This window comes from Anabrus simplex, chromosome 6 (assembly GCF_040414725.1).
Source record: "Anabrus simplex isolate iqAnaSimp1 chromosome 6, ASM4041472v1, whole genome shotgun sequence".
In the NCBI taxonomy this organism is placed as follows: Eukaryota; Metazoa; Arthropoda; class Insecta; order Orthoptera; family Tettigoniidae; genus Anabrus; species Anabrus simplex.
The window spans coordinates 67,868,784-67,940,119 of NC_090270.1; the positions used below are offsets into that span (position 1 = coordinate 67,868,784).

General features: G+C 39.5%; 1 protein-coding gene across 1 annotated transcript; it reads right to left on the bottom strand.

The window, feature by feature from the left end:
• Positions 1-439: 439 nt before the first annotated feature.
• Positions 440-58,067, bottom strand: LOC136876105 (putative serine protease F56F10.1). Its single transcript, XM_067149772.2, has 9 exons — positions 57,939-58,067; positions 52,652-52,817; positions 39,854-40,029; positions 27,408-27,631; positions 20,431-20,566; positions 10,744-11,021; positions 9,498-9,618; positions 7,427-7,596; positions 440-626 (listed from the first exon to the last, which is right to left on the bottom strand). Exons 2-9 carry the CDS (start codon positions 52,805-52,807, stop codon positions 508-510), a joined length of 1,380 nt encoding a protein of 459 aa, XP_067005873.2. The 5' UTR covers positions 52,808-52,817; positions 57,939-58,067; the 3' UTR covers positions 440-507.
• Positions 58,068-71,336: the final 13,269 nt, after the last annotated feature.

Below are 71,336 nucleotides of genomic sequence, written 5' to 3' on the forward strand. Positions count from 1 at the left end.
GCCATAAGACTTATCTGTAACGGTGCCATGTAAAGAAATGGTTAATTTCGATAGCTCGGGGGCGGGGTGTGTGTGCCTTAGAATTCATCACAGGTAGGGCCTCATCCTCATAGACGCGCAGGTCACCTATACGGCGTCAACATAAAGACCTTCAATAGGTCTCTTCGGATGCCACACGCCATTATTATTACCTATTTCTGGGTACGGATTGTGCTCAGAGAAGTTTCTGACTTGCTGTGTGGCCAGCAGATTCGTTTAGGCATTTAAAGAAGTTGCTTATTTTAAAAATATTAAGAATTTCACATTTAAATGATTGTAAAAATGCATCTATGTTATAGGAAAAATATGAATGCCATTGAATTTATTTCTACTAAGGTAGTAAGAGGTAGTGAGGTAGTGAGGCCACTCGAAACAATTAGGGAATTAAAAAGAAGTACTGTTAAAATTTTATCAAATTAATAACTTTATTTTTTGTGATACATTATTAGAAATGTACCATAGCCTGCGTTAAAACCAGGTACGAATTATAGACTCAATTTCATCAAACATTTGCATCCATTTTGGTTTTCTGTCATCTTCTCTTGCAAAGTATTCCCTCTTGCTTTCAAATTCACAGTGGGACAGTCCTGTAACGAATAAGAACGTACTTAGAAGTATTATGAACATAAGAATGAACTAAATTGTGATATAAACAGTCCTTGTCCTGCCAAGAAGACTGCTGCCCATCCTGTAGGACATTCAAGTTTCCAGTGTCCACAGTAGTAAATGAAACGAATTTTGTAAAGAGGCGTGTGTCATATTGACTAAACCTTTGAGGAAACGCAACAAATATGCGAAGCCTAAACTAAGTACAATGTATGCATCTTCGTGTTCTTACGTGATTGGTAGATTATAAGTTATATCAAATATATTTTCACCTTCAAGTAAACGACTGTTTTAAAAATTTAAAATCATAAATACTGATTTACGGCCTTAGGAAAAGTACAAAATCTAACTTGAGAAATAGAGCTGGAATAACTGGAACAAATTAATTTTATTATTTTACTAAGGACTTGTGCTGCTCCGAAATATTGGTTATAAATACAGTAGGTCAGATAACTCGTTTTGATATGTCTTTTGTACTCATATATTTTTGTCTGCTATTTTCAGTACATTTTGAACATTTAATAAGGAGCTCTTTATGGTATTGCGCAGTTCGTATTCACAATTCATCAATTCTGACGTCATAATGCCGTCTATTTGGTAAAACTCTATCCATATATATACTTTTTAAAATCCTGCAGTTCTGATGTAAAGCTTTGTATTGTGTCGTAGAAGGCAATGGTATTTTTAATCGCAGTTCTACATAGAACGGCTGTCTTGTGAGCTCATAGGTTATTCTCGAAGGAACGTTTTTTGCCAGATAGAGAACTTTTTTAGATACAGGGTCTTTACTATTTCTAGCGTAGCTAGGTCATACTTCGGTAGGTGTTTCCAGATAATGTCTAAGGCGTATGTCATGATTGGGTCTGTTTGTACGTAGACTTTTCTCTCTCAGCAGCACGTAAGTTATTAGGAACACTCTACCATCTGTTGAATATGTGTGGAAGCTGGGAAGGGTTAGAATATTAAAGAGTATTCTTCCATGATCAGGGGAAGTGCATACCCTCTGGCTTGACAGGTAGAAATCAAATATGGCTGCATGCAATGACATTACTAAAGATGACAATGTTTCTGCTGTGCGTACTGTATCTGGCAGATCCCAGGGCAACAGCCTCTGTCGGCGTTGCCACAGAGAGTTCGAGACTCTTTCACATGTCCTGGGAGCCTGTCTACATGGTGAATTACTACACACCTCACACCATAATGTAGCCCGATCATGAGAGGACAAGGTTATAATGTCTATGAAGAAGTACTTGGTCTCTCCAACAGAGGAAGCAACCGACGCAATGACATTATTGATTTTAAGCCATCCTGTTCTGAAGGTTTCATCATTGATTCAACAACTAGATTTGAGACTAACGAAAACCAGCCGGAAGAGGTCGATGCAGAAAAAAGAAGAATTTATGAAGAAAAGGAGGACTTCTATAAGCGAAAGTATAAGCTCTCATCCATCTCTGTAATGGGCTTGATGTTAGGTGCTCGAGGATCCATACCTACATTTTTTGTCAACTTCTGCAATACCTTTGGGCTGAATAAAGATTTCATCTATAACATCGCGATTACCACACACAAGAAGTCCATCATGATCTTCAAGAACCATGCTTGCGGACCTCAATTAAATGTTTGACATGTCTCACTCGATTGCGTACACTTGACATCATACATTCACATTATCTACTTAATCCATATCCATTATTTTTGTTAAGGTACTTTGTCTTTGGGCAACCTACAGCTGTTGCAGGAAGATTGCATAATAAAAATAATAACATAATATTAATGAAAGTGTTAGTCGCTTAGCAACCTGCTAAGTACATAATGTATTACGGGTTAGGGAAAGCCTTCTGTTGCAACTATTGGAGGGATTATTTAACGATCTGATTTTTTGGTTACTCAAAGTTGGCTGAACTTAGAGACCTGTCATTGTCTTATAATTCACTGGCAGGTAATTTCGGAGAGAATAAAACAAAAATGAAGCAGATCAGTCCAGTAGAGAGGACGGACGGATTTTTCAAAGCCGTTTTAATAAACTCTTTTAATATATAAATGGGATTCCATATGATCATTTTTCTAAGTAATTTGTAACTTATTATTCAGCCTCACGTTTCAGTCACAATCTTTTTGAGAAGACGTAGGAGTAAAATTTAAGTTCAGCATTGTTGTTTCTTACTATAAATAATAAATCAGACAAGCAAAATAATATCATTAACAATATTTTCACCCAGACAGCTCTTTTCTCATTGTTCTTATTCTGAGTCATTTTAATGTTAAGTCGGCCACGAAAACGTTTCTGTGTGCTCAAAAGGGATGTAGGTCTGTATTTTCATCAGGTTTTGTTTCTTTGCGTTTTTAATAGGACCTTTTCCAGTTGATCATCATGATCATCAATTCTCTTTTGTTTATGTTTTTTGTTTTCAGAACGGAAGTCAACGACATACGCTCTTTTAAAACAAACTGCCATTTTTTGACCCTCAGTCGTCTCGCAACCTGAGGCAGGAAAACCTCCCGTTTAAAATTAATCGGTAGGCCTACGTTTAAAGTTTTCGAAGGACGCACAAACCGCCCGTTTAAAAACAATCGATTCAGCTGACACGAATAATTCCTGTTGTATGAAGCGATTAGAATGTACCCTAGCGAAATGTGGCAGTGCTTCTACTAGTACATGCATGCAAAGAAATGGTGTCCTGATGTAAACAAAGCATGGCGTCCCCACACCTCCTCGCTTAACACACTTCTGCAGGTAGACAGCCCACTAAAAGACTGATGTATAACAATACACACACTTTGCCTTATGCACTACCGGGTCACTCCCTTCCCCTCGTTTTCGGTACTGGAGTGGGGTAGTGTTGTCGGTACACTATTTCTATATGCCTGTAGTTGCCTAATTCCCCTCACTTTCAAACTATTTTATGCGACCTCCCATAGTCAGTACCAACGGTATTAGGATTCCGAGGCCAACGGTGTCTTTTACTTTCACACTATTTGTGCCCTCCCCACTTTTCTTGCCAATATCCTCATTCTTCGAGAGATTAAACGTCTGTTCTTTATTTTTCAGGTAACTTAAAAAAGAAATGGGTGCCCTCCCAATTTTTTTCCAATATCCTCATTCTTCGAGAGATTAAACTTCTGTTCTTTATTTTTCAGGTCATTAATAAAAATAAATGTGAGGTTCTTTATTCTGCCGAAACTAATTGAGTGTATCATAAATCACACCCCAGAACGTCCTTAATTAAATACAGAATGACACGTTTCGTTCCTGAAAGAACATGAACGTTACCAGTGGTTTAAATCCACTAGTGAGCGCTTGTGACTAGTTCATTTTTGAATGCTCCCTTTTGTTCCCAGTACCTCTTGAGCCCTGCTGTTAATTTTTCCTTTCCTTCCTGTGAGGGAGGTTTGTAAGATTTAACACCTTTCATATAAGAGACCACGAATTTGTCAATTTAGAATATTTAGTGCGGTCTGTGGCATCAGTATCAGAAATCCCAGTAAAAGCTAAGTGCAGGGTGTGGCGCAATTCTCTGTCATTGGCGTGAGGCCAGCTGGCTAGTTTGTTCGTAACTTTCTATTACGTTATATTCCGGTGACGTCAACGGCCTACGTGGGTCTGAACCTGTGGATTATTATTATTATTATTATTATTATTATTATTATTATTACTATTATTATTATTATTTCTTTTAGTTTGGGCCTACTTAGGACCACACGCTCGATTTATTTGACACTTTGGATGGTTTTTCTTTTTCTTCCTGGCCCAGAAATCTTTCATTTACTTGCCATGTGCCAGCTTTCTCTCCTCTGTCCACTTCAGGCTGGTTGTCCCTGTGTTCTTCTAGTTGGTGAGGGACACTGGGAAGACACTCTGCATAGTGATCCGTTTCAACTGGGGTTGGTTCTGTATGGTGTTTGGTGGAATTCTAAGTGGTTCTAGGTTCGATTTCACTGCGGTAATCCGGTTGTTTTTGTTGGGGAGCCTGAAGGGGTCCATGCGGGACAAGTGTGATTATGTCTTCCTGATGATCATGGAGGCCATTGTTGTACCTGATCCTGTAGGTGACATCCTCTTCTATAATGGGTCCTAATATCCTCCTTTTCCATTCATTGCGTATTCTAACTTTCCTTCAACGGACCGCTTCAGATGGTTTTATCTTTGAGATTCTAATGCCCGGTTGTAGGAAGGTTCATCAAATCAACCCTTGATGGCGGATCAGTTGATTGACCTTCAACTTTGATTTCCGGATGGGTTCCAGGTAACATAACTCCCGGTCAACTTGCTCCAGTTTATTGATTGATGATCTGAAAAGGAAATTAGTCTGGCAACTGCCCAAATCGTGACCACATTCATGTCGATTCGTTATTGATGTTGTCATGGAGAGGTATGTAAGTGGCAGTGAATCGGGAACCGATTGATCGTGTTCTGTGATAGCTGAATAATGGCAGGTTAGAGGCTTTGTTTTGATCTGGTTTGTGACAAAATGAGTGACATGTCCATTAGTTAAGTGAGAGGGCCGAATTTTTTCATAGAGCGAGCCCTGTTACTTAATATAGCAGAGGGATATATTCATATTATTGAAAATAAAAGAACGGATCCTGTGTGGGCAAGACAGAACGAGGCAACATGGAAGGAAATTGCTTTCGACTTCAACGAAGGCAGATGTGAAAAATTGACGAAAAAAATACACGAGTCCTTACTTAATAATTTTTTTTGAGAAACTCAGTTTCATTGGACGGAAACAGCAGTTCGTGTCTACCATGAAACATTTTCCTTCTTAATAATTTCTTCTTATTGGTAGATGATTGCTTCGTCAGAAGAATCCATGTTAAGAAATTACTAGATATAACTGTAATTATCAAACAGACTGACGAACAGGTCACGGCATACTGCATACAATGATCGGGGTAAGATACGACGATTACAAAGAGCAAGCAAACACGTTGCAGGCAGGTTCAAGTTTGTCATCTTGGCTTACATTTTTTTCTAATGTTTGTTTTTACATGAATGTTGATATGCCCGAGATTCGTATTTATTTAAAGCTTTGGAATAATTAAGTTGATAGAAATTAACTTGTTTTTTTGTTCAAAAGCGATATAAGCTTGAGGTTATATGTGAGTATCAAAAACAAAATACTACGTTATTCAAATAACAACCTCTGCTTGAACTTCAATTTTTTATCACTCAGAAGTTTAATCAGATGTATTTAATGAAAGAAAGTTTAAAAACCGCACGCACTGCTTGTAGAATTAGTGCTTGATCAGCATGAACTTCTTGGTCAAATCTGATGGAAAACTGATCGTCGATCAAACACTGATTGCAGTCTTTGCAACTCATATAGAATGATTAGTATTAGTATAATTTACTTGCCGCAATTCTGTTCAGAAATATGAAAGTTCTAGAGAAAAGAGGTGGGCCCCGTGTGTATATAAATGTTCCCTAGACCTGTCATCAGACAAAATATTATTTACAATATTTACGTAGTTTATAAGATACTTAAAATGTACTCTGCAAGGTATATATATACTTAAATTTTTACTGCTCGTTCATTCTGTCTGTCAATAGTTGGCTAATCATTCGATCATTCCTGTACTCGCATACTTCCTTTCATTCTGCCAGTCTGACGTTTGCTCATTCCTTTCACTCTACAAACCATTCCCTCAATTCACCCATACACTCACAGACACACGAAGCAGCTCCATTAAATTACATTTTTCTTTATATATATTTGAAATTTTGGAAAAGGTAATTCCTTGACATCCTCTGACAGCGAGTTCCATAGCTTTGCAGAACGCCAGTAGAAATCCTTCTGAAAGCCACAGGTGCGGGCGAAAACCGGAGAAAGAATAACTTCTTCGCCTCTCTGAGCTGAGCGATAAACCAGCGACAGACGTTGGATTAAAACGATAGATATTTAGAGTCAATCAAATTCACACTGATGGCCAATCAAAATCCTGTAAAATTGTGATTGGCTTTTCCTCAAAAGGGCATAACACTTGAAGTGAATCACACACAAAAAAATAAAACTCGCATGTTGTAAATGAAGAAGACACAAACACGATATGTATATTAATACTCAGGCACTTCAACACCTCACTGAAATGTGAATTTGTACGTAGTGCAGTGATAACACTTCCCACTCTGATTGCAAGCCCAGTCTCATATCACTTCAGGCATGTGGATTTCCAAAGAGTACGGATAAGTGTTGTAGAATACTTGTTTTCGCAGTTTTTGAACTGAGTATTGAACATTGAATGTTTGAGTCTTCTGGCTAATTGAAAGCTCGGATGATTATTCACATATGTTGGTTACCCAATACAAATTCGTAAAAATGACTAATAATTGAGAACAAAGGAAAATGACACAAAGTACTAAGAATTGCTTAAAAAATAATTACACAAAATAGAAACAGCCGTAAAAAAAGCAAAGAATGAATAAGTATGCATTTCTATAATCAGGCCAACGGCCGTAGCCATGTTGACACACCGGATTCCGTGAGATCTCCGTAGTTAAGTAACATTGGGCGTGGTCAAGAAGTGGATGGGTTGCCACGCGCTGTTGGTGGGGATAACGGAATGGAGGAGCCGAAATGAACTGGCCACCCTACCGTACGTAAACTCCGGCTCAGGCACACCTCTGTGGAGGTTCGGACCTGCCTTCGGACAGAATACACCCTTACCTCTATAATCAGAGGGCTAAGATCAGGATTTATGTATAAGTTAGCAATTGAAAGATGACTTGTAATAAAAATTCTGGCCCGCAGATAACAACATTCATTCTATCCTTACCACTTACCTTCAAAGACGAATGCCCTTGCTGACTCGGAGAGGTCACTGAGTACACCTAACTTGCTCCAAGGGTCATTGGAGCCGTGCATGAACACCACGTTTGTCACGTTCGGAGTTTTCCCACCATATAGCAGATTAGTTTTACGTACGTTCTCTTCAACCATTTCCAAAGTAATACTGTAACATTAAAGCAAGGTCTTTAACTGGAATCCCAGAGAGACAAGCGCATTAGAAAAAAAAAAGCATATTCATGAAAATACGAACAAAATTTGAAAAGGGAAGAAAATATTGGATCTCTCCTTATACCAAGTGGTTCACCAGCGCCGTACGTTCTACTGATAAGTGTCCCACATGCAATAATGATGAATGGGATGCCTGGTAACTGATTTTCACAGGGGTATTACTGCCTACAGGAAGGTTACGACAGAATACCAACAGATAACAGCCGGACGGCCGCTCGTTGCATGTTTCTCAGCGCTACCCGTCTAATGCGCCCCCTTGCGTTAGTAAGCTTCGTTATCGAACGCGTAGTAGTAGGCTGGTATTTGGTACAGTACCACTACAGTTGTTGACAATGGCTGATGTGTTCAGCAACGACGAATACAGAGGTATAGGTTGTAACGTATGGTGAACCTGATGGGAATGAAGCCGAAGCTCGCAGACGATATGCGCGGGCAGGAGTTTTCAAATAGCCGCCTGCCTTCTGTACACGTATTTCGACAAACATAGTTGCAATTAATAGCTAGTTAATCGTTCAAGACATATACCGCATCCAAGCATCTTTGAATGGAGTGTCTGCACGTGTATAACTTAATGAGTTATTGAACCTTATTTTCTGGTTCTCCTGCGTATATACAAACGCACCCTGTTAGATAGCGGTGCGTTGGATAGTTACCACGCACGGGGCGACGGGACTCCAGTAGTGAGTGCAGTAGTGCTCCAGGGAGAATGGATGTGATGGGGCAAGAACAGCGTGCGAACGTCAAAAAAAGGCGATTCGCCGTAGTCGCAATGATGAAGAACTTTATGGAGAACTTGTGACCCCAACTTGGCATGTTAGTTCCTGACTCAGTCCGGTGGTGTTTGAAGGTGCTCAAATACGTCAACCTCTTGCCGGCACGTTAAATAGCTCCTGATGGACATCATTTCCGCACCTCGGCTGTAAAAGTAGTTAGTGGGACGTAAAAAAACCAATAACATTGTTCATCTTCTTCACGTCCCTCGCGGCATGACCTGTCTTTTATCGATACCCTATTCCTTACAGGGGTCAGAATTCATATTTTGTGATTCTGATCAGTCTCGTCAGGCTGTGATTGACCAGTTGTACTTCCCATTTAAAACGATCCACCGAGTCAGTACCAGCAATTAGACGTATATATTCAAAACAATAAATAAAAGGCAGCGTCATAGATGCAGTGGGAAAGTCGGCTTTAAAATAAAGGCCGTGGACTTTGGACCAGATCAGATTTAAAACTGTCGGCATTTGGACTCGGCTGTCCTCGCCATAAAAAAAATGATCTGGCAAGCGAAACTACTAAACCGAAAGAAAGATTGTAAACTATAAATGTTATGAACAAAATGAAATGGCAACTCATGAACAGAAAAATAAACCTGCATTATACGAATCAAATATATCATAGTCACAGACCCTCGGCTATGTAGATTGAATGGTGATCATTCAAAGTAAAATCAATCATCATTACATAACGCCCACATACGACTCCCCGTATGTATTATAGATTCCTGCAATCTTTTAATTATCAAACAGTTCACTTACTGAGCCAGCTATAATACACATTGGCTCGCATTAAAAGAATCAACCTTTACCACCACCAACACAATTCACTCTGTCACGTTCTTCCTTCCAATCTTCTGATATAATTGCACGCACTTTCATTGCATCAAATACGTTCTTCATACGACAACAGTACTGTACTTCACCAATGAAATTTGAGTACGGTAATTATATTTGGATCTGTCCTTACCTCAACTTGTAAGGGAAAATTACCAATGCATGTTTATGAATAACCACAAAGGTTAGAAATAAAGTGCTGTTTATGTTCTCAAATTCAACTTACTTCCATTCTTGGCATATTTCAGGCCACCAAGCCATGCTATGGCTTACTCCAAATGGCTGTCTGTTCGACGATAATAACTGGAAATAGCCGAACTCGTTGCAAAATTGGTATTTCCACATATCTGAAACATAATTTTAAAAATCAATCAATCAATCAATCAATCAATCAATCAATCAATCAATCAATCAATCAATCAATCAATCAATCAATCAATCAATCAATCAATCAATCAATCAATCAATCAATCAATCAATCAATCAATCAATCAATCAATCAATCAATCAATCAATCAATCAATCAATCAATCAATCAATCAATCAATCAATCAATCAATCAATCAATCAATCAATCAATCAATCAATCAATCAATCAATCAATCAATCAATCAATCAATCAATCAATCAATCAATCAATCAATCAATCAATCAATCAATCAATCAATCAATCAATCAATCAATCAATCAATCAATCAATCAATCAATCAATCAATCAATCAATCAATCAATCAATCAATCAATCAATCAATCAATCAATCAATCAATCAATCAATCAATCAATCAATCAATCAATCAATCAATCAATCAATCAATCAATCAATCAATCAATCAATCAATCAATCAATCAATCAATCAATCAATCAATCAATCAATCAATCAATCAATCAATCAATCAATCAATGAAGTATGTGCATAAGTTGGGAGCACTGAATTAGCGATGCTCTCTTATTTAAAGATGGCAGCTGTCAGCCGTCAAAAGTGCATGTGGCTTTGTTACAATCAACGGCACGTGGTTTTGTTTACAAACAAGAGCACGTGGTCACCCGGGGTCAATGACCTCAGGTACTGACGCAGCAGAAAAGTGCTGACTCATTTCCGGGAGTGGGAACCCTATTGCTGTATTACTGATGTGCTTAGGTCTTTTGATAGGTCTTTTATATGCAATTTACAACTCTTCAACTTCCGAGCCCTAGTTGTAACTTAATTATTTATTTGAAGGGATGAACTAATTTCCAGACAAAATCGCCTGTCACTTAAAACTTAAAATTAAACACCTAACTATAAATCTACAAATTAATTCTTAAAACATCAATCAATTTCATAACATAGAAATCTACAAATATTAATTTCAAACCGATTCTCCTAATACAAATCATACAACTAAACAATTAGTAAAGTATCCGAGCAGAATTGCGTGCGACAGCTAGTAATGTTAATAATTACACTCAGCCGAGTAATAAGATACTTACAGAGGTCCAGTCCTGATAGTTGTCGGAAGCCAATAGTGATATAATCTCTCGTAATTAACTCCAGACTGCGGGATGCTTCATCGTGCACCAACATATTTATGAGGATTTCCAAGATTGACTTTCCGTGAGTGTTTCCTGTTATCGAAGTGCACACCACAGAAGTGTATGATTGATAGTAGGGTAGAGATTGAATAATGTTATAGTCACTTAATATTGCCACATTTTGGGCTAATGCATACTGGAATTCATCTACGAGCCATGAATAATACTCTTCAGTCCTGTAATTTTAAAACAAACGTAGTTAACTTACTCCAGAAATGATATTATAAGGGCCATAAAATTATATATTTATACTTAATCATTTGATATATGAATATAAAGTTTCTCAGTTTTCTATATATCAGAAGATTGGGGACTTGATTTACTTAGCTTAGTTATCCAAGGTACAGTAGCAGAAACAAGAAATATGGCAAAATACTTTCAAGCCCTTTAGGCATTTTCAGTCCTAAGATTACAAGCTTCTTGCACCAGTGTGTCAGTGGGCTCATCAGTTGGATTGCAACTACGTTTCCAAGACGATGGCGGCTAGTGCGCTACTACTGCACTACTGCAAGTTTCGGTGGCGACCATCGGAGGGAGCTGTAACTTCTTTGGCAAATGATTGTGACGAGACACCGGAGAGAAATGAGAGTTTACTTTTTAGAAATGTTATGTGTGTTCTTCGTAGTTTCATATAGATTGGTGTTCTTTGTTCTCAGACTTTATCTTCATTCCATTCAATTATATACAACAAAGATCACCCAACATTAATTCATTTACCCAAGACATATAAAAACTAATAAAACAGAGAAATGTTCAGCTCCTATTCGGAGACCTTGGCAGAAGGCAAAATTGAATAAAGAAGAAAATAATAAATAATGCCTTCGGCGATATAAAACAGTAAAATAAATAAAAACACATCGGCACTCCGTGAGGGTACATGACCTGTCCCCCATCCTTTGTGTCAGCAACACTCGTCTATTCACTTCTTTCTCACACGCAGGCATTTTAGCAAGCCGCCACTGTCCTTGAACCATGTTCCATATGGTTGGGTCTGTCTGCTTGCTCTTAGTCATCCTCTATTGTTCCATTTGGTTGCATACACATAAGGTTTCTTCAGCCTGCTGAGTTATGCATTAGCTACTTTCAACTTGAAATCTCCTAAACCCTGACTCACTATTTGAGAGCAGTATTTAAATCACACTCACCAAGTCCTATTTTTACATTTTAAAAATATATTTGACCAATTCCTTCTTCTATTTTGACCACACATAATTTTTTAACAGCACATAAGTATTTATTTAAATTACCGGCCCTGGTCCATTCATTTACTACCCATTTAGTAATTTTCCGTTTATCCCCCTGTTTGACTAGGGCTTGTTCCTTTGGATTCAATAATTTACTTCTTACTTTTTCTAATGCAACACATTATTTCACCAAGTGAAAGTCATTGGACACTTTCTCGCACAATAAACACCGTGACTTAGATGTCCTTCTAGTCCATCCCTTATTCTTATACAGTCCCATAAGCCACCATAACAGACCTCTTCTCTCTGCTCTGTTTACATTGATAATGCTTATTCTTGCAACTTTGGTGATTTCATTGTACAGGCTAAGGGAACTTTTCTCCCTACCTTCCTCTATCAGGCGCTGCCTTTGAATGCATTTAACTCTTCCTACTATCTCTCTCAGTCTACTGTTCTCCTTCCCGTACCATACTACCTTCCAAATATACCCCATACCGATCCTACCTAAATACGCTTTAACTTTCGTGAGCCAACACCCCTTATACATATGCTTCAACTGTTGGAGGCACGCTGCTTGCAAAACAATACCCCCTGCTCCTATTTTAAGTCTCATCCAGTATTTTATTACTCTTTTAACACAATCTGCTTCGATACACTCCCCACACATTAGTAATGCACCGGCATTAGCCATGCACTGTGGTAATTGAATTATTGTTTTGCTGAATCTGTATATAATCTGTTTCAACCTATCTTTTTTGTCCTCTAAACCCCACAGTTCCACTCAGTACAGTACTCTGCTTAACACCAATGTTCTTAAAGCCAGTCTCTGCAAACTAGTTTATAATAAGGAATTTTGATTCTAGGATGTTGACCACCGACAGTGCTGCGGCCCCCTTCCATTTCGCCCTCTTAATTTGGTCCTCCCAGCCTCCTCTTCTGTTTAAAATTACTCCCAAATATTCTAGTTTGCATACCTCTTCAATCTTCACACCCTGTATCACCCATATAATTTCATTCTTTTTTCTTATAGTTTTTTTACTACCATCACCTTCGACTTACTTCCATTAATTTTCAGGGACCATTTCCTTGCAAACTCCTCAACCATGCTGAGGCTTTTCTGTAAACCACCCCCTGTCAGGGCTAGAAGGATCACATCATCGGCAAATATTAAGCCTGGTATCTCCAAATCTCCAACTCATTTACCACTGGCACCGCCCAGTTATTTCCACCGTGATCCTGGAGGATGTCGTTAATGAACAGAAGAAATAATATGGGCAATAACTTACAGCCCTGCTCCAGTCCTACCTTACATTCTCTTTGGCTGCTCATCAGATTTTCCTCCAATCTATCCCTACAATATACCTTCCTATATAACGCTTGAATCGCTTTGATCATGTTCCTGGATACCCCCACCTTTCCTAATTTTACAAATAGTGCTCAAATAGTTTCTCAAAATCTATTGCGGCTAAGTACACTTTACCCATTTCCTATTCAGATATTTTTCTATGATCATCTTGACGGTCATTACATTATCTCCTGTCCTACCTCCTCTTCTAAACCCCCCTTGATAGATTGACAATATCGACTGGTTCTCAGCCCAATCACTTAACCTGTTCGCCAATACCCCTGAGTAGACTTTACTCAGCGAGTCTAGCAGTGTTATTCCTCTATAGCTCTTTGGTAGATTTCTGCAACCTTTCTTTTTATAAATAGGGCATATTACACCAACTTCCCACTCTTTTGGGTAATTTCCTCCTTCGAAAATCCTGTTAAAAGTTTAACTACACCTTCTACTATCTGTTCGTGTTTGCCTATTTCCTTCCAAAAACGTTAGTTACATCATTACATCCTCTCGCTGATTTCCTCTTAAGATTACTCAGCACCCTCATCACTTCATCTCTTGAAATCTCTTTATCAAGTTCCTGGATTTGAACCTCTAGATTTCTCCCTCCTGTCATTTCCCTTTTTACCTTGTTCCATTTGTCTTCACCCCCTAACAGCTCGCGGAAATAAACCATTGGTCGTCCGCTATATTCCGTTTGCCCACCATTTTCCCTCCCTTATTCATTTTATTAATTCTGTCCCATACCCTATCCAATTGTTTCATCTTGCACTCCTTGTTTATTAACTCTACTTGCTCTCTAATCCATATTCTCTTTCTCTCTGCGATTTTTAATTTGTATTCTTTTCTTAGGTTACAGAACGCCATTCTTTCTTGGTACCCCCCCCTTCTTCCTAAACTCTTTTAGCGCCACCATCACTAATTTTCTTTTTTCCTTGCATTCACTGTTGTACCAGCCCTCTTCATTCTTCTTCCACCTCCTAGGGACTATATTCGCCTGTGCTACCCTTTTTATTGGGTATTCGATTAACTCTAGTGCTCTATCATTATTACCTTCTCTTAAAGGCCTCTTCCCATCCACACCTAATTATATCCAGCTCCTTCTCTAAAAGGGCAATTAGCTCCTGCTCTGTCCTTTCCGTCCACCTGTATTTAGTATAACTAGTGCCCTTCCACATGCATCCATTTACATCCTCCCCCTATATTTTTCCCTCACTTCTTTCTATCATTATCCATACAGGTGCATGATAGAACTCAGCCCAGTCTCCAATCTGTATCTTTTTTATATACTTTAGCCATGTCCTCTGAACACAATGTTAAATCAATCACACTTCCAGCTGTCCCATAATGAATGTCAGCTTACCCCACTATCTCCTTCCCACCATCCATTCAAAATATAAAAATTTTCCTGTGGCACATATCTCCAACAGTTTTGATCCATTCCCATTCCTTTCTTTATCTGCACTTCGCCTTCTTACCCTCATCGTCATCTCGTCTTCTTTACTGTAAACAGGGCACAGTTCTCCTATTCTGGCATTCCAGTCCCCCAAAAAACAACATTCCATCTTCATCAAATTTCCCTCTTATGGTACTCGTTTCTAGTACTAATTCCTCACAGAAATTTTCGTTCGTGTAGGCAGAGTCCTGTGGCTGGCAGTTAGCAAACGCAAAACATATCTGCCTTTATATCCCTTGTCCGTTCCCCCTTCTAAGCCTGACCCAAATTACTTCCTCCATCTGGTTTTCAATAACTTCTACTAGCTCACTAATCTCTTCTTTTATCAATAGCGCTATTTCTCCCGGAAATATCCCCTTTCCGCTCTTTTTCCTTCTGGATTTATACTTTACCTCATACCCTTTCCATTGTATCTCTTTCCCGAATTCAAGCCACGTCTCCAGTAGTGCCACAATATCAAAGCTTCCTATCGTTTTAATAACTGCCTAATTACCTAGCTTCTTTAGTAACCCTTCGGTATTTATAAACCCTACCTTCCAGTCTAGCTATGACTTACTCTCCCGTCCCTCCAGGTTATCTTCCCTATTTTTGCTTCTTGTTCTTATGGCCCTATCCTTTCCATTCCCATTCCATCTTTCTTTTGTCCTTTGGAGCGCATCCTGTCCTCCTTTTCTTCCGCAAGTCTACTTTTCTTGCTCTACAAATCTTTTAGACTTAATCTTCTCCCTCTATTCAGGGCGTCTGGACCTTTTATTTCCTTGCGTGCTCCTTGTTCTTTACCGAACACTTGCCTGCTTACTTTTGAACTTCCCGGATCTTGTGAGTCAAGTTCTGTCGGCATTTGCTGACTCCCCATTTCAGCTTCCGCACTGCTCGCTGGACTGCTTGGTACACTGAACACTGACGTGCGTTCCTTACTTGCCTCGTTGTCCCGCGCTGCTTCCTCTTCTGTCTTCCTGTCAGCTAGCCTGTTTTCTTCTCGTTTTAGGTTTTCGTCAATCATCTGCAATTTCTCCACCGGCCAACGCCTTACCCACCTTCCGTTTGAAACTATTAACTACTGTCCCCTGATATGCGCTCTGAACTCTTGACTTCTTGCTCTAAATAGATGAGATATTAAAGTATTTAAGCACTTACGGCCTTCACTTCCCATATCTCTTCTCACCCATAATTTCTCGCCTTGAAAATTGATCTCATTTCTTACAATAATTTCGCCATCAGTGTTGATATCAATTTCACTCTGATATGCCTGCTCCCTCTCACTTTTCCAACTCTTTCCACATCGTCGATATCCACTTCACTAAATTTGATCTTCATCTTAGTCTGAATTACATCGACCACCTTGTATATGAGTTCATCTTTAGCTTCTTTTACCTCTTACTTCAGTCCGTATATAAAATACATTTCTTCACCTGTTCCTGACCACAGCTCGCCTCTACTTTTTTCAGTTTCGTTACCTCTTCTTCCAGACTTTTGATTCTTTCTTTCCGTTTCACGATTTCTTCTTCATTATTTCCCGTCTTTGCTGCTACCTCTTCAGTTTTGTCCTTTATCCATCTCTCCAGCTCTTCGAATTTCTTTGACTAATTCTGGAACATCTGATTTAGTTCTTTTGTTGTACAAACATTCTTCACCTCCTCACTGACTATTCCTTTAATAGCCTCCATGTCGTCTCAGCTCATATTGCCGTTATCATTCGGGCCGGGATTAAGTTCCACGCCCCCAGTAACTGACAGCGTCGTATCCACCACAGCCACTAGCACAATATCTTCCATCTTGCATAAGTCACTCTTGTTCTCTCTCTTCTCAGTTTTTTCCCATTTCATTCTCCATAACCACCTTCCTGTCGCTGCTCGGTACTGCTCCACTACAACCATTGTTCTGCACACTCCACTTAGCACATCCGCTTCGTTCGCCAGTTTGAGTTAGACTGTGTAATTCATTTACCGTCTATTTAATCATATAGTCTACGGAAAGGATAAAAATAACATATCGGTGACCCCACGTGATATGAGCACGCAACCTTGTGGTGATTACAGGGCTCCCAACAGAGAACACCACTGAAAAGGAACGACAGAAGGGAGAGAGACTGGATGATATTCCAGCAAATTCGTTTTCCTACGGCAGATGCAACCAGAACTCCCCTTCGGCAAACATATGACGGGCCATTCCAAATGTTGTCTCGAGCTGAGAAATATTTCCAAGTAGCAACACCTGTTGGGACACAAACTATCAGCATCGATCTGTTCAAACCTGCTTTTATGCTGGTAGACTCTCTAGCAAATGAAGAAAATACCCCATTAACTATTCATGAGGACAACTCACCATCTCCGTCATCATCAGCTGCAACATCACTGGTAAAGTCGACATCTTCCGCAGTAGATGTTTGGACGTTTCGACTAGCGGTCAGTAGCGTTGCACTGGCCATTAGATAATGTTATTTGTTTCTATAGTTTTATTTATGTTCTATATGTCCATTATGCTCTTTGTTAAAAACAAACAAAATATTAATGTCATCAATCATCCTATTTCTTAGATACATATAATAAAATGGTACTGAATTACGTAGCGGTCGTGTCAGGGAAGAATATCTGTATCTGTAAAGGAAGTACTATGGAAACAGGCAGAATGAGTGGAGTCAGACTTCAATGACGTAGCCTGGGTGAAGATAGTTAGAAGGAAAGAAGGAGAGAGAGAGCATTAATAATATGATTTTGCTACAACTGTCGAGAGAGGTCACCTTTTGCAGAGAAAACATTAATTGGTGACTTCATCGGAGAAATAAGTTAAATCAAATTAAGAAATGAAGAACTGGGGATAATTTTAATGGTCTATATTAATGCAAGGATGGGTGAGAAAATTCCGATATACGACAGAGAAATATGCGAGATAATAATAGAGGAAAAGGGAAGTCAAGGGAAAGGATCTAACAAGAATGGAGAGAAACTATTAGAAATGTGTGCAGTAGGGGAACTGTACATGCTAAACTGTTGATGGCCAGGCGATGAAACAAGGAATTTAATTTGTATTGTCGATTCAGGAGGGCTACTATAGATCTAACTATGGCTTCTAGAGAGGCATAGATAAAAAAACCGGGAAATCACAAAATCACACAATCTTCACGATTAATAATGATTAATAATGATTAAAGGTTAGATTGCAAACTAATTTGGTTAATAGAAAGTATCGGTCACCCGCTCTTTCATAATGAAGCAAGGGTAACATAAATTATAGGCGTTCTGATAGGCCATACCCCTAATGTTTATGCATTCCCCATAGCATAATCGTTGTGAAGTTAGACTATACTTGCTGCTCGCTTCAGTAACTTTGCATACTAACCTATTAATGCTTGATGGTCCGGACTCTAACAATGATTGTGCGTGGTATTTCATTAATGGTGTGCTGGACACAGATATTATCCTTTCTCGATTTCACCAGTCAGTTTTTCAGTTAGTTATTTTCATATGTTGGCGGGCAGGCGCGCCCGGCTTATCTGCCTCCCGTTGACTCATCACTCCCCGCTCCGCGGCATAGCGACAGGGACAGGACTTTGCTCAATTTAACCGTGCATGATATGAGATAACAATTGAAGTTAAGAAAAGAATCATTAAGAAAATAAGAATAAAGAAAATTAGTAATTAAGAATTAAGAAAATAAACTCGTACCTTATGGCAGGAGATGTTGGAAATGTTCTCCTCCTGCATCCACGCATTTGTGTCATCGTCTCAGGAAACTCCGATTCACACGCGTAAATTCGTCTTCCGTAATTGAGGCTATTTTTCTCCGTTTTTCTTTTTACATTTTCGCAGCGGGCCCTGCTGAGCTCTTCTTGTTCAGGTCATCTTAGGAATTTTGTAGGCGTATGTTGTAACCTTTCTGGGATTTTATTTACTTTTCCCTCGTTAAGTACACGTTTTCTTCACACTTCACTTCTTATCGAGTCAAGAACCAGTTCCTCTCAGTTTGTTTACTAGTTTCCGCACGGTCTCTCTATGAGGAGGGCGTACATCTGGAATTTGTGTTACACATCGTCTAACGAATTCCCTACAAGACTCTGTTTTCACATAATTATCGTACATAAACACTTTTTCTTCTACCGCGTTCACATGTGGAGGCATTATGAGAGTTATAACCCCAAGTAACATTTCACAAGTCAAGAAACGTTGTAGCAAACAGATCAACATTTAATACACGTCCTAAGTACGGACCTAAACTGCGAAGTGCGGGCATTCCCGTGCTGTCGCTGCTCTGGGTAACGGGCAGTGATGAGTCAACTGGAGGCAGATAAGCTGGGCGCGCCTGCCGGCCAACAGATGAGAGAAACCCACTGAACAAAACCAAGTTTACAGACCTTCCCGTGAAGCTACGAATAAGGGGAAGGTTTAGTGACGTATCGCAGATAATGTATGTTTTTGAATCGTTGCTCAAAGACATAGAAAAGCATGATATGACACTCGGAATTTCGACACGTAATATATTGCAACGTGAGCCGCATTGGATTTAAGATATTAAGGTAAAGAACTGGGCAGCATCACATCATTTTCCAGCTGTTATGATGTTACAGAGAAGTAAAGGAAAATCAGGGGTAAACAACGTAATACTTATGTACAGAAACAGTTGTTAAGGAATAGATGCAGAGATGAACATGGAGACGAATTTAGAGACGATTTTAGAGGGCCTTGAAATTTTGAAGACGGGTATTGAATATATGATAAAGCATAATACGATTGGGGAAGCAATGCTAATGGTGGAAAGAGGAATGGTTATAGATGGCAGCAGAATGTTTGTAAGAAAGAGCTTTTGTTCGTATAACGATGAGTGCAAAGAAAATAATGAAGTGATAAGGACAATATAAACGTATAATAGCCAAGGGTAGGATTATGTAGTAAAAGGCGGTCTGCTGTGCAATGGTAGCGTCCCTGCCTCTTACCCGGAGGTCCCGGGTTTGATTCCCGGCCGGGTGAGATTTTTACGTGAATCTGTGGGCTGGTGTGAGGTCCAGTCAGCCTACGTGATTACAATTGAGGAACTATTTAACGGTGAGATAGCGGCCCCGGTCTAGAAATCCAAAAATAAACTGCAAGAGATTCGTCGTGCTGACCGCATGACACCTCGTAATTTCCAACCCTTTGGGATGAGCAGCCACCGCTTGGTAGACCATGACCCTTCGGAGGTTTTGTGCCAAGGGCTGTGGTTTGGTTTACGAAGATATATTCTGTCAAAATAGGAAGAATTGGCATGCCAAGAGGTATAGCTATTAAACTGATATTGTAAAGAAAATTTGAAACCGAATAAATAAAATGACCAAGCAAGCATAAGCAGGGATGAACGAATATAGTTTCCAAGGGATTATTGTCATGATAAATGGAAATCTAGAAAAAATGAGACAAATATACTTAGACATATGAAATTACTCTACCCTTGTTTGATGATCCATTAACTAAGGGTGAAGTATTAGAGGCAATGATAAAAAGGAAAGAGGGAAAATCAGGCGCTATTAGTGGAATCACAGCCATATGATGTAACTTGAGAGCACAGAAATTAATAATGGTATGTGACACCGTGGTTTAGGAATTGTTAACATTGACACATGCTCTGCTCACCTGAACATTTTGGCGAGCTTCTTTCGACCATTAGAAGTTCTGGTGAGGGCTGTCAATTCTTCTTTGGCTTCAACTAATTTCTGGTAGCATAGCGGAGCTTTTTCCTTTAGTATTTCCCCTACAACTTCATAATATTCTGAAAAGAATGAATAAATACACATAGAGAACTTCACCAGAGAAGCGTTCTGACAGCTAGCGCAGGGAGAATCCATTCACTGCCTGTCTGGATGGAGAGAAGGGATTAGGAATATGGTTGCCATGGAAACATGGGCGAATCCACTGCGGTCGTCATGGAGACGTGCTTGCTGCCTTCCTGGAATTGCTTGGAACTGTCGAACCTTTCGCTTCTCCGTCAGATCATATTGCACTCTACAATACAGCCAAGACCATTTCCAATAGTATCAGACCTTAATAAAAATCAAAATGGCCGACGCATCGGATGAGTTAAATGTAAACAATCTTGTAATCCATAAGCATAACCTTCTGATAAAAAAAAGGGAGATCCATCTGAAAATATAGAGCATTTTAAACCAAACGTCGACAGGAGACACATATAATTCAGAGGTCTATTTGTAAGAAACATAATTATTTGTGCATTAATGACAGTGATACGGCAGAGATATTGAACACTAACTGTATCAATGTAATTATCTCAAGTTCACGCATTACACGTGAAACGTCAATTATAAGGTTATACATTGTATCAGGTTGAAACTACTTTAGGAGGGAAGGTCAATAATATCCTTATTTCGTGGGTATGACATTGGAGAAATAAAAACCGTCATCTACCGTATTTCCTTCCACACACAATACTTTTCATCCTCTGTCTTTCATATCACACGACATTCCTGATTCTTAAAGCAGTTTACTATTTTTATTCAAGAGTGCTTTACTTTGGGTAACAGAACAAATGCTACCTACATATATACGATGGTTGGAACTTAAATAGTGGTAACTATTTATTTACAACAGATATAAAAGTGTTACATGTTAGCAACCTTTACTGTCCTTCAGTGCAGTAACCAGCGTTGTGTATAACCCGTTGCCAGCGATGTGAAAGTCGTAGTATATCTCGAGCAGAGCCTGTACTGTTGATCGTGCGAATGGTGCGGTCTACTGCCTATCGAATCTCTGCAACAGTTCTGAAGCGAATGTTCACGAGTCGTCTGGTTTCGATCACTGTCCAGTAACGCGGCAAGAACATGCAATTCTTCTTCACTTGTAGGACGACCTGCCCGATGAATGTCCGCCACAGTTTGCCGACCATCTTTCAGGCTTTTTCCAAACGTGCCACTGTTCTGTAAGGCAATGCAGATTCCCCCCAAGCCTCTTGAAGACCTTGATGACACTGTCGTGCTGTACGACCTCTGGCACATTCAATCTTGATCGAACTCCGTTGTTCCTGTTTGGAAAACATAGTGACAACGTTACGTTAAATCGCTAGCTCACAAGTGACTTGTGTTTCTCTCGCTTGTGCGCACGCAGGTCATGTGGGAAGGGCGAGTACATTTGCTTTGAGGTAAGGTAGGTGTGTAACCACAGCAGTGTTGCCACTATTTAAGTTCCAACACTCGTATTTAGATAAGCATTTCGTATGGCGTATAGAGGGTACAGAGAAACTATATATATATATATATACACTTAAAACTATATACACTTAAAGTAGATAGAACAACAAGTAGACAAAGGATCAGCGGATGGTAATATAACTTAAAATATTTAACCAATTCACTGCCTCTTCACTTGCTGCATGAAGTTCGTAGTATCCTCCCTGGAAGCTCCGAAGTGGGCACATCATTACAATGTGGTGGACTGTCTGAGCCACGTCACCGTAATCACAATGAGGGTTGGAAAATTTTCCCCACTTGTGGAGCCAGAAGTTAAAACTTCCAAGACCGGTCCGCACTGTGTTCAACGAAGCCCAGATTCTTCTTGGCAAGTTGAACCCAGCGATTTTCCCACAGGGGTCAGATATCAACCCTAGCTGGTCAGGGTTTGAAGCAGTTCACTCTTCCCTCGAGGCATTCTTCATGTTGTACTGTGATTCAACCAGCCTCTTTCGTAGTTGCCATGAAGGATGTCGAGATTTTAATCTTCCATGCTTCTTAGGGTTGCAGTCCTGATGAAACGGCAAGAGTGTATTTGCAGTACATGTTAACCATTCCTTCTTCACAGCAGTTACTCTTCGAAGGTGAGGAGGATGGATGTTAGTTAATACTGGCAGCCATTTAAGTGGTGTGGATTTGAGTTTGCCAGACACTGCCCTCATGGTATCATTCAGCTGGACATCAACTTTTCCTGTGTGTGCGCTGTTTATTCATACAGGGCTGTAATATTCTGCAACTGGGTATACTAGGGCAAGAGCTGTTGTTCGGAGGACATTAGCATTTGCTCTCTAACTAGTGCCACTGAGCTTGTGAGGGACGTTGTTACGTGTTTTAACATTTGCTGCTGTTCTGTAGAGGTGTTTTTTATACGTCAAAGAGCGATCTAGCACAATACCCAAGTATTTTGAATGAGCACAATATTTTAGCTGTTGGCCTCTGAATTGAACTTGTGGAACGTAATGGGCTCTTCTGCTGTCTAGATGAAAGGTACTAATCTCTGTTTTGTACACATCGGGTTTCAATCGCCAGGTGTTGAAGTATCTATCCATTTTTAGGAGATCTTGTGTAAGAATGCTTTCAGCGGTCACAAAGTCTGTGGACTGTACTGTTAGGGCTATGTCATCAGCATATATAAACTTTCGGCACGCAGTAGATGGAAGATCTGCCGTGTAGAGATTGAAGAGAAGTGGAGCAAGAACAGAACCCTGCGGCAATCCATCATTTAATCTGTAGGATCTGCTTATGTTTCCATTGAGATGCACTTGAATTAGGCGTTTGCATAGCAAGTTGTTGAGCAAGGAAGCTAGGGTCTTGCAAGAGATAATTTTCAGAAACTTCAGTATCATACCTTTTCGCCAGTCTGTATCATAGGCTGATGATAAATCCACAAACACAGCAACCGTTTTTATTTTTTCTTCAAATCCATGCAAAATATGGCTGGTTATTGCCAAAACCTGTTCACAACAGATCCTGTTAGGTCTGAATCCTGCCTGTTCAACTGGAATGTGCTGAAGTGCTGTAGCTGAGATTCTGTTATAGATGAATTTCTCTAGTAGTTTGTAGCAGATACTCAGTAGAGGAATAGGTCGATAATCTTCTGCATTACAGCCACGTTTCCCAGGCTTCTCAACAGCAAAACTTCGGTTCTTTTAACAAGAGGTGGGAGCCTTCTTTTCATTAGGATGCCACTAAAGAATTTAGAAAGCCATTCCATAGTTCTAGGACCACTGTGCGACAGAAATTCGGGATGGATATCCTCAAAGCCTGCTGCTTTCCCCGATTTTGTTTCCTTCAAAGCAGCTGAGATCTCTGCAACAGAAAGTCCTCAGAGAACTGTGAGTTTGTTTCAGCTCTGGACAGTTCTATCTTAAGCTCGTTTAGGATTTGACTTGTTTCGTTCCTTTTTGTGTCTGCTGATGCTCTGGTTAAGCCAACAATTCTGTTTGGTATATGCCCGGGCTTTATTTTAGAATTCTTGCTATGGTATTTAGTGGAACTACTGCCAAGCTTCCTAAGGAGGGACCATGCTTTTCTGGTGGAGTGTTGGAAGTTAATATTAGACGTCAGTGTATGCCATTTTCCCTTCCTGGCAGAGTATAAGCAATGCAGTAATTCATCAGCCACTTCCATTTGATTGTTCTTTGGTATTTTTCGTACAGCTCATTGCTCTTCTTGCTCCACCCTGGGATGTATTCCTTTCAAAACACTCGGGGAATGTACTTCATGCTATAGAACATATCAGTCCAGTAAAACTGTTATAGTTTTCAAGAGCTGGTGGAATCCATTGGATGTTGAGTTCCATCTCACTGGTGAAGAAATCCCCGTTTAGCGTTTGTAAAATTCCATATGGACACTGGATTTGATATAATTGGAACTGCAATACCGACTTTCAGAAGAACTGGTCTGTGCTGACTTCGGGGGAAATTGTCTAACACTTTTCTTCAGCAGGGGAGAGGTTTCCCCTGTTGGTCTTTAGAAACAAAACAGAGGTCTGGGTTATAGTCATGTTTCCATCTAGCAGATTGAAAGGTATCCCTCTCTTTGGAATCATACATCAAAAAATATCTTCAGCCTGTGCCCATTCTAGTATACAATTACCACCAGAATTGGTATCTTTATATCCACAGATGGTGTGGCGACTGTTAAAATCCTCTAGGATGGCAGTAGGATGTTTCACATTCTGGATGGCTTCATTAACCTAGGGCTGGGAAGGAGGTTTGTAGATGTTGATAACTTCTCTGCCAGCAGCTCTAATTTTGATGGTGAATATATTATTATCAGCGCTTGTACTTAAAGCTTCTACCTGCTCGATGTTGTTCTTAGCGTAAGTTGCTGTTCCGTAGCTCTCATGGAAAGATCCTGCGAAAAGACTGCATCCTGGCAACTTACATCTGGACAGGAATTGGCTTTGGTCTTCACAGTGAGTTTCTTGTAAGAGTGCTACATCCACTTGGTTGTCATTCAGCACTCTTGTAAGTATATCGCTCACTGCCTTGCTTATGCATTCAACATTTAGTTGTAGTATTGTCAGTGAATGTCCTTGGTCCTTTTTGTTGTTTGGTTCTGAAAAGAATTGTTTGTACTCATGATCACGGTTGTGATGTATCCTCTATTTGCTGGGATATCCGCAAGAAAATTTCTTTTGGTCCAGCAGCCGATGTTGTTGCTAGCTTAGCACTACCCGGGAGACACGTGTAGGGCACTTTAAGGTTATACCTACGGACGTAAGGCAACGATGAACCCCATCCAGGAAATGGGTAGATGGGATTGCTTTCTAAAATGACAGTCCTTAGGAATATCTGATACATTTCAAAGAGCGGCAGTTTCCAATCAATCACTAATGATCAGTGTCCAAGGAGCACATTACCTATCAGAGGTTTACCTAGTCTTTTCTTAAATGACTTCAGACAATTTGGAAATTTATCGGAATGGTGTAGCACCCTTGGCAAATATATCCTTCCTACAAATCAATACTTGTTTTATAAATGCATTTATTTAAATGAAATTTCTATTACCATGCGTTTTTAAATATAATAGTTTACTGAACCCTTGACTTACAGAATTATGGGTTCACTACCTCGTTCAGAAATTTAGTAGAAACACAACCGTGTCACGAATTTCAATTCTCTCATAAAAGTGATTCTGATAATGATTCACCAAACTGCTATACTCCGTCTGTTACACTTCAGATATTCTTTGTCTCTCACTAGTAGAATCGATTTGAAGTTCTCTGGTGGCACATGAATTTTCGTATAAAACACATTAATACCCAACTCCTTGGTCAATAAATTCTTACTGTAAGGGACAGTATATCAGTTGATATGTTGTCTTCTAATTTAACAAAGATAATATAATCTTCATCCACAAGTAAAATAAATAGCTTTATAGATTTATAGCAGTTGGGAAATGGATAGACACCAACTCAGAGCATTGTGGCGTAATCCGGAAGAAATAACTGTCAAGTACACTGAAAATATCCTCTCTAATTTAAGTTGTACCCTGGAACTTTTTAATGCACCCTAATTAATTACTTGCAACTACGAAATTATCACGATGATTACACTTGTTTTGAATATGTGTGCATCTGATTTAATATGATTAACATCCAGGCAAGTGACCTCGGTACGTGTTTCTAATCTGCCAGTATGGATGCCAATTTTTTTTTCTTGGTTAATGATATTGCCGAAATCGCTCGCAATGAAGGTTTTTATCTAGATGTTAATTTAGTAATTATACGAGATCAGCCGAAGTATTCCGAGCTCGATAGAATGGGTGGCTCGCTTTCCACGGTGAGTTGTGATGCCACGGAACGTGAGAGAAGCTTGCAATAAAGAATTATGGTTGCACTCGTAGTTGCATCTTGTGGTTGCAATTTTCTAGTTGCAATATTTAGCAAGGCAGAATTATGGGTTCAATATGTTATGATTGTTGTTTTATGTATCTCAACCTTAAGGTTTGCACAGTAGGGTATTATTCATAAGCTAGAAGTAGCGAGAATGATTGCTGGTACAGAGAGATGAGAATAATGGCAGGAGGGTACTCGTAATTAGGAGATAGGGAATGACTCTATGGATGAAGCTGTGCGCACAAACTGGCTTTGGTTGTGGGATCATGTGAGGCGAATGGAGGCGGATAGGCTACCTAGGAGAATAATGGACTCTGTTATGGACGGTAAGAAGAATATATGGAGACCAAGACGGCAATGTTTAGGTTCAGTTTCTAACGATTTAATACAGATTAGAGCTTAGAACTAAAGGAGGCCAAAGTACTAGTTACAAATAGAGGACTGTGGCGGTGATTATTAAATTCACAGAGGATTGGGGACTGAACGCTGAAAGGCATAACAGTCTATAATGAGGATGTGTGTATGGTTAATGTTCAAGATGTCCGATTCCTTGGATGATTCACCAGCGCTAAAGCCTTCGGTTCAGAGGGTCACGGATTCGATTCCCGATCTGATTAATTCTTCTGGCTCGGAGTCTGGGTGTTTGTGTTTCTCCCAACACTGTTCTCGTCAGATTCACACAACACTCCACACTACCAACCACCACAGAAACACGCCGTGATGATTACAATCCCCCATATAGGGTTGGCGTCAGGAAGGACATCCGACCGTGAAACAGGGCCAAATCCACACGTGCGACAGAGTTACCAACCGCGATCCCAATGATGTGGAGAGGTGGTAGAAGGAGAAGGAGAAAAATGTTCAAGTGGGATTGTTTTCAAATTTGCATTTTTTCTTGAATCAATAATCAGTATCATTATCCTCCCATTAGGCAGCCCGCACTACCTTTCAGGTGTGGAATGAATTCATATCCTCTTGCAGGTCTGTGGGGGATCAGATGCTCTATTTATGACATGAATACTTACCATAGAAATCTACCTTAGCAAGCACTGGAGCACTGCCTGCGATAGCACCATTTACTAAGTGAGGATATTTCAATCTCATCCATGTCGCGAGATTGCCAGAATATGAACATCCGGATACTATCCATGGACTATCTGGGTAGAATTTCTTGTGATATTCTATGAAATATTCAATATCGGCCAGAGCCTGTTCTGAGGACAAATACGTTGGTCTTCCACCGGAATAGCTGAAACATAATATTTATTTATAACACCAACAGAGTGTTTTGGCAATAAATGTACGCCTTAAACTATTTAAAATGTACAAGTTCATCATGAGAAGGAAATTGAAATACTACATGAAAAAACAGAGTGTGTGACAGATTAAAATCACCTTTCAAAAGTATTCTCTGAACAACAGTAGAATTATTTTCATATAGAGACGCATTAGATAACTAACTAATTATGAACGAACATTGAAATTATATTCTGTCAAAAGAGTGTCTCCTTATGCGATGATGTTCAATTTACCCCTTATTATCGCCAAATTTCCCTTTTAAAATTGGAACACAGTACAAACCTCCACGAATATTAAACGAGAATATCCCATACTACTTACATTCACAACTGAATTTCCTACCTCCTTTCCCACCAGCAAATCATTCGCTCTGGCTATCCCTCTCAGCAGGTGAGCAGCATATAACCGTTCCTTTGTTGCGAATAGAGCTAGAATATGGAACTCTCTCCTCCATAACATTAGAATAATTAAAAACTTAAATTCCTTTAATTCGTCTTGCCGTGAGCATCTCCTCGACGTGTACCGCCAGGTTCAATGAATCTTGTGGAATGAATGCGTCTACTGCGCTTATGTTAATTTGTGTCATAACTAGGGCCCGGATGTTTATGCAGTAATAGGTTAGGATGCAAAATTACTGAAGCGAGTAATAAGTAGAGTCCAGCCGCACGGCGGTAATGCTATGAGGTTTGCATAAACATTAGGAGTTCGGCCGATTAGAACCCCTAGACTTTATCTTACAACCACTACATTACGTTAGAGCGGGCTAGTCGACATTTCCTACTAAGTAATTTTGTTACTAAATAATGTTGTCGTGCGGGTAGACTCTACTCATTACTCGGTTCAGTAAGTTTGCATTCTAACCTCTTACTGCATAAACATCCGGGCCCTAGTCATAACCATAGTTTTTACGATAAGTTTAAGAATATTTATTGTGCTTGTGTGTTTTTATTACCTTATTACCTTGCGGTTAGGGTGGCGTATCTGTGGGTTAGCATTCGGAATATAATGGTTTCAAACCTCACTCTCGGCAGCCCTGAAGATGGTTTTCCATGTTTCCATTTTTCACACCAGGCAAATGCTGGGGATGTACTTCACTTAAGGCCACGGCCACTTCCGTCCCACTCCTAGTCCTTTCCTATCCACATAAGAGCTATCTGTGTCGGTGCGACGTAAAGCAAATGTGTAAATGGTTTTGTTATTATGTGTCACGTTACTTCTAGGTTGTAAGATAATATTACGAATATTTTGCTCAGACGTACACTCCTAAAGAAGTGTGGTTAAATGTAAGAGAGGACCAGAAGTTCTAACTTCGCCACTGCGAGCAAGGCAAATATATTAATAATAATGTAGAATTTGCTGCTACAGTATTTTGTCCTAAATTCCTTAACTCATACATTACAGTGAGCCGTCTCCATGGTCGAGGTTTAGCGTGCCTGCCATCTCATCCGGCGGCCGCGGGTTTGATTCCCGGCCAGGACAATTATTTTACCTGGATCTGAGGGTGGGTTGAATGACTACTCAGCCTACGAGGTTACAATTGTGGAGCTATCTGACAGTGAGATTGCGGCTCTGGTCTAGAAAGCCAAGAGTAACGGCCGAGAGTATTCGGCAAGCTGACTGCGCGCCACCTCGTAATCTGCAGGTCTTCGGGCTGAGTGACAGTCGCTTGGTAGGCTAGTGCCCGTCAGGGCTGTGGCCCATGTTTTTTACTTTTTTTGTATATATGCAGTGAATACCATGAGCAAATTCGAAATCAAAGTTACCAGAAAATGCAGAATTTGATTGTATGCTGCGCGTATGAAACAATTGTTCTTCTTCCACGACCACACTATTATCGAGTTCTAGCGGTGAACTGTCTTACGAACTGGAATTACGAAATGTTTAATAATTCTTCAATTCCCTTTCCTGATAATGAATGACAACTTATGATGGTTACGCATAAGTTTATGCAGAAATATATTTCCTTAGTAATCTGCGACAGTGATGTGTTATTGTACCGGTTCAGAAGTTCCATGTTGAGACACATTTCTGAAACTTCTCAATTTGATTTCGGTAAGATTATTAATAGTGTGACCGTGTTACTATAATATATTCATTTTTGCAAGGGAGATGTGGAGAACGTTGAGGTTACTAAAATCACTCGTGATTCTCGTCAAGATATCAAGTTTCTTGTAAGCTTCATTAAAGCTCCTTAAACTATAAAATCCCCGATATGTGGATTCCCACATCATTCACTGACTTAACACGGTTTAGTGCTTTTTTATTTTGTATTTATCGCCAGTTCGAGACCTTCGCTGTGTGTCTCTAGAAATGAACCCTTCTTCACATGAATAAGATGTATATTCCAATGTATCAGATGTGATACCATTGAATTCCTGTACGAAGGAAATGCTGAAGATATAAATATTGATGATAATAGCTCAGATGTCTTCAGAGTGTCTAAGATAGTCGGACAAGGTTGCATCTTCTCTTCTGAATTTTATAACATATATGCTTAGTCCGTCACTGAAATTGTGGGGAGAAAATCAACAATTTGCGCTTTGCTAGCAGTGAAGATGAGCTGCCACAACTGCTTTCCAAAGTGAAGAATTTGAGCGTACAGTATTTACAAATCCTGGAGAATATTTACAAACCCACTGCTGCTTTTAGCTGACAAAAAAGCGCACCTCTTTGTCTTCTCAGCGAGAGCAGCGCTGCAGGCGGCGGAAAACGTTCACACTCATTTATAGGTTAGAATGCAATCTGACTGAAACGAGTAACAATGTCCGGACAACAGTTCTCTTGTGGGAGTTGCAAAATCATCTGGGGCCGGGCCTAGCCCCTAGAGGTAATGTTACTCCCCCTACCTTACGGAAGAGTGAATTAGAGTGCTCTTACTACTAGCCAAATCAGTTTTGCGTAACATGCGGGAGGATGTTTACCTAGTTGTACTTCCTCATAAAACAAAACTCATCACCACCATCTTAACATCCTGGCTCTTTTAATTATTGAAAAACCGGGCGAGTTGGCCGTGCGCGTAGAGGCGCGCGGCTGTGAGCTTGCATCCGGGAGATAGTAGGTTCGAATCCCACTATCGGCAGCCCTGAAAATGGTTTTCCGTGGTTTCCCATTTTCACACCAGGCAAATGCTGGGGCTGTACCTTAATTAAGGCCACGGCCGCTTCCTTCCAACTCCTAGGCCTTTCCTATCCCGTCGTCGCCATAAGACCTATCTGTGTCGGTGCGACGTAAAGCCCATAGCAAAAAAAAAATTATTGAAAAAAACAAACAAACAGAATATGCTTGGTTTTGAACTGAATATGTGAGTTATACGAAATTTCAGATGAAAATTAGGGACATATTTTGAGATATTTAGAAATGCCACAAACTGTTTATCATCTTTTTTCGACTGTCCTCTTTATGAAAGAAGTAGATATGAATTAGTAATTCACTAAAATATGTGTGATATACAGTATCAAGCATCTTTTGTTACTTTATTTGAGAGAAGTTGCTTTTATAATGAGCTAGATTTCTACAAGTATCTACAAGTCCTCTCAGGTTTAAGTTTCAGCTGTTATTTCATGTAATAATATAGTTTTTGTTATATATATGTTGAACGCTTTAAGGCCCATAATGGATACTAACCTTCCTTACCTATTAGCAATCGGCATTAGATCTGTCTCTTGGGTCGTTTACGGGTTCTTCATCACTTGCTTAGGTAAGAGGCGAGTTTAACGTAATATATCTACTAAATGAGAGGAATCAAGTCTATGAAGACCGATGTTTATTGAAGAAAAATGAAGTTAAAAGACACACATCTTTTATAACGAACTCAATCTTGTTCGATAAACCACATAAACAATGACAATTATAACGCTGATGAGAGGTACTGGCTTGAGAGACCTTAACTCAACTGTCTGAGAGGCACCCTTACTAGAAACCACTGTCTTAAAAGTGAAATAAAGAAAATCTTGAAATTCTTAAAATCGGATTGCATGTGAGACTGCAGACACCATCATAATGATTCGTGATGATCCTGATTCCATAGCACGAACTCTGGACTCTCGGTATAATTAAGGCAGTCCAATCGGTATGTGCCACACAGTGGTTGTACGGCATGGACCCTTAATTGAATCGATGTGACCTGCGACTATGTCATGGACCGACAGCTAACTTTGTAATTTATATTAAACCGGGCGAGTTGGCCGTGCGCGTAGAGGCGCGCGGCTGTGAGCTTGCATCCGGGAGATAGTAGGTTCGAATCCCACTATCGGCAGCCCTGAAAATGGTTTTCCGTGGTTTCCCATTTTCACACCAGGCAAATGCTGGGGCTGTACCTTAATTAAGGCCACGGCCGCTTCCTTCCAATTCCTAGGCCTTTCCTGTCCCATCGTCGCCATAAGACCTATCTGTGTAGGTGCGACGTAAAGCCCCTAGGAAAAAAAAATTATATTAAAGACATTGTGGATGATGACCGCAAGGAAATTGATGCTATAATGGCAGATGGCCCTAATCTAAGTCACTGAGGTTGATGACCCCATGACCATCCAAATTTCTACGCTGAAGGCTAAACACAGTCAAGTCGCAGTAGCTGATGAACACTTCAATAATCCCCAGCACATTTGATGCTCAATCAATAAAAGTTAAATTATAACAACAACAACAACGCTCACAACACTATTGGCAGTAAATATCCTTTGCTATCGGACATGGCCCTTTAATCGTTACGTTAACAATGAAACTTTCCCAGCAAAATAAACGAAGATTTCCAGAACACATTTCAAGTTAGTCAATTGGTTTTAAGTTAATTCTCAAACAAGACTTTCAGTGAATTTAATAATTTAATAAATTGAAAAGATTTTATAATCCTAATTAACAACAAATTCTATCCGCCCGGACCTATGGTTTCTTTGAAAATCCCTAATTATTTCCATTCCATACTTTAATTTTGTGTTTGTTGATCGTCCACTTGATTTGTTGAGGCTGGAAACGATAATTCATTTATTATTTCCAGTATTATTTATTTATTTATTTCATGACGTCACACCATAAGTTTAGGCTAACACTAACAATTATTAATACTTGCTTGGATAATCCTAGCATTAAATACTGCAATCTGCACAGATAATATTCAACGCAAAATAAACCATCTCCATGTCACATCCTTCAAACAATGTCAACAAATTACTACCAATTACTCTAATTTTAACATCCCTGGAAAAGGTTAAATCCGAACATTATTACCTCATTTTCGTCGCTTCAATAATAAATTCAAATCTCGGTTAGGCGAGTCATTTCTGAAGAATGAAATCTAATTTCCAACACGTTACTCAATTACAAAATACAAGTTACCGTTATCTGCTTTTAACCAGCAAGCTCCCTGATGACCAACTGTACTAACGGGGCTTCAACATTCTCCCCTCCTCATGTTATCGCTGGAAACGAAACACATGTGTGCTAGTCGCGTTTTAACTGGCATTTAAAGACACAATAACTTCGGTCTCGCCGGCAAATCACAAAATATATAATTCTTGACCCACATAGATTACGCGAAGAGATTTACTGTAAGATGTCACTCAACTTTCATTATACATCACGGTCATACACTTTCACCGGGAATCTGCACTGTGGTCTGACCCTATTCCCATCTCAAAACTACACAAATAACTCCTCGGGTTTCCAACTGAACATCCCGGCATCAACACTACAGGCTTTCATTAAACCTGATTCACAATCCTACATTAATTCACTTTTCGCAATACTTGACCACTTGCTCAAACACAACAAATCTCGACGACATTGAAATTGAATATATCTCTCAGGACCACAACGTTGTTGCACACTGACAATTAACCATCTCCCCGCATATCCTGACCTAATATTTCTGAACCGGAATTCACAACTGGACTTGTAAAATTTTACTGTTATCGTTTTCGTCATTTATATACAGTTTAAAACGGACAATGAAATAGTAGGTCACCTGTAACAGATTTTATCGACCTCGCCTCGTAACTTTCCTGAATAAAATACTTACATTGCTTAACACGACATCGTGCCTTCACTTCGACTTTAAATGAGTAACCACGGATTTCTTACACAAATTACGTCATTCCGTCCAACAGACATATACGATAAATTTATACTTGACATACCACAAATTATGGAAAATAAACGCACGGAAATGGCAATCTACTTTAGATATTATATTGTTTCTCAACCATCAAATTTACTGTTCTACAACACTTCACACGATATTTCGCGATTCCATGATTTATCGAAGAACTAAAACAAATGTCCATTCGTCATATTTCTCTGATATTTCACGAAAATAAAACGGGTGACCAAAATGCGTCACAAATACAAACACAATAAAAAACGGTGACATCATGAAACAAATAAAAGCCTGTTCTAATGATGATAATTCATATACCTTCAGACGCACATCCCCTGACAACATATACACTCACCAGTGCCTCCCAGACATTTTATTTAGCCATCCCAACAGACTGTGGCTTTACAATCATTTTTCTTTATATGCTAATTCATCTGAAAATAAGGTCATGAAAAAAGAAATACCCTTCACACGATAGTTCCGCGGATCGAACATGTCTTGTCGAATACCGACCGCACACGCAATAATTTACAACACGATAAATTTATTACTACTTCAGTTACGGGTTCGCGGGATTAGAATGGCCGTCTATTTACCTGTTCATCAAATAATGCAATACTTAAAAACCTATCTCCACTTGTTGGAATTAGTCTTACAATCGTTGATTTATGGAGTTATACAGGAATGCGTGGTTCCTCCTCGAACTCAATTGACACAATGGGTAATTTCAAGATGGCGCATCCTTCTTATATACTTTTTATCCCCAATCTCATGCAGTTTTCCCTTGCCGCCAAGAATTTTATATACATTTTCCTACCCCTTGAAAATGCGTTGAGTGTAGGTTTCACGGTAACACAATACTTGCTAATTTAGTAGTAATATTATTTATGAGCATCTAAGATTTTCTCCAAACAAATTTACTTGTTAAATTACCTCATACGATAGGCACTATAGTTTATGTAACAGAGGTTAAACAAACAGGCGCGTCTTTTACCAATTTCCTTCAGAAACTGTTTAGCGATCTAAAGTCTGTATCATTAAGGACCAAATTGTTTCAAATACAATTTCCTGACATTTATTATGTTAGTTTCGTTGCCATTCTTTATAAAATGTATTTCTATTAAACCAATAATTTCGTTGTATACTTGCTCCCTTTCCACGTGTGGGTGACGCAATTTCTCTTAGCGTGGGAATAAGAGCTACTACTCGTTCTGCCACGTGCCGTCTCTGTGAGATAAAATGTAGTTAAAGCTTCTCACTCGTAATCGATATGGGGCCTCATGTAATGAATTTAGGACTCTAATTTCCCATGACATAAAGGTCATGGGTTCAATATGATATACCATGAGCATAATAGGGTTTTTAATGGGATATTCAATAATAATAATAATAATAATAATAATAATAATAATAATAAAAATAATAATAATAATAATAATAATGTATGTTGGGTATTCAGCCCGAAGACTGGTTGGATCCTCAACAGGACCATTAGCTGTCATAGACTGCCTAGGTGTTACTGAAAAGGCGTACTAGGGAAATGAGGAGTGAGGTAGTTTCCCGTTGCTTTCCTCACTGGACCAGAAGTTGCTATTGCATATCAGTCTGCCAAGCCCATTGAAATGCGTGCACCAACGGACCCTATGAGCAACATTTTCACACCATTCATAGCAGGGACTGGCTGCATAGGGAATGGTATTACTAGCATCTCTCAAACCGCAGCCACTTTCATATCGTCAAAGCCAAGGATAAGACTGAGACAGGTCAATGAAAGTAACAAATTTATTCTAGCCCATACCAGAAGACATAGTGCACTGTAAACACTACATCTTGCCAGCAAAGGAACATAATAATAATAATAATAATAATAATAATAATAATAATAATAATAATAATAATAATAATAATAATAATAATAATACACTCATATTCATAAAATACAGAACACCTTGAAGGACTAGAAGTAGGAAGTTCATATTCACAGGACATGTGCACTAGTATGTTCTAAATTAATAATTAGCTTTTGAACCATGTCGGCCATCAGGCCAAGGTCCACATCGATATCTCAGCGCACCACCACCGACTGGTAAAATGTGTCTGTGGCTCTCGTTGTTGCTATAAACTGCAGGTAATGGATCGGTGTGACTTGAGCAAACGTGCAGGATTCCTCGCAGGTGTATGGATAACCGGACCGTCAAATGAGTGCGTTTAAAGTAGAGCGCATTATGATCATGAGAGAAAGTGATGCACCCATCCGGGCAATTGCTGCTCGTATGGGACGAAGTGTTTCGGCAGTGCAGTGGATGTATTCAGAATGGTACAGAGAAGGCCGTAGAACACGACGACATGGGTCTGGTCACACCACCCAGACCACCCCCGAAAAGATCGACACCTCACCCGAATGGTATTGCAGGACAGACCCGCGTTCTCCTCGGCTCTGGCTCAACAGTGGAACGGTGTAACACATCGTACACTATCAAGAGTGACAGTCCGTCACCGTTCATTACGGTCTGGGTTACCGGAGCGTCGTCCACTTCTCCGCCTGCCTTTCACTAATGTACATAAACATGCTAGACTGCAATGATGTATGGAACGACGTCACTGAGGGCAGGAATGGCCGCAGAGAGTGTTTTCGGACGAATCCAAGTTCTGTTTGTTTGAAAATGATGGTTGCAATTTCGTGGGGGAGGCATCACATTGACTGCAATTGCACAAGACATACAGCACCAACTCAAGGCCTTATGGTGTGGGGTGTTATGCGGTACAAACACAAAACACAGCTGGCGCGTGTCCAGGGCATTGTGACCAGTTTGACCCACGTGAATCACATTCTGTGACCCGTTGCCATACCCTTTCTGCACGAAATCCCAGGCGCCATATTTCATCAGGACAATGCGCGACCACATGTTGCTGCACGTGCCTTCTTGTTGTCACAGGATGTGAGATTTTTGCCCTGGCCCGCCGGATCACCGGTCTTGTCACCAATAGAAAATGTGTGGGATATGGTGAAGCGACGCGTGTGGCGCTGTGACACAATGCCAACCACCAAAGGTGAACTGTTGAACCAGGTGAATGCAGCATGGATGGCTATACCCCAGGACACCATTCGCGCCTTATGCCATCACGCATGGAAGAAGTTATAAGAGCCCATGGTTGACCCAGTGCCGACTAGCTGAACCTAGGTGACTGAAATGCTAATCGTTTCTGTAGAACATATTAACGAACATGTTCTGTGTATATGAATTTCCCATCTCTACAGGAGTCTTTCAAGTTGTTCTTTTTTTATGAACATGAGTGTAGAAACAGTATTGGTCACGAAGTTGGAAGTGATAGGGAGAAAGGCCACGAGGAAGATACTGGGACACCAAAGAACAGAGGATGGATCAAACAGAAACAAAGGAAACCAAGAATTATATCTCAAGATGGAATAGATCTCAGATACTATCCGGAAGAGGAGAGCCATGTTCTCCGGACATATCTACGGAATGAACCCGGAAAGACTGACCAATCAGATAATAAGGTACTTTGAAACAAAGGACCTGGAAGAACTGGGAGTACAAGGAATGGAAATCAGCAATGGGGATGCTTACAAGTGAGGATCAATGTAACCAGTGGTTGCAAGGAAAAGTTTGATCCCGAACCCAACGACGTAAATGGAAAAATTGAGGATATTACAGTGTGAAATGAGTATTGGAAGAGGATTAAAGCCCACAAACAGTTGAAGCAGAATTAGAATGATCGTGATCCACAGTCATCCAGAAATAATAATAATAATAATAATAATAATAATAATAATAATAATAATAATAATAATAATAATAATAATAATAATAATAATAATAATAATAATAATAATAATAATGTTCATTGCATCAACAGTTTCCAGTTTACGCATGGCTTACGCAACTTAAACCATATTGTACCTTTATTGGTATGATTTAATGTTATTTTATAGAATCTGAGAATGTCCTTGTTGAACGAAGCATGTCATTATTTGTTTAAGTGTGTATAGTTTTACAAGTATGTTTTGGACAGATCGAAAATATTTTAAGTTACATTAACGAAGTCGACACTGCAAAGTATGGCTTCCTTAAAAAATCCGTAGTTCTAGCCCTTCACGCAAGCAACTCAATGTTGATAAGATCCTACGAATGTTAGGTAAATAAAATTAATAATGTATGAGAATACTTTATTTATTCCTATAAGTGACAATCCTTTTCTTAATCATCGTTATTTCGTCGAATAGATTATATAGATTTATATAAATAAATGAATTTGGCTAGGATTTTAATTAAATGGAAAACGCATCCGGGAGATTGTGGGTTCGAATCCCACTGCCTGCAGCCCTGAAGATGGTTTTAATTGGTTTCCCATTTTCACACCAGGAAACTGCTAGGGTTGTACCTTAATTAAGGCCACGGCCGCTTCCTTCCCATTCCAGAGACTTTACTGTCCCATCGTCGCCGTAAGACCTATCTGTGTCGGTGCGACGTAAAGCAGATAGAAGAAAAGAAGAAACCGAGCAAAGACACAAGCGATTTTAGGCAGTTTTTCCGTAACGGCATTTAGGATGGAAATGATTTTCGAAATTTGTATTTCTAGTTGGATAGAACTATCCAGGACTCACAATTTGAAACATCTACGGACCCTTTAGCCGTTCAATTGAGGAATTGTGCCACTTTCGCACTATGGGGATCCCTACTTTGTCTGACAAGAAATATTTTCAACAATTAAACATAAAACTGAAGGTGTGCACAATTGAGTCGTTTTTTTTTCAGAAACCACCTAAGTGACACTTTTATCAAAATTGAGTTTTTGACGGGATAGTACTATTCGGAGATAAATACATTATTTTTGGCAGAAACAACTCAGTTTCCATATAAACAAAGCTGTCAGGCAGCTGTGTAAATAATGTGTTTATTTCAGGAAGAACCTAAGCGTCGTCGCTTAGGTTCTTTCTGCGGTAAATTTATTTCTCCACTCATGACGGTTGGTGATCCTGTTAGGAGGATTTTCATCTGCTACTGAAAACTGACTGCCCACCTGAGCAGGAAGAGTTGTTTATTTGAGAAACAACCTAAGTGCAATGTTTTTAAAAAGTTGTTTATGGCGTTTAAAAATGTTAAATCTTATTTCATGTTTAGTACACTTTTCTAGCACATTACAGTTTAATTTTAAAAATTAGAAGGAGATCAGACTTCAAATTATACTCCCACACAGTTTGAAAAAGTGCACTTAGGTGGTTTCTGTAATTAGCGATTCAATTACAAGTGTAACATGGAGGAGATGTTCACAGTACTGACCAATCATCATTAGCTAATGTGCGCTAGTTTTTCTCTCCTTTAAAATTTATTGTTCTACAACTAACGTTCGACACATTCCTTTTGTTTCTCCGCCTTAACTGATTATTTTCTCTGTAACCCTGCATTGCCCAGTTTGTATCCCCGGCTGAGTAGTGCTTGGCGTTCTGACCTCAAGTGGGGTTTCATCCCTGCTCAGTTTGATGGTAGCGGGCGAGTTGGCCGTGCGGTTAGGAGCGCGCAGCAGTGAGCTCGCATCCGGGAGATAGTGGGTTCGAATCCCACTGTTGGCAGCCCTGAAGGTGGTTTTCCATGGTTTCCCATTTTCACACAAGGGAAATGCGGGGGCTGTACCCTAATTAAGGCCACGCTGCTTCCTTCCCATTCCTAGGCCTTTCCTGTCCCATTGTCGCCATAAGACCTGTCTGTGTCGGTGCGACGTAAAACAACTAGAAAAAAAGTTCGATGGTATTTGGTGGCGCTGAAATACGTTAGTCTCGTGTCGAAACATTTACTGGCATGTTAAATAACTTCTGTGGGACGAAGTTCCGGCAGTTCGGCGTCTCCGAAAACCGTGAAAAAATTAGTTAGTGGAACGTAAATCCGATGACATTATATTATTACTTTCCCAGTTCGTAATCCATGACCGTTTTTTCTACTCACAGGGCCTATTTCCAACGAAATTTCATTTAGAAATATTGAGAGCCTCAGACACTCTCAACATCAGTATTCACCATGGAAGCTACAAATTAATGTAAAATTATCTGAGTATTTTACTTACCTTTCAGGCAAGCTCTCCCCATAGTAGCGGTGTTCTAAAGCAAAGACCAAAGCATTGTTTTTTATTGCTGTTTCGAATGTAAAATTTTCATAAATTCCGCGTAGTGTACTTTCACCACCGATTTCTAGGAATATGGGTGCACCATCTCGAAAATAATAATCAAATTTGTAATATCTCTGAAACAGAAAGCTTTGTTAGTAACTGGTCCTGGTGAATTCAAGTTCTAGTGTTTTATTTATCCTCTCCTTCCACTGGCAAGATCATAATTACGGCCCGGATGTTTATATGCAGTAATAGGTTAGAACGCAAACTTACTGAACCGAGTAATGAGTAGAGTCTACCCGCACGACGGTAATGCTATGAGGTTTGCATAAACATTAGGGGTTCAGCCCATTGGAACCGCTAGACTTTATGTTACTCCCACTACATTACGTTAGAGCGGACTAGTCGACATTTCCTACTAAGTAATTTTCTTACTAAATAATTTTGTTAGTAGGAAATGTCGACTAGCCCGCTCTAACGCAATGTAGTGGGAGTAACATAAAGTCTAGGGGTTGTAATGGGTCGAACCCCTAATATTATGCAAACCTCATAGCATTACCGTCGTGCGGACGGACTCTACTTATTAGTGCATAAACATCCGAGCCCTAATCATAATATAGACTACCTGTCGTAAGAAGAGCTACTAACCGTGCTGATACAACATAATCTCTCAACTTGCGAGCATGAGCCTGGTCAGTTTTGTTACTTTAAACCATCTTAGCCGGCCTCACTTGGTCGACTCTTCTTCTCTTGCGGACACGAATTATTTTACATTTACGAGGCCTGGAGAGTTTTTCACGGCGACGGTATCTGTGCCCGTCGTAAGCGCTGGCTACTGAAATATCCTTCACTTCTTTTTATGCATGTTTTGACTGAGTCATACTGACTCCTAGATTTGTGGACAAGTCATTGTTTTAGATTGTTATTACGAATATCATGTGTTTTTACTGTAATTCTATCAAGGCTGAAGGTTTCATATAAGAGAGACAAGACATATCCTCTTTTAAATTAAAAAAAGGAATAAAAATTGTATAGTATTGTAAAGGTGGAATTACCCAATCATGAATAACTTCTAACTTGTTAAGGTTGACAATACGGACTAACTATGAAATTAGTTTCTTGTTGTAGTCATGCTAACCAAGCAAATGAGTTAGCTAATTCATTTTTGAATATCAAGACTAAGATCTCGAAAATCGACAAAGACTTAATTTTCCTGGAAAAATACTTGGTCAGTGACCTTGCCCCTACGTTTCTGAACTTTTCACAAAACAAGCGTGAACTTACGTATTGGCAGAAATACTCCAATCCAAAACCAATGTTATTTGGCTTAAGAACGAAATAAAATTTCTTTAGAAGAAAAATCACTATTGAACTCTCAGTTATACGAGGCGCATCTGAGTGCTGCTTCGATGCTGAATCCTTTAGAATGGAACTCCTTCCAGAGATATGCTGAAATAAATATCTATAACATCCTTTCCAAGAAGCAGGTTTGTTTCGGATAAGAAAATAGAAGGTCTCTTGCACAATAAGGAACTAAAAAGTAGCTACCTTCAAAAAATTAATGATTCTAAGTATTTGAATAATGAACACATCCTTCATCGCCCGTTAAAACACTAACAGAATTGCACTTTGAAATTGTTGAAACTGATATCCAGGAAAGGGAGCCAAAACATAATTGAGTCAATCCAAATAAATCAATGAAAATAACCACGGTAGCGGAAATAGAACAAACAATTTCTAAATTGCTTTCCGGAAAACAAGAAGTAGATACTATGATCGGAAAGAACTACCTAATCCAATCGATTCACATAACCCAAAAACTCACCAAACTCCAAAAAAAAGTTTTTCAGAATCTTAAACATAAAAGCAAAGAAAACAGCCTAATAATCACTAAACCCGATAAAAGGAATACTACTGTTATCATGTAACATCTACCTTGGGAAGTTATTCCAATCACTAACTCCCCTTCCTATAAACGAATATTTGCCCCAATTTGTCCTCTTGAATTCCAGCTTTATCTTTATACTACATCGATAAAACTGAGCACTTAGTTTTTCAGATACTTCATTCACAAAGATCAAGAAATATCTCAACAGTAGGGTTCAAAGAGACTTAGGACAAATTGAAAAGTACCTCTCTCATTCTGAGTGAATATTAAAATGAACCCAGGTATCACGTTAGCAAAAGGTATGCCAAAAATTAACAAAAATGGCATTCCTGTACGACCCATTATTAACTACAAGAATAGACCCACCTACAAAGTACTCAAATTTGTCCATACATTTTGAGAAGACCCTATACATTTTCTAACAAGAATCCCATCAAAATTTCATTTAATTTTGTCAAATTTCCTGGCATCTCATATTAATACCCCACTATACACTCTTATGATATAAATAGAAAGTACAGTAACATACCCGTCAAAAAACATTAACCTGATTAAGAACAATATTTTTGAATACAGCTCTTTAAGAATCAAATCAGTCACTACTAATCTGCATTTAGGGCAGTCACCAAGGTGGCAGATTCCCTACCTGTTGTTTCCCCAGCCTCTTCTTAAATGATTGCAAAGAAACTGGAAATTTATTAAACATCTACGTTGGGAAGTTATGCCAATCACTAACTCCCCTTCCTATAAACGAATATTTGCCCCAATTTGTCCTCTTGAATTCCAGCTTGATCTTTATATTTTTCTACTTTTAAAGATACCACTCAGACTTAAACTTATACTGAAGTCATTCCACGCCATATCTCCACTGACAGCCCGAAACATACCATTTAGACGAGCAGCTCGTCTCCTTTCTCCCAAGTCTTCCTACCTCAAAGTTTTCAACATTTTTGTAACGCTACTCTTTTATCGGAAATCACCCAGGACAAATCGAGCTGATTTTCTTTAGATTTTTTCCAGTTCTTGAATCAAGTAATCCTGGTGAGGGTCCCATAAACCGGAACGATTCTCTAGTTGGGGTCTTACCAGACACTTATATGCCCTCTCCTTTACATAGTTAGTACAATCCCTAAATACTTTCATAACCATGTGCAGAGATGTTTAATCTTTATTTACAATCCAATTTAGGTGACTACCCCTATGAAAATCTTTCCTTAACTTTCAGCTTTATGTCTATCACCTAGGTACTTACAATTATCTGCAAAAGAAACATTCCCCCATCAACGCGGTAATTAAAACCTTGAGAAACTCATAACCTGACTTTTAACCCCGTTTATCGTCATACCATTGCCTACTGTTATATCACAACATTATCGAGGTAATTTTGCAGTCCACGAACCTACTATGCTGGTGTAGCAGGGGGAGAGTTGATACTTCCACGTGGCGTGTTCCAGGTGGCGGATAGGGGTGTCCTAACCGGCTTGCCGGCGGACATGAGGGAAATAAAATACCTCTCGCGGACCAAACACACAACCCCCTGTGGGTGGGGGACGCAGACGAAGAATACAGCCGCGGCATCCTCTGCCTGTCGTAAGAGGCGACTAAAATGGGCGATCAAGGGATGATTGTCTTGGAACCATGAAATTACTTGTGATTAGTACCAGCACGCGGAGAACATCATGGGTCGCTTTTACTTGTGCGTAGTACCACTATGTTAGGTACCAACTAGGTTTGTGATTAGTAGCACACAGGAGCACCTTTCAGTCGGCTTTTGCAGTACCTGTGATTAGTACCACCATATGAGCAGGACCGTGGGATGATAGCTACCATGGTTCTGCCTTGCCTATGATTAGTACCCACTATATGACGAACACCACGAGATAGTGCAGGTCCCTGTGGTTAGTACTCGTGTGTGATGAACACCATAGGTTTGTGTTGCCTGTAAATGGCGCCGCAAAGTGAGAAAAACCATAGGTCTGTATTATAGGTCGCATTTCATAACCTGTGAATTTGTGGAATACCGCGAGTCTCTTATGATTCGTACCAGAACATCACAAATATCATGGTCTGCTTTCCTAGCGATAGGTACCGTTATGAGAGGCCGATAACTTGGATTTTGGACACCCCTTAGACTGCAAGCATCATCGATTCAGTGTTATGCTCTAGCAGCAGTCCGTTGGTCAGTAATCCTATTGTTTTACGTCAGTTTCTGTGAATGTAAGGCATTGCGGGTCGCATCCACTGATTGTTTTAAATTCATGTCCATCCATTCATTTTTCGTCCTCACATTTTGAATTTTGGTCAGTGGAGAATTTTGGACTTTTAATTTGTCATTCCATTTCGTACCATTAGGGGCCGATGACCTCGATGTTAGGCCCCTTTAAACAACAAGCATCATCATCATCATCATCATCATCATCATCATCATCATCATCATCATCATCATCATCATCATCATCATCAATTTTGCAGTTGCTCACAATCTTTTAACTTATTTATTACTCTGTACAGAATAACATCATCTGCAAAAAGCCTTGTCTCTGATTCCACTTCTTTACACATATCATATATATATGTAAGAAAACATAAAGGTCCAATAATACTGCCTTGAGGAATTTTCCACTTAATTATTACAGGGTCAGATAAAGTTTAGCCTACTCTAATTCTCTGAGTTCTATTTTCTGAAAATATAGCAACCCATTCAGTCACTGTTTTGTCTAGTCCAATTGCATTCACTTTTGCCAGTTGTCTCTCATGATATACCCTACCAATGCTTTAGATAGGTCAATCGCGATAGACCTCCTGAATCCAGGATATCTGCTATATCTTGCTGGAATCGTACAAGTTGAGCTTCAGTGGAATAACCTTTCCTAATCCCGAATTGCCTTCTGGCGAACCAGTTATTAATTTCGCCAACATGTCTAATATAATCAGAAAGAGTGCTTTCCGAAGGCTTACATGCAACCCATCTCAAATTTACTGGCCTGTAATTTTCAGCTTTATGTCTATCACCCTTTCCTACATACACAGGGGCTACTATAGCAACTCTCCATTCATTTAGTATAGCTCCTTCATGCAAACGATAATCAGTTAAATACTTCAGATGTGGTACTATATCCCAACCCATTGTATTTAGTATATCCACCCAAACCTCATCAATTCCAGCTGCTTTTACAGTTTTCAAATTTTGCATCGTACTGTAAATATCATTGTTATCATAGGTACATTTTAGGACATGAAACGGATGAATTCATTAACATCCCAAAATGTGTCCTTTCTAATAACTATTTTTCACACATTAATTAAATGACAGACAGGAAGGCCTCCCGATGGGAGCAATAGCTTCAGGTATACTTGCCCTTTTGAAACAGAATTTGGGGCCGATGACCTAGATGTTAGGCCCCTTTAAACAGCAAGCATCATCATCTCATCATCTAAAAACAGAATTTTAACATACCGTTTAAAACCGTTAATAACAATTCCACTTGGTCCTTTAACCATCATGAAATTAATACTAGATCCAGATTTACAAATTCAGAAGTCTATAAATTAACTTGAACTAACTGCCCAGCGAATTACACGGGACAGACAGGACGTACTTTCTCTACTGGTTACTTAGAACATCCTAATGCCAAGAGATGTGGTAGATTTTCGGCTATGAGTAGTCACATGTCTGTTTGTAATCACTATAGTAACGGGTGGCGATTGACAAGGCAGAGGCAGGCCAGCGAGGCGTAATATGGAATACAGTGCCGGACAGTAAATGAGACTTGTTTCGATTCTGATGGCAGGTTCAATGATGACAGCGCTGCTGGCCATTGGAGGCGTGGAGATGAGCCCTGGACCTGGTCCTGCTGGTGCAGTGGGATGGGAAGAGATGGAGAAGATAAGAGAAATTGTCAAGGGCCAAGCAGAACAAACAAGAGAGCTCCTACGGGAACAAGCCAGTGGAATAAGAGTAATAAAGGACTGTATGAAAGAGTAGCTCAAACGGTAACAGAACTGGTGGACCAGAACAATAAGGAAATAGCAAATTTTAAGGATAGGACGAAGAGAATGGATAAAGAGATAAAATAATTGAGATGGCAAGAGAAAAAGCTCCAGAAGGGAACCCGTAAGAAAAACACGTTTATATACGGCTTACCGGAGGATCCCAAAGAACATATAGTAGCTAAAGTACTAGATCTAATAGATGGAAGTCTGAAGATAAGCAGCAGGGAAGCTGATATAGACGATGTTCAGCGACTGGCAAAGAGAATCGGTAAGCGTACAGTGAGAGTGAGGCTTCAACCATAATGGTGAAGAAGATCTTGGACAGCGCGTGGCACTTGAGAGGTGAGTGAATATGGATAAAACAGGAAATGGAGAGAGAAGTATTTAGGAGCTGAAAACTTCTCCTGTTCCTTATAGCTCAAGCTACACAAAAGGAAATCAATTAGTGATGGGTATTGTAAAGTGGAGACATACATGGTCAGTGGATCAGCTAAAGTAGATGGACGTCAACACCGAGAGGACGGTGACCGTAGCGGACGGCTGAGCTCAGCGGGGCGTACGTCGAACGAGGATGTGAATCAAACTGTTCACTCGGAGGACACCAGCATGTAGAAAAACCAGTTGACCTTCAGCGGGAGGAGAGGACAGAGACTGGAAATAAAGACGCATCGCCCAAACCTAGACGGGTGAGCCTGAAGGACTTCTGGACAAAGAAAGGTAATTCAAATGAGGAATTTTGTGACAGGGAAAGTGTGATTGCGCTAGAGGATAGTGTACTAGGAGTAGAAGAATTTACTGTCTGTTTTAAGGAAAACAAAGGAGTGTTCCAAGAGGTAGATATCCTGGCGGTATAATGGCTTTGGTGAGGAAGGAGGTAAACGAAAAATGGAACACATTGTATCGGAAATAGAGGAAATGATTTGGTTAAAAACAAAATTTTCTGAAGAGAGTGAGCGAGATTTGTGCATTGGTTTCATTTACAACCCGCCTGAAGTCACTCCATTTTCGAAAAAAAAAACCCCTACCATTTTTTGATGAATTAGCACTGGAAATTAACAGGGTACAGAAGCTTGTGGAATACGTAAGCATTGTATTGATGGACGACTTCAATGCCAGGGTTGCAGATCAGAGGCGGTAGTATGACAAAGATGCCGAGGAAATATATATTCATGAAAGAGTAAGTCAAGATAAGGGATGGGCCGTGCGCGTAGAGGCGCTCGGCTGTGAGCTTGCATCCGGAAGATAGTAGGTTCGAATACCACTATCGGCAGCCCTGAAAATGGTTTTCCGTGGTTTCCCATTTTCACACAGGCAAATGCTGGGGCTGTACCTTAATTAAGGCCACGGCCGCTTCCTTCCAACTCCTAGGCCTTTCCTATCCCATCGTCGCCATAAGACCTATCTGTGTCGGTGCGACGTAAAGCCCCTAGCAAAAAAAAGATAAGGGATGTAATAAAAATGGTGAAAAATTATTACAGTTGTGTCTTATCGATAAACTATACCTGGTGGCTCTCGAACGCCGTACTTTCTACTTATAAATGCCCCGCATGCACAAATAATGAATGGGATATCAGCCAACTGATTTTCACAGGGGAACTACTGCCAGCGGGCAGGTTACGTCAGAATATGAAGAGGTAAGAAACGGAGTGTCGCTCGCAGCATGTTACTCAGCGCTACTGGTCTAATGCACCCCTTGCATCAGTAAACATCGTTTTCGACCGCATAGTTCTAGGCTGGTGTACGGTACAGCCGCACTATATTTGCTGTCTGCATATCAGCAATGGCTAGTGTGAACAGCAGCGACGAATACACTGACATTATTTTAATCTGGACAATCTGGTCGGAATGCAACAGAAGCTCCAAACAGAGGTATGCCTTCTACACACGTACTTCACCGAACAGTATTAGTTTTTGTTTCGTACAAGCAACTCTTCCATCGAGTGGAATGTCTACACGTGTATAAATTAATGAGTTATTATTATGAGTTCTGCATCTTTGTGGTGTCTACAAACTGTAGCGGCGATTAGGTGGTGGGGCGAGGAGGAACAGTCGCCCCCACCCACTTTGTGGAGTAAACATAACATTTTTATTCCACTTTAACCAGCTGGACTAGGAATTATTTTTAAAAAGCTGTTTGTACAAACCTTGTTATTTTATCTGCCAATTCATTCGTTTATTTTCTATAATTAACATAATTATTGACGGAAATACGCACAAAATTCTGTTCGTCGCGGCTAATCAATTTGTATAACACTACGGCAAGTAGCGGAGACTTTGCATGTGCTGTGATGAAGGGTAGTAGGAGTACATATTTTTTTGCCGAGGTCGTGGCCACTGAGTTATAATTCACGCACTTGCCGCGCGCATTCATCAGTCTGGCAGTCTCTTTAGTGTCTGTTAGTTTCTTAGTGAGTCTTCAAATACTAAAGGATTTTTAATTGCATAATCATGCCGTACTTCTATTTAATTATCCCGGGCGAGGTGGCGGTGGGGTTACGGGCGTGCAGCTCTGAGTTTGCACTCGGGAGATAGTAGTTTCGAATCCGACTGTCAGCAGCCCTGAAGATGATTTTCCGTGATTTCCCATTTTCACACCAGGCAAGTGCTGGGGCTGTACCTTATTTAAGGCCACGGTCGCTTCCTTTCCACGCGTAGCCCTTTCCTGTCTCATCGTCGCCATAAATCCTATCTATGTCGGTGCGACGTAAAGCCAATTGTAAAAAAAATCAGTTGTAATCGTATTTCAACGGGACTTAATACCAACATTCCTAAATTATTTCCTTGTGTTATATTATTTATTAAGTAAATTCCCCGCAGTATGTTTCGTGAGACTTGGTGAAAATTTTATTATACAGCACTGAATCTTAATCTTAAAAAAAAAACTATTATTACGAATAATCCACGGGCCAGATTAATGACATTTACATATAAAATAACATAATACAAACGAAATAATTTAGTCCGGTAAAAGTAAAGTTGGTATTCCCACGCGTTGAAATTATAATTACAATTAAATATATATATATATATATATTTTAGAATTGAATTTACGTCGCACCAACACAGATAGAACTTATGGGAAGGAAGCGACCGTGGCCTTAATTAAGGTACAGCCTCAGCATTTGCCTGGTATGAAAATGGGAAACCACGGAAAACCATCTTCAGGGCTTTCGACAGTGGGATTCGAAACCACTATCTCCCGAGTGCAAGCTCACAGCTGCGCGCCCGTAACCCCACAGCCAGTTCGCCCGGTACAATTTACATAGATGTATGACATGGCTATGCAATTAAAATCATTTAGTATTTGAATACACACTATGAAACTAACAAACAATGAGAGACTGCCAGACTGACGAATGCGCGCGGCAAGCAGGTGAATTATAACTCAGTGGCCACGACCTCAGCAAAAAAATATGTACACGCACTACCCTTCCTCACAGCACCTGCAAAGTCTCCACTATACAATAAAGGAAAGATTTAGCATATAAGACAACAAGGCTTGTACAAATAGATTTTTAAAATAATTCCTAGTTCCAGCTGGCTAAAGTGGAATAAAATGTAATATTTACTCTACAAAGTGGGGGTGGGAGCGACTGTCCCTCCACACCGCACCTGTTAACCGCTGCTACTGTTTGTAGACACGCCAAAGATGCAGTAAATGAAATCTAATAACTTATTAATTTTTACACGTGTAGACATTCAACTTGATAAAGGAGTTGATTGTATGGAACAAAAACTAATACTTCGGCGAAATATGTGTGTGGAAGGCGTACGTCTGTTTGGAGCTTCTGTTGCACTCCGACCAGGTTGTCCAGCTTAAAATAATGTCTGTGTATTCACCGCTGCTGATCACACTACCCATTGCCGATATGCAGACAGCAAATATAGTGCGGCTGTACCAAGCACCAGCCTAGAACTATGCGGTCGAAAACGATGTTTACTAATGCAAGAGGTGCATTAGACAAGTAGCGCTGACTAACATGCTGCAAACGACACTTCCTTTCTTATCTTTTCATATTCTGACGTAATCTGCCCGCTGGCAGTAGTTCCCCTGTGAAAATCAGTTGGTAGGCATCCAATTCATCATTTCTGCATGCGGGGCATTTATAAGTAGAAGGTACGGCGTTCGAGAACCACCTGGTATATCTTAAACGGGTGGTTATGTGGTTATGAAATGGCAAACCAGACATATATAACAGAGACAGGGCAGTGTGACTGATATGTTAGTATGTTCACGGAATGCTTACCTATGATGAAGAGTATAAAGGTCCAGGACTGGGGAGAGTCATACCATTTACCAATTAATATCACAATAGAGTATATAGAGAGTAATGCTTTGGCGAATTGCACGAGAAATTGTAAAGAAAGGCCAATTGCAAAATACAGGTGGAAGGAGGAGCTAGGGAAAGATTTCATGAATTATTATGAAGGAGAAACATGTAAAATATTGAAAATTGGAGTAGACATAATGATTGAGAATAATCAGGTGAGTAGGGCAGTAAAGTTACTAGAACTCACCATTAAGGAAGGGGGAGAGATGATGCGGGTAAAGGAGGTGAAGAGGAAAATGGAGAATGACTGTAGACATAAAAAGTTGGAAGTAATGAAAACACCAAAGGCGTACAAGAAACAGGGGGGGGGACACAGGATGGAATTCTGCACTGAGAGGACAGAATGTAGAGAATTCCTGTATATAGCAAAATTTTAATGGCAGGGGCAAAGGGTTGCTGAGCTGAACAGAAATTCTAAACATAATGAAAGTAGGAAAGTGTGGAGTACAATTAGGTGGATATGTGGCAAGCAGGAAGCTGCTCGGCAAACTGAAATAAGTCATGCTGACTGGGTGGAGTACTATACGAAATAATTAGGAGGTGAAGACAGGTGGAGACCGAAAATAGAAGTGAGTGGACTATCAGGAGGATTGGGATTTACTATAATTTCGTTAGATAAGGAAACATCGGTAGAAAAAGTAAGAGAGGTCTTAGAGAAAGCTAAAGAAAGAGAAGCAGGAGCTGTTTCGGAGGTATCAAACGAGTTTTGGAAACAAGTGGTGAACAGACATATGCTAGGAAGCATTGTTAAATTATTTAATAAAATACTTGAAGGGGGAGAATTTCCGTTATCTTGACAAGAGGGAGTGATTCGCCCAATTTATAAGAAGAAAGGAGATAAATTACACCAAAATTCTTATAGAGGCATAACATTGTTATATACTTTAAGTAAAATATACACAGTGGTGCTGGCAAAGAGGGTTATGAATTGGGCGGAGGGGGCTCGATATTGGAGAGACTCCAGTCGGGCTTCAGAGAAGGGATGAATACATCTGATGTATATTTTTGGCGAGAACAATAATGGATAAATATGTAAAAAAGAAAGGCGGAAAATTGTACATCACTACTATTGGAAAACCATTTGAATCTCTGTGTAGAGGTTCTGTTGTGAGAAGGATGGGAAGAATAGGTATGTCACACAAGATGATCAGAGCGGTGGAAAGCATATACTAAGAAGTTAAGTGCTCAATTAAAGTCAAGGGAAGTAAAGTATTTGGGAAGATTCTCTCCCATGTAGGGCTGAAACAGGGATGAAAGTTGACCCTCTACTGATTTTATTTTTCATAAAAGAGATATTTCAATCGAAAGGCTTTAAGTCGGGGGTTTACCCAAGCCTTGGGAATCAGGATATTCCCGGTCTCAATTTTGCAGGTGACATCCTCCTACTCACACTGAGTCCTGCGAGTATGCAGAGAAGTACAAATAAGTGATAAATTAATGCAAAGATTGGAATTTAAAAATTAATACACAGAAAACAAAGGTAATGGTGTGTAAAAAATTATCAAATATTATCACTTTGGGGTCACGTTTCCGGAGCATCCGATGGACCTATATGGCATGTCCAAGAAGTTTAGGGCTTTCCTCCTTGTTTGTGTTTTAATTTTTAAATTTCCATTTATTAACTCAATGTTTCTAACATTCATTCCTGGCTATTCTTTCTCTGTTCAATTCCTAAATCATTTATGTGGTAAAACTGGCTAATGATGTTTTCCGGACACTGCTTTATTTCTGTATTTTTGTGTTTTATAATCATGCTAAAGGATATCAATTTTGTATACTGCATGTATCAAAATTAAGGAAATATTACAATAAACAATACACTCTCCCTGATCTGTGGTTTCCGAGATAATGGGAGACGGTTATTATCTTATGTTACTCTGATTTTGGAAGCTGAAAGTAAACATTGATAGTAAGTGAGGGTCACCACAGTAGTCAACCTCAGTTTCTGCATACCACGTTCAACATCTCCAATGAATATTAATATTGTCTTTTCAGAACATTCATTTTAACAATAATAATACGGTTCATTATTTATATGCTATAAATATTATCTACGTACCTAATAGCTCTAGACTTGAAAAGGCGTTCTTGTTCCTCTAACCGAAACTCAGTATTATTGCATTCAGAATATTGTTACACTGATATTGAACTGTTTAATTTAAGAATTATAAATCCAATGGAACTTGCCATTTCCAGCAGCCTGCATTCATGACATAATATTTTCATTGCAAGACACTTTAACAATATGAACTGCTTTCAGACACTTTTATTCATGTTTTGACTGTGTCATACTGACTCCTAGATTTGTAGACAAGTCATTGTTTTAGATTGTTATGAGGAATATTATGTGTTGTTTACTATAATTGTATAAAGGCTGAAGATGTATCATAAAAGAGACAAAATAGAAAAAAAGGAATAAATGTACATGTGAAATTACCCAATCATTAAGAAGTTCTAACTTGTTAAGGTTGACATTACGGAATAACTATGAAATTCATTTCTTGTTAGCTCTAGAGTTTAGAGGGAATATGCTATGATAATTACCTGCTTAAAGTATTCCTTATTCTCGGGGTCAAAGTGGTCGAGCTTTTGATAGAAGACACTTGCTGGAGAGGAAGCCTTTCCGCTCACTGAGAAAGCAAAAGCATTGGACAGAGCTGTTAGCACAATGATGCCCAAGACTGCGGTACGTATAGCCATTGTTGAATTCCTGGAAATATAACACGTTCAGGTGTTACTTACGTGTGTATTTTTTTATAAAATATTATCATTTTAGTATGATAAAACATACATAACGTAACGGTTCATGGGATATAATCAGAGCTTATTTAAATCCTTTCAAAACTTTAGGTAATCCTATATATCCATGCAATGGAAGTGTTCAAACTGTGGACCGTTTATTATTTTTATGTGAATTACTTTGAGGGAGAAAGATGTGGTTTAATTAAAGGTATTTTAGGTACAGAGTCATGGCTAGCGAGCAAAAGCGAGTAAGTGAAAATTATTTCAAATACTTTTTACGGTTCATGAACTCAATAGTGTTTGAACAACTGTGAAAAAACGATGTATAGTAGATTTATTACATTATTTATTTATTTATTTATTTATTTATTTATTTATTTATTTATTTTACATCATAACAGCCATCAAATTATGAATGTATCTCACTCGTAATTAGGAACATAAGTTAAATTTGTAATATGGTTATTTAAAGCATGTAGTATTACTGTTATTCAATGGAGCATGATATGAATAAAGGGTAAAAATACGTTAATACGTACATCTCATTTTAACATCCTTGGGCATTCGTGGCCCTTTCATATCATTTGCCGATACCTTTATTCTTCCATCCATCGGATTTACTCTACCTTTTCCTCAAATTTATGTTAAGAAAGAAGATTTCTGGGCTGTACTTCCTCTTAAACTATAATCACCATTGCTATCATCGTTATTTGTTTTCGATTTCTGACTCTGGCGATTTGATGTTATGGGAGCCGGAGAAGTCTTCCATTTTACATAAATCTATCTCAATTTTTGAAAAAGAGTGAAAGTTATTTTACAAATTATATACAAATATCTTCGTTATAGACTCTTAAATATTCCAGCGTTCGTGCGCTCGGTCATTCCTGTAATTTTAAGCACAACTGTCCTCTGCATTTTAAAATCAAGACGATATAGTTATGTGGATTTTAACATTTGAATTTTATATATTCACTGATGACGTAACTAATATTCCCAAAACCTGTTACGAATTAAAACACATGTGTGCTGATACAGATATGTTGATAACATTTCTTGGCAGACAACGTAGCGGCTCCCATACTACGAAAAATGCAAAATTAAGCAATTTCCTCAATTGTTCCGAAACTTGAAGAGATAAACGGCCCAGAAAGGTTTCAAATTGTGTGTCTTGGATAGCGCTATAAACTGGGAAAACAAATTCGAAAATCACTTCCGGCCTAAATGTAGCTCCTGAAAATCTGCCCAAATCGCTTGTTTCCTTATTTGTTTCCTTCAGGACTCAAATCCTGGCCAAATTAACTTACTTAAATAATTATTTCTGTACCTTTCGATACCCTCGGGCCTTTTTTTTTTACTTTTTGAAGAATGTTCACACCAAGTGTAGTTATAAGGACTTACATGAAACTCTGCATTTGCTCACATTAGCGCTCGTTCTGGTACTTAAGTGACACAATGTATTGACTCACAATAGCGCTCATAGTGATAGAAAAAGAGACACTGCTAATCTAATCGACCGGATAACGATGATTAAGAAGTTTTGTAATTTTTAGGAATACATAAAGAATATATTCTCATACTTTATAATATTGTATTTACCTAAAATTCGTAGCTCATATCCCTGGGATATTTAAAACGTTGAGTTGCTTGCCTAAAGGGCTCGAACTGTGGATATTTTTATTTTCGTAAGTGTGTTTCAGCGTCCAGTCAGCAATTAATTAAATAACCGCACAGGGTTTCGTCCAAGTTACTCTCCATTGTTAATCTCACCCTTTCCAAGTATGCCTGTTGGCATCTTCTCCAGTATTCTGATAAAGGAAATATATGGACAGTTGTTACAATTTTACTTTCCCTTGTTAATAGATAAGCACTATTGCCGTTTACTCAGTCAGAAGCTACCTTAATCACAATCCATGCTAATCTCATCACCCCCTTTCTTTCTACTGTATTTTAATATTTCATGTCTAATTTCATCTATTCCTACTGATTTACGATAATGTTGTTTAGCATGCTTTCCACTTCTTCGAACGTAACTTCACTTCTGTCATACTCCTCCCCAATGAACTCCATTGCTGGGGACTTCAACAGAAATATTTCCTTTTACGTTGAACAGATTTCAAAATATTATTTCCGTCTGTTCAATGGTTCCCTGTGATCTACTATGAGTTCACCTCCATTTATCCAAGCACCTTTTATTTTCCTCTATCCCCCCTCCCTTTCTAAGATTATTATTACAGTCCAGAAATGTTTCCCTGCCACGTGGCCAAGGTTTTTCACGTTATTACCGAAATCTTCCCGTGATTTATTTTGTTCTCTGCAGTAATTTATTTTGCTCTGTTTTTTCATCTACGTATAATTCCCTATTTACATCAGACTTTCGTTGGAGCCATTTTTGAAACACATTCTTGTTTTGTGTTCAAGTTACTCTGACTTCATCATTCCACAAGATGTTCTCTTTTTCCTATCTTTACACACAGTTGTTACAGGACATTCTCTTGCTATTTCTATTACAGCATCCCTGTATGTCACGCATTTTATTTCTGTATCCTGAATTTCTTAACCGCCGTTTTTTTTGGAAAGGGTCACTAATCATATCCATGTACGTCCGTACAATTTCAACAAAATTGAGAATTTTTACATTACTCCATCTGCAGAGAGTCTTCGTATTTCTGTCCTAAGCATACTGATATTTAGTCCACTCTGATAAGTCAGTGGTCTGTATCATCGAAGAATCCCCGAAGTCCCCTTAAATTATTTGTAGATTTTTGGAATTCGAAGTCTATTATACTAGTTTATTATTAAACTAGTATCCCTAACGATGATAAGCGTTACATTTGAAATATCCACAGTTCTAGCCCTTCACGCATGCAACTCACTGTAGAAAACATCCTAGCAATATGAGCTACGAATTTTAGGTAAATAACATGTTATAAGGAATGAGGATATATTCTTTATTTATTCCTAAAAATTACAATCTTTCTCTTAATAAACGTTATCCGGTCGATTGGATTAGCTGTTCTCCTTTTTCTACCACTACGAGTGCTAATGTCAGTCAATGCATTGTTTCAAGTATGCACCACTATGAGCGCTAATGTGAGTTACTGCAGAGTTTCACTACTCAACTACATTCGGTGCGGGGATTTTTCAAAAAAATAGAAAACTTCCTGAGGGCACTGTATCAAGGAACACTTCACATACTGAATTATGCAAATAACTTAATTTGACTAGGATTTGAATAAAAAAAGACAAGTAAAGGTATTTTAAGCTGTTTTTCGGGAACTAAATTTAAGCCGGGAGTGAATTTTAAAATTTGCTTTTAATTTGACAGAGATATCCAAGACTCACAATTGAAAACTTTTTCGGGCCCGTTAGTCCTTCATCGTTCGGCACAATTGAGGGGATTGCTTAATTTTATATTTTTCGTAGATTGCGGACCCCTACTTTGTCTGTTAAAAAAAAAGTTTTCAACGTTAAAAAGAATTCATAACTGCTGATTCCATGCTAACACAGAAGTCCAGAAAGCGCTTCTCATTCCTATTACCCTTCATATTTTCCTCCATCGTACCTATTATCTTCTAACAGATTTCAGTTGTAATTCCAATTCTCGCACTGAAATAGCTCAGTAATAATATCCTTTCATTGCACTTAATTGTGTCTACGATGACACTGAGTGCTTCATAACATTTGTCTACTTCACCCTCATCTGTTCGCTTATGGTGAACACACTAAGACGATTCTCGTCCTAATTCCTCCTACTGCTAAATCTATCCACGTAATTCCTTCATGTAAGTGCATAACGGGCATTGTGTTGGGAGCTATGGTTTTCCCTATACTCTGCTCTTTTCCTTTTAGAACTTGTTAGAAACACATTATAATATCCTATCTCTTTCCTTACAATCTCCCCTTACCCGTATATCATGAACTGTCATATTAAGGCACGTTCTCTTTGATAACTCAGCATGTTCCAGAAAAACCCCATCGAATTATTTTTCGTTGGTGTTTCCAGGGAGTCACTCATCTGTCAAACGGGAGTGGGATTCCGTCACTTCCATACGTCTGTCCTTAACTCGGTAAGTATCTGTGAGGTAGGGTGCTATCTTACTTACATAGAGTCCGAGTGATTATCTCCACTCGTTCAGGGACCACTGGTGGATTGCATAGCCCTATCCGACTGAGCACAAGTGTCCCCACTTGTATCCCTACTCTGAGGACACCTTCCTAGACAACTCAACAATTGTCTGTGGTTCACGAATTACGACGAGACTACAAGAACCCGCAGCACGAGCCAAGCCGCTTTACATTATTCAATTTTAGTAGAACTGATAATCCCTTATCGTCTCGCTATCAGCTGGCCTTAGTCAAACTGTGGTAGAAAATACCCTTCTTCTTTGTTCACATTTTAAGACGAGAATTTGATAACCGTATTGTTTTACATATTAAGTCATTTATCCACGCGATCCGAAATATAAGCTGCTATTACGGCTGTCACCCAAAAGGGCTCAGTAAATTGTATTTTATGTTGGATTGGCAACTTACTAACGGACAGAATTCAACAAAGAAAACTAAAATTGATAAGTATTAAGTGCAACTTCTATACGGTCACCAGTTATAATATTTATTGCCTAGATAAATAATTATTACTATTAACCAAGGTGCGGGATTTAATTTGCACTCTTAACTGGAGGAAAACAACAGAACATAATAAATGCAAGGTAACAATACAAAGAGGTTATAAATAGGAAACTCTATGAAAGAAATGCGCATTGCTCCATGTCAGCCGTTAGAGGTCACTACATCGCCCATACTGTGCAATATGTTTTAACACGAAATGGACTGGAGTTTGTTCCTATTTGTTCGAAATTTGATACTCTTGTAGTTACTAATATTTCTGTAAGGAATCTTGAAACCACTGTATTACTGCATAAAGGAATGTCGTCGTCTTGAATCAGATGTATTTTTTAAAACATATTTCACTATTTTCTTACTGTTTTTCAATGTACGATAGTCTCTGCTGGCGACGCTATTCTTAAGGACACTATTTTGTAGCACAATGATTACGTAAAATTTGTCTGAATAGAATATTTCAACTTACCGCTGTTGTGACAAGGTGTTGTCGGTGTCTGTGTGATCTAGAGCATATCCCTCAGTATATTTGTACACGTCCAGCTACTACTTCTGTCTCACATTAATTTTAATACAATATTTAATGTTTAGGTTATTGCTGTTCAAATGTAATATTCGTGACCCCAGAAATATTTACGTGCGCTTTTACGACTAAATTTTATGTGTTTTTAAAATCCTTTCAAGAAGTACTAATGTACGTACCACGACTTTTCAAGTTATATGGTGTTAAAGTTGTTAAAGCTTTTTCGTGGTCACGATATTGGTTCAAGGTAGGAGAAAATATCACAGAGTCAAAACATCAAACGTTGTGCTGATAATCTAGTAGTATTCTTGTTTGAAACCATAACTGAGACGAAATTATCATATTGAAGCTGTATTCAGTTCTTCTTCTTATTATTATTATTGCTCTTTCGCGAATGGGAATAAACATCTGTTGAGCTTTCTCCTTGCCAAATAGTTCTTAATTTTCATCCATTTTTGCCATTTCTGATCCTTCGATCAGGTACGTCGTGTCGGTTTCCTCTCATATCCCTCTAATCCCTTTGGAAGGATTTTCCTGATTACTTTTCTATCCTGCGACTTTGGTAATCCTAATTGAGTGAGGTCTTTCTCTACTTAGTTATACCATTTTGATCTGATGAGTTTGATTTGCGGACATTTATGTATTCGAAAGTAGGCCTGCTGTTATTCATTCTCTCCAAATGGCTTAAAAATTGAATTCATCGCAGTCTCAGTTTATCAGTAGACATTTTAAATATATATTTCCCAGTTGGGTTTAGGATAACTTATTCTATTTTTAAATCTGGAGGATAATTCCATTTTGATAATCATTAAAATTGTGTGATAAAATATTAAGTGCAAGGAACATGCAATACTTTTGTGATATTAAGAACTTAGAAGCCTTTGAGTTATGGTGCTGGCGTTGTTTGGAGTAAATGAGCAGAGTTCAGATGTCCTTGGCCGAGTTAGCGAGCAAGGACAGCTGATCAGCCATATCCAGAGGAGTGAAACATGCTCGTTTAGCATGTTCATAACATGTAGGTTTATCTGTGATTCCTAAGAGCTTGCATTAGCTCTCGCTTGACTTCACTAAACTGGCTATTAACTATTTCCCAAACTGTACCGCAGAGGGCAGCGCCCCTGCTTTGTAAACGGATGGTCCTTCCTTCCGCGAGTCTTTGACTTTTATCTCCTTGACATGATGTCTTTGTTGTTGTTATCACCAGAAGGACAGAAAGAAAGATGGAGTCGCCTCTACTCGGAGTAGAATTTTTGAATTATCGATGGGTTTTTATCAGGTTTAAACTCTGCCTGTATTCATATTCTGATTTTTAATTGATCAGCTTCAACCTCTGGTAATGTGAGCTGTGTTTTCACTTTTATTTTATGTTTATCTTGTGGCTGTTTCAAGTGCCTTGTAATCGCGACTGACTGATATACGTCTTTGCCCCGCGATATGAATGGGTGTGTGTTTGCGGGCATTATTGTGGTGGTGGTGACGAGGTAACTGGGTCTCTACGAGAATTGTCATTATGTGCACGACATTATACTTCTTTATTGCCACCAAATGTTAGTAGGCTCTGGGTGTCGACACGGAGATACGTCGTACCCAGCGCCTGTGTTGGTGGGCTTGTACGTGGGCCGTGGGTCCATATCGTCCTGCTTATAACATATTTGCAGTGTGCACGTTTCTACGTCGTATGTGGGAACTTACTTATGGCCAGGTGAGTCATACTACATGTGTTTACGATCTGTTTTGAAAAGAGGTTATTGACCCTATTGTTGCCCGATATCGACAATGCCTGAATGTTTGTGTGTATGTGTGAGAGCGAGCGAGGGGCTAAAAGGATGTCGTATCGGTCAGTTAATTTATGTTACTTTTTATTTATTCCTCGCACACTTGTTTTTTCACTTCGAGTGCGGTGTTTATTATTTTTATCTTGGTCTGTTTTATGACCGTTTTGCTCGTTCTTATGGCCGCCATTTTTGGTTTCATTTTAATTCGGGTGATGCGCACACTCACTTTATTTTCTTTGCCTTTTGTGTGCTCTTTGGTACAGAGATGCTGCACTCCCGGCCATCTCGATACCTTCATTGCCTTCATGTAAATATTGTTCGCTCTACTCCGAGAGCTTGTGATGGTCATTGTTGATGCTGTAATAATGATGGAGGCTTGAGTAACGTTTAGTAAATAAAATGTGAACTAATTCGCGGAAAGAAATGACCAATATAAGTCCGTGAGGATCTTTTCTGTCAATTATTTTTAAGCAGTGAACACATCGTAAGGTATTGTTTATCCGTATTTTTATGGTATGTTGTGCTCGAACGGTTATGATGCTAGTTTCTACTAACCTGAAGGACAAATGCACGTATGTAATAATGTTTCATTTTTTTGTGGCTTCTTTTCTTGCATTTACGTTTTATCTTAATAAACCCTCATTTAATTTTATTTGATTTTTATTGCTGGTAGTTGGTTTCTTTTTCCTTGTCATGAATTATTATTATTAATCAACGTCTTCAATTCGAGGCTGTTATATGCCTCTCCTGATCGGTTTCCATGTCCTCGAATCTCCCGTCGTGTTTTTACGTATTGGGTCCGGTGCAAATGGTAGCAGATGCGTGCTCGATCAGGACGTCTCTTCTGTAATAGACTCAAACGAGATGGAACTGGAGATGGTGATTTATGCTTATTTTATTTGAAGGCTCAATTTCTCTTAATTTATCTTGTGAAGCCACTATTATTCTGACCTTAATTTTGTGTCAGATATTCTATTTATCTGCATTGTTGTGCCAATCGGCGTGTATGCGTTGTGTTTATTTGAGTTGACTAACATTGTGTTGATAATGGAGAGTGAGAAAACGATTGAGATGAGTAAACATACCGATGTTTTGAATATGGAAATGCCCGACGCTGTGAGAGATAAAAGGGAGGATACTGATGAGCTTAATGCTTCAGTTGCGTCCGATAATGATAGTCCTAGGTGCCCTGACCGTGGAAATATTATGGAGTGTCGTAATCGTGCCCTTGACCTGAACCGTGAGGAGTCCGTTTCTCCTATTTCCAGACCTGCTTGTTATCCGAACGCTAATGCTAATATTAATCCTGTATTTGATGTAGTCCGTAAATGGAAATTAAATTTTTCGGGGGAAGGGAGTAGTTCTAGCGTGATTGAATTCTTAGAGCGGGTGGAAGACATTGCGGAGTGCAGCTCGCTCCTCCTCGATCTATTCGTACCCGTCATCCCCGGAATATTAGGAGGGCCGGCGTTGAGATGGTTTGATTGATGAAAGTCAATATTCGGTCGTGGAATGATTTCGCCGTCCGCATTAAGCAGCGATTTGGTTTATCAGACATGGATTATTGTTTGAAACAGGAAATTTTTAGAAGGACTCAGGGAATGGGAGAAGGTATCGACGATTACGCCACTGGCATTCTAACCCTATTCAATCGTTTAAGCGTTAAGGCACCGGAATATGAGATCTTTGACCAATTTTATCGAAATCTGGCCCCTGACTATAAATTATATATAAAGAGGTCCCAAGTAGACTGTGTCGAAGACATTATAAATTTAGGCCGTGAGTTCGAATCGACAGTCAGTCAGAACAAGCTGTATCGTCCACCTCCTACTCCTTCCGATTGTTCTTTTCCCGATGTTGCCTGTCGTGTACCCATCAAGTCGGTTTCCTTTGGTGCCAACCCCTCTTCGTCTCGGCCTTGTGGCAGTCCCGATCGTAAGTCCGACCTTGCATCCCCACCTCGGCGCTATGTCAACGCCATTCAACCCTCTAATCCGACTACCGTAAGCAACGCCACTGCTAGAAAATGCTGGAATTGTGGTAAACTGGGACATATTTCAAAGTACTGCCGGTCTAAGAGTCCTCTCAAATGTTTTAATTGTGGTCATACTGGTGTTACTCGGCGCGTGTGTCCGCGATGCAATCCTGAGCAGGGAAACTGAAGGCGCGCTGGCGTAATGGCCCGCCGTTGGCGCCTGATATTGGTGTGAATAAAAGAATCTGGGGTCTCCCCTCGTCTACACCCTGGGCCAAGATTTTGATAGGATCGCGAATTGTTTATGCCTTATTGGATACCGGGTCGAGTGTTTCGTTCATCAGCCAATCCCTTGTATCTTCCCTCAATTTGACTTATCTGCCAGCCTGTGAGAACCTGGGAAAGTTCATGTCCGCTGATGGGCGTCAGGTGTGTGCCGTGGGTCGTGTCGATTGTCATATCAAAATTCATGGTTTGTCATTGGACTGGACGTTCAATATCGTTCCCGACTTGTCTGTCCCGGTCATTTTAGAATCCGATTTCATGTTGGCAACTGGTTTGTCCATTGATTTCATCAGTCGTACCTTTGCCTTTCGGTTCAAATCTGATGTGAGTTACCCCTTTGAAACCCTCTTTCAGCGTGGCACTGCATGCGCCATCGTGGAATCTCCACTGCCCAACGCCTCATGTGAATTGACTGAAAACCAAACCTTGATGTTGAACGGTCTGTTAGAAGAATTTTCCGATGTGCTGACTGCCGATCTGGGTTATGCCAATAATGTTTCCTATTCAATTGAACTCAAAAACGACACCCTTGTTAGGTCCCCTCCGTTTAGCTGTTCACCCCCTAAATTGTGCGCTATGCGCGAAATGGTAAACGAGTTGTTAGAATGGAAGGTCATCAGTCCCTCAAAATCGCCCTATAGTAGCCCCGCTTTCCTTGTCCCCAAAAAGGACGGTCGATTTAGGTTCGTGACCGACTATCGAAAAGTCAATAAGAACATCGTCTTTGACAGTTTCCCGTTGCCTACCATCGAAAGCGCATTTCAACATTTTCATGGCGCAAGGTTCTTCACTGTTTTTGATTTCAATCCGGCGAACTATCAAATCCCCTTAGACCCCAAAAGTCGTCCTTGCACCGCCTTCGCCACTCCTTTTGGGCTTTTCGAATTCAATAAAGTGCCGATGGGTATCTCAATTGGTGGCCAAGCGCTTAGTCGGGTGGTGGACTCGATCTTCGGAGACCTAAAATTTTCTTATATTCAATTTTTTGGATGATCTTCTCATATATTCCTCGAGCTTCGACGAACACCTAGCTCACCTGCGCGAGGTACTCACCCGTTTGCGCAAGCACGGTTTTACCATCAATCCCAGAAAGGTGTCTCTTTGCTCTAAGCGCCTGAATTTCCTTGGCCATGTCATCTCCGAGTCCGGCATTGCTGTGAACCCTGACAGAGTCAAATGTATTAGAGAATTTCCTCGCCGAAAGAATGTACGTGGCGTTAGAAGATTCTTGGGTATGGTTGGCTTCTACAGTCGTTTCATTAAGGATTTCTCCCAAATTTCGGCCCCCTTAAACCTTCTCAAAAAGAAAAATAGTCGCTTCGTCTGGGACGAACCTCACGCCAATGCCTTCAATCAGTTGAAAGATGCCCTCTGTCAAGCCCCTGTTCTTCACAGTCCAAATTTCTCCCGTGATTTCGTTCTACAGTGCGAGTCTAGTGAACTTGCAGTTTCCGCCGTATTAAATCAATCCGATGAGGATGGGAAGCTGGTCCCCATTGCATTCTTCAGCAAGTTGTTGCACGGAGCTGAATTTCGGTACTATCTATGAAAAAGAATGCCTAGCCGTAGTCTTGGGAGTTGAAAAATTCCGGTCTTATTTGGAACACCGCCATTTCTTTGTCCATACGGACAACCAAGCGCTATCTTGGATGAGCGCTAATGTCAAACGACTCGGTAGAACGGCTAGATGGATACTCCGTTTGTCAGCTTATAAATTCACCATTGTTCACGTTCGAGGAAAAGAAAATGTGGTGGACGACTGTCTGTCGCGCATGTTCGACGGAGTGCCGGAGAGTGAGGTCGAACCCGAAGACGATTGTTATCCATCCGAGTTTGTTGAAAGCGTCAACATTTTGCAAAGTTATCCCTGGTCCTTCACTGACATCTCCGAGCATCAAAAAATGATATTGAATGTCAGGAGCTGATGAAGGGTGTCGCAGATGGGTCTCTTCGAGACAAATCATTTGGTGTCAAACGAGGGCTGTTAGTCCACCGCAGCCGTAAAAATGGCAAAGACAAGGTTTTCGTTCCTCTGGCATTACGATCCATGATGTTACACTACTACCATGACTCTTACCTAGGTGCTCATCTGGGTCAATTCAAAACTCTGAATCGTATCTCTCGGGATTTCTTTTGGCCCAACCTGAAAAAGAATGTACTGGAGTATGTGAAAAGTTGCGACATATGTCAAAGGTGCAAACCTGCGCAATACTGTCAAACTGGTCTTCATTCCGCTGACATTGCATCCTACCCCGGAGAAAAGTTGTTTGTAGATTTTTTTGGTCTTCTTATAAAGTCCAAAAATGGCAACATCGGAATTCTGTCGGTAGTTGACGCCTTCTCTAAATTCGTCTGGTTTTTTCCGGTTAGAAAAATTAACTCGAGCAGCGCCATTCGCCTTCTATCTCACCATATTTTCGGAGTTTATGGCCCCCCGAAAATGTTAGTAACTGACAATGCGTCTACCTTCAGTGGCAATAAATTTCGCCATCTGTGTTTCGGATGGAGAGTGAAGCATGTTTTTCTGGGCCCCCACTATCCCCAACCCTCACACGTCGAAAGATTTCATCGCAATCTCAAGGCCTGTCTGAGTGCTTACCATAGCGCTGATCAGCGGACCTGGGATGAAAATCTTGATTATTTTGTTCTAGCTTTTAACAGTGCAGTCCACGAGTCCCATCGCCGCAGCCCGGCAGAATTATTCATAGGTAGAAATCTGGCTGACCCATTGGAGTTGAAATGGAATATTGAATACCTGAGCAAACCGTCAAGGAACGCAGAGATTGAACAGAAATGGAAAGAAGCAGCCGCCCACTTGATCCGTGCACGAGACCGGGTGGCTGAACGTTTCAACCGGGGCAGAAGAGAGGTCGCCCTGCAAATTGGAGACTTGGTGGTGGTGAAAACGTTTCCTGTCAGTTCTGCAGCTAACCAGGTCACCGCCAAACTGTGTCATAAATGGTCAGGCCCCAAAAAGATAGTCAGATTCTTGGGATCTGTTACCGTTGAACTATAGGACCTGAAAAGTAACAAATTTAGTAACGCTCACGTGTCTTTGTTGAAAGTTTATCATCCACGGAGCCAATAATACTTCATTAATTTGCCATATTATGTTTAATACTTGTACATGTTCTTTGCTTGTAGCAAAATTGGCAATCTTCTAAAATTCCTTTTCTTTCAGGGATAATATTTGATGAAAAAGAGAGACCGGAAAGGAAAAAATAATAATCGGATGTCGAGAATTGGAGATGAGACGAAATGAATGCAGATTCCGTGGAGAGGAGAGGACTCCCAATCTCACTTTCGCTCAGCTATTCCGACCATCGCTGGTGGAGACATTAAATAAATTGCGTAAAAAGAAGGGATAAGAAAAAAAAGGGAAGAGAGACTGATTAATTCAGACTGTTATTCTTAATCAAGAAAATACTGAACCTCAAAATGCGATGAAAATTTCATGATACCTTGTTGTGTACATAGCTCGTAACTGTATCTGTCTTGTGTGTTTCATTTAGTTGTAGTTAGGATGTAAGATTCTTTAGGTTTAGATGTGTGCACACTCTAGTTATAAGGTTTGAGTCTCATTTTAAAACGTGTCTCTTGGGTGATCACCAAAGGAAGACACATTTTAAAACGGGGCTGTGGGATGATGAAACATGCTCGTTTAGCATGTTCATACCATGTAGGTTTATCTGTGATTCCTAAGAGCTTCCATTAACTCTCGTTTGACTTCTCTAAACTGGCTATTAACTATTTCCCAAACTGTACCGCAGAGGGCAGCGCCCCTGCTTTGTAAACGGATGGTCCTTCCTTCCGCGAGTCTTTGACTTTTATCTCCTTGACATGATGTCTTTGTTGTTGTTATGACCTAAAAGAAAAAAAGATGAAGTCGCCTGTACTCGGAGTAGCATTTTTGAATTATCGATGGGTTTTTATCAGGTTTAAACTCTGCCTGTATTCATATTCCGATTTTTAATTGATCAGCTTCAACCTCTGGTAATGTGAGCTGTGTTTTCACTTTTATTTTATGTTTATCTTGTGGCTGTTTCAAGTGCCTTGTAATCGCGACTGACTGATATACGTCTTTGCCCCGCGATATGAATGGGTGTGTGTTTGCGGGCATTATTGTGGTGGTGGTGACGAGGTAACTGGGTCTCTACGAGAATTGTCATTATGTGCACGACATTATACTTCTTTATTGCCACCAAATGTTAGTAGGCTCTGGGTGTCGACACGGAGATACGTCGTACCCAGCGCCTGTGTTGGTGGGCTTGTACGTGGGCCGTGGGTCCATATCGTCCTGCTTATAACATATTTGCAGTGTGCACGTTTCTACGTCGTGTGCGGGAACTTACTTATGGCCAGGTGAGTCATACTACATGTGTTTACGATCTGTTTTGAAAAGAGGTTATTGACCCTATTGTTGCCCGATGTCAACAATGCCTGAATGTTTGTGTGTATGTGTGAGAGCGAGCGAGGGGCTAAAAGGATGTCGTATCGGTCAGTTAATTTATGTTACTTTTGATTTATTCCTCGTACACTTGTTTTTTCACTTCGAGTGCGGTGTTTATTATTTTTATCTTGGTCTGTTTTATGACCGTTTTGCTCGTTCTTATGGCCGCCATTTTTGGTTTCATTTTAATTCGGGTGATGCGCACACTCACTTTATTTTCTTTGCCTTTTGTGTGCTCTTTGGTACAGAGATGCTGCACTCCCGGCCATCTCGATACCTTCATTGCCTTCATGTAAATATTGTTCGCTCTACTCCGAGAGGCTGCGTGATCTTTTATCCTTGTGATGGTCATTGTTGATGCTGTAATAATGATGGAGGCTTGAGTAACGTTTAGTAAATAAAATGTGAACTACTTCGCGGAAAGAAATGACCAATATAAGTCCGTGAGGATCTTTTCTGTCAATGATTTTTCAATATGTTGTGAATATATATATATATTAAGCAGTGAGCACATCGTAAGGTATTGTTTATCCATATTTTTATGGTATGTTGTGCTCGAACGGTTATGATGCTAGCTTCTACTAACCTGAAGGACAAATGCACGTATGTAATAATGTTTCATTTTTTTTGGTGGCTTCTTTTCTTGCATTTACGTTTTATCTTAATAAACCCTCACTTAATTTTATTTTATTTTTATTGCTGCTAGTTAGTTTCTTTTTCCTTGTCATGAATTATTAATATTATTAATCAACGTCTTCAGTTCGAGGCTGTTATGTGCCTGTCCTGATCGGAGTCCATGTCCTCGAATCTCCCGTCGTGTTTTTACGTATTCGGTCCGGTGCAGGAGGCAGACATCGTGGCTGTGGTACAGACTGCGTCAAGGCGAACTAATGATCGATATATAGGGTTATTCAATAAACTCAGAACCACAGCTTAGGCGAGGCTGTGGTTGAGGCCGGCAAGGCATCTCTTCCCACCGGCCGAGTAGTCCGAGTCTGCCTCAGAAATTATAATGCACTTTAATGTACTCATCCTAATCTTGCTTCAAGAAGACATTCCCCAAGTTTTTTCTGTATTCCAATATCGACTGTTTTGAGAATTTACGCACCCCTATGCGTCGGAGAAACCACGCTTCGTCTGAGAAGAGAATGGGATGGGGATCAATTTGTCTGTCATGCACTCTATTCAGAATCCATTCACTAAATGTATTCCTATACACAGGATCGTCTGGTTTTTAAGTACTTCCTAAACAGTCTCCCATTCTTCCTTTTTCTAATCCCATTGTCAGTTTCCCCTGATGCCATATTTAAAGCTCTAAATAGGGTCGCGGTACGCCGTATATAGAACAAACCCACGTCTCTTATGCCCCTGTGTTTGGGGGTGGTAGGATAACAACCATGGCATCACTTACGTGTCGTAAGCGGCGACTGAATGGGGCCCAGGGGCTCTTAACGTTGGAGCGTGGGTTAGCGACCACGGGGCCATAGCATTGCTTCCACTTACATGTGGCAGGCTCCTCTAAGTCATCCATCCTATCCTACCTCACTTGATAGACACTTGTTCTTTTCCGACCCCGACCGTATTAGTTTTACGAGGCCTAGGGACTTTTTAATTTTCACATCTTTCTGTACGAACATACGAATCGTAAATGAAAACTCGATGTGGAATAGTATAAGTAGGCCTATAATAATAATAATAATAGAAAGGAAGACAGTGAAAAAATGAAGAGATATTGGGAAGAAAAGAAGAAGAAACATTGTGCAAAATAAATTTAAACGCGCTCCACAGTTGGGCACAACGAATCAATAATAATAATAATAATAATAATAATAATAATAATAATAATAATAATAATAATAATAATAATAATAATAATAATAATAATAATATCGTTTTGGACATTTAAGGGCCACGTTTGACAATTTTAGCATTGTTTCTTATCCTTCTCTGCCTTCTCTCTCCGCCAGTATCTTTTCATTCATTCTGTTACTTCCATCTTCTGTATACGATCTTCGTTCTCACTTAGTGTCTCCCCAGTCTCCTGGAATCCGGTTTTTTTTCTGACAAGTTTACTAAATCGATTTCTGTCCATTATATCGTCTTCCAAAACCCCCATCTTAGTCATATCCAACCTCACTTCTCCAAAACATTTCAATTCTCTCTTTCACTTTCTGAGGAATTCAAAGTTTCTCTTCGTTAATTTGTTATTTTCAGTCTTCAACAAGTGTCCATAGAAGTGTATCCTTCTCTACGTCATTAATTCAACCACCCCTTCTCTGTTCTTTGATACATTTTTTGTTAGACATTTTTTCTCTCCGTTTATAACATTTGGGCCTAGACATTTTCTGAGCATTTTTTCTTTCCTCTTCCGAATATATTGAATCCTACCTTTTCAAATCATTTCCAAGTTTTCTGTTGAATACAGGCATTCTGGTTTACTAATACTAATACTAATACTAATACTAATACTAATACTAATACTAATACTAATACTAATACTAATACTAATACTAATACTAATACTAATACTAATACTAATACTAATACTAATACTAATACTAATACTAATACTAATACTAATACTAATTGGTGCAGGCCTTTCGGTTTGACGCTTTATAGGCGATCTGCACGTCTGTGAGGATGGGGCCCCACCTATGATAATTTATAGAGGAGAGTCGTATAATATGGAATACCATTTACTTTTGGCAGTATATCTTCACACCGAAATCAGTTATGAATTATAAATAAATATGGTTTGAAAATTCAAATAATTAGCCAAGATTCTCTATATTTTTAAGTTGTAAATTGTTAATGTCTTCACGTCAAATTTATTTCTTTCAAAAAGTTGCACTTGGTGGGTAATACGGAATAGTAGGCTAATATGGAATAGTAGGGTAAATAATATGTAAATTAAAATATAGCTTCAATAAAAGTTTTCAGCTATATTTAAGGAACGTTCTTACAGGTTGACGTACAGAAATTTAAAAAATCGAAAGAATAAAATTGGTAATTAACTTAAATGATAATCTGTATACACTAATTATTCAGAGTTTTCTTTTTACAGTCATTTCTTTATTCAGTGACAAAAGCCACAGATGCAGAAACTGAGATCTATAGGTAATTAAATGTTATAATATACCAGGATTAATGCAATTAAGTTTAATTAATTTTAAACGTCATTTTACTTTGAAACTAAAATAGTATTCCATATATCCCGACACACCATGTTTGAATTAAAGGATTCGTCATGCCATAAACTTTGCACAACAAGGAAGTTACACTGGTGTAGCAATATAAGCAACTCTTGTACAATATGTAACATTGGATTCCCCAGGGCTAAACTCAGTTTTGGCAATTAATACAAGCTTTAAAAGAACTACCTGCAACAGTTTTTCAAATATGAAAAACAAATATTCTTGCTCCACGCACTAACCTCACTCACGAGCATGTCGAAACTGAATACAAAGCATCATGAGAACATTTACCGTAATTCGACGAGTTTCCACCTGAGAGGAGTACCTTACAGGCAAGATATTGTGGTATTCCATATTGCCCGACTATTCCATATTACCCGATTCTCCTCTACTGCTGCACACTCAAATTCCGAGCCATTGGAAGTAACCCGTGAAGGTTAAAATCCACAATGCAGCCGGGAATGGTAGTTAGGATCCCCCGAGACAAAGGCAGTCGCTAACCATTTACCCTTGGAGACGGATATACTCCTCCTCCTCCTCCTCCTCCTCCTCCTCCTCCTGATATTACTACTAATAATACGGGATGCGTAACTGAGGCGATAAAAGCGTGCCGGGTTTTCCAGGTATTGGATTTTTCAGTTATTCATGTGTACCTTTTTCAGCAACTATTTGAGACATACTTGGATTTTTTCCTATGTGAACCCTTGAACGCATGCTTGAAACGAAGTTAATTCTATGTATTTAAAAAATCCATTGCAGGTAAATTATTTTTCGTCAGAATTTTCGAAATCTATAAAAACAGTTAGAAACATTCTACATTTATGTGGTGAAAAGTTCGTTATTCTATTGTGAACAGGAGCCGAGCTGTATTAGTTCGAATATTTGCTCAAATCAGGTCGCAAAATTATAGCAATTATCTGCCTTCCGTCTTTAAACTGGTCTCTCCTTGGTAATCGAGGGTCTTCATCAATCTCTCCCTCTCACGTTTCTTTGGACATTCCTTCTTCATCCATCCGTTATTTCTTCCTGGCCTTTTCCATACGTTATTCAGGTTGGCACTTGACGTGGATGTGGCATAGTTTCTCGGCGTGGTGACCTTCCCATGTGAAGGGGTTTTGATAGTGTGGTGTGTTGTGTGTAAATGAAGACAAGTGCAATAAGATGAACACAAACACACAGTCCCTGAGCCAAAGGAATTTATCGGGATAACCTGGGGCGCTCTGGACCGAAAACCAGTACGCTTACCGTTTATCTAAGGAGGGGGAGTCTTCGTCCATCCTCTTAATCAAATATTCTCGGTCTATTTTATTATTAAACTCCGTTTATTTGCTTATTCCATCATCATTGTCAAACGCCCACCAATATTTCGACTGAACTTCAAATTTAGTTAGCCCATCTAGTAGCAGGTATTGAGACATCGTTCAACGGACTTCCTTTCGTATCCCATCACCGCCAAACGTAAGGCAAATTGTAAAAAATAATAACAACATTGGATAAATTCCATAGTTCTGTTCAAATTTGAACAACCATGAAAATGAAAACCTATCACCTGTTTTCCAGTCTTTGACCGGGCCGGGGATGTAATGAATGAACCAGATATAGGCTATTATTACAATAGGGTCGCCACTCCCAGGGTGGTATTAATGACTGATAAATGCTATGAAA

Bases quoted from the DNA above. Each gene is read 5' to 3' on its own strand.
- LOC136876105 (XM_067149772.2), bottom strand. From the start codon at position 52,807: ATGGCTATACGTACCGCAGTCTTGGGCATCATTGTGCTAACAGCTCTG. The intron at 40,030-52,651 runs GTAATTATCATA...TTTCTGTTTCAG, and splicing joins ATAAGGAATACTTTAAGCAG to AGATATTACAAATTTGATTA. The intron at 627-7,426 runs GTAAGTGGTAAG...TATTCGTTACAG, and splicing joins AAGGGCATTCGTCTTTGAAG to GACTGTCCCACTGTGAATTT.